Source organism: Benincasa hispida, chromosome 11 (genome assembly GCF_027475165.1).
Source record: "Benincasa hispida cultivar pf3 chromosome 11, pf3_genome.v1.1, whole genome shotgun sequence".
NCBI classification, from domain to species: domain Eukaryota; kingdom Viridiplantae; phylum Streptophyta; class Magnoliopsida; order Cucurbitales; family Cucurbitaceae; genus Benincasa; species Benincasa hispida.
The window spans coordinates 52,394,857-52,466,945 of record NC_143488.1 but is presented as its reverse complement, the minus strand read 5'-3'; the positions used below and the strand labels follow the sequence as shown (position 1 = coordinate 52,466,945).

Below are 72,089 nucleotides of genomic sequence, written 5' to 3'. Positions count from 1 at the left end.
TGCATTGCAAAATGCATTAGCTATATCATTTTTGTTCAATCCTTCTTTCAGACTTGGTAAATGCATGCAAAGTGATTTTGCTTAATTTTCTTCTACCATTCATGCTTTCTTGTCAAATACTTCTAAATATTCTAATTTCAAGAAGCTATAACTTATAGAAATATAAGTTATCACTCTCCCACTACGATAGAGGTTTATTTTGTTTAATTAGGATTCATTTGAAATTCAAATGTGATTAAATGGTTAATAACAATTATTAACTATTTAGTGGATTTACTTGAAACCAAAATATCGATACTATCGAACCTTAATAAAGGTTTGTAGTCTTTTAGACAACATTTCTTATAAAATTAACACATACATTATTTTAGGACTGCATAAAAGACCGTTTTGTATCTCTATTCGAAGCCTTTTTTGGTGTCGTTTAGTTCTTGAAAATAGCCAAAAATCAAAAGAAATTTTATAAATACACCGAACTACACCTATCACTATAAAAAGGTAGCACGAGTGGTAAGTGTGGAGTCAAACTACAGAGAGGCTAAGGATTAATTCTCTTGTAAGCTAAATTTGACTGTGAAAGCAGTAAAAACTGGGTTTTTGTTTGATTAACAAGAAAATTAAATGCGATAAATAAAATGGCAAGGGATAAATGTAAACAGGAATTGGTTTATCTAGTTCTCAGATCAAGATATACATTCAAAGAAATTTCTATAATCGTTTTCTGCCAATTAGTTATGCAATTGAATTATGCTTACACAACTACTCGCTCGATTCGATCTAACTAGCCCCTACAGTGGCAGACAACTAGTATGAATCTAACTAAGAAAGCGTCCTAATTATTAATTAAGATTGGAAAGGCCATAGCCTAACTAATCTACATGATTCTAAATTCTATTGGGTTCGATAGCGGCCATATAGAACTAATAAAACATGCACTACGATTTAGAATTCAATTGTGTCGATTAATTGTCAGGAAAACCATATTCAATTAACCAATTTTTTCTTTAAACTTAGCAATTAGCACATTCTAGGAATAGACATTCTTATGTAACAATAAATTTAATAAGATATTCATGCAAGATTGTGACAAACTAAGAATCCTAGCATAACATGCTCATGAGTGAAAAGTCATCCACACAACATGCTTTTAGAAGTTAAAGAAGATTCAAAGAAAACATAATTGAATATGCAATCATCAATTAGGAGCAGAAAACTCAAGAAATTAACATAGAATACTTGATCTACGAAACTAGATAGAATTTACCTAAAAAATCCAAAGACAAATCTATGAGATACAACCCAATCCATGCTTACAATTCAAAATAGAACATAAATCTAACCTGATGATACTAAAAATGTAAAGAGGAAGGAAGAAAACTAGGTGTCTTCTCGACCTCTATAAAAATCAACATAAAAATTTGATCAGAGTATTTATAGAAAAAGTCACAATGTCACAATGCTAGGGACAGCATTGCGACGTTGTCTTGCGGCTGGCCCTCGAGCGTTGGGGTAGAGGCGTAATGCTAACCCTAATGTTGGGTTGTGCATGAGGCGTGCATGCTGAAGGCTAGCGTCTGCACCACACGTCCATAATGTTGCAATGTTGATGGCAACGTTGTGTCGCTACCCTGCTTCTTAGCCTACTGCCTTTCAAGGTTGCACTAGCATTGGGCTTATGCTTGTTCCAGCATTGCAACACTGCTAATATGGGCAGGTTGGTCATTTTCACTCCTTTGAAGCTCAGATGCTCAATATTGACTCCAATTTGCTTTAAACTAACCCCGTTTGGCTCTAAATGCTCAGTTCTACCACTCAGTTGCTTAGTACCTAGAAAATAGGATAATTAATGTTAAAACCTTCTAACGAACCTGAGTTAAGCTAGGAATTATAGTTCCTTTTCAGAGCTATAAATCTCCTCAAGAACAACCTACACGTAGGCAGATCTCTAAACATGTATATTCCTCTTGGGTTTGTTTCAACATGTGCATCTTAACATGCCCAAATCTTGAAATGTTGTAAACTAATTTTATTACACTTTCATAATCCAAAATTGTCTCTTAAACTGTTTTGGAGGAAATAATATTCACAATGCGATCTCTATTGCACGTCCTAACTAGAATATGGCAATGATGTGTAATTTATAAATGATATGACTATCTTACATGAAAGGCAAGATTTTTAAACAAGTAAAGTCATTTAACTCTAACTCTTAGCCTATTTTAGTCATTGCATTAAAATTGATGACACACAATTTTAATTACCAAAGACAAGTATCTTTTAAGAGAAAATAATTTGTCTTTGCATTCTAGATTCAATAATCCTAAATGTCTCAGTGAAGCTTTTTGTATGTGTTAAATATTTTAATTCATATTGATTGTACTTATTTGAAGGCTAAACATATTTTCAAACAACTTAAAATATGCTTTATTACGTAAAATATCCATATCATATGAATTAATTAATAATAAAGACATGAAAGATCAAATTTCTCTTATGGTGATAAAAGCACCATTTTCAACATAAGTAACAATTATGACATCTCTCCCACTACACTAATTGAGATGGGCTTCCCAGTGCCAACATAGTGCTACGTCATTAAGTATATTCCAAGAATCACAATCTAATTGTAATGAAGAAAAATTTGATAGTGAATTCCCATTCAACAATCTAGGTGCAAATCTTAATTCTCCACCAAGAATCCAATAAATCTTTTTTTTTTCATTATTATTTTCTTCCCATTAAGGTATTTCCAAAATTCTTCATTGTGCGACTCCGCAAGTTAATTTGGAAACAATTTCCTCATATAACTCTAGTCACACGGTTTATATTCTTGAATCATAATACTTAATCTTGAGATTATTTAGATACATTACAAGAAATTCTCTCTTTCCCAATACTAAAAACCGTCGAAAAAAGCAACAAAACCGTCGGGAAAGGCTTTCTCGATGCCTTTTTACCGTTGACAAGGTCATCGAGATAATCTCATCGGGAAATCCTTATCTTGACGCAAAAAAGTTACTTTGTCGGGAATAAAATATTTTGCAATGGAAAAAGTGGAGAGGCTTTCTCCCGATGCTAGACTATAAGCGTCGGAGATGTTGTTGGGATTGGTGTCCTAAATCTCTCTTATATTCTCGTAGGTTGTAAACTTTGTATAAACAAATTATTATTATTAAAATAATTATTATTTTTTTAGCATACACTCAATCCAATAAACAAAGATCATAGGTTATTTTATGTAATTTAAACATGTATGTAGAGACATACAAGTGGATCATGTTTAAATGATAACCTAAATGGTCCGTAGTAGATGGATAAGGTTGGGTATCTTATCTTAGTGACACTACGGTTACGACCCACTTTGTAGATCTTACAACTGTTGTAAAGTGCTAAAGTGATCTGATCCTGATCATTCATGTGAAGACAAGTGAGTGAGGGTATCCTATACAAAGAGTTTGTATCAGACCGGACCACGAAATGTCTAGTTTCATTATATAACATCGTTAATAGTAGAGACTTACATTTCACCAGGATGATCATAGGTGATATGACCTGAATCCTAAGTGAGTTGTGAACTCCTGCCTATGAAGGTGGTCCTTTAATTTGCATGGGTGAGAGTGGCTAAATCGTCGACTCAATATGCATACCATTTTAGGGATTCGCCTAATTGAGGAGCTAGGAACATAGCTACACAAGACAGAATTCACTCCTTCTCTAATGTCGGGGTAAGTAGATAAATCGCTCCCTTAAGGGCTGATTTTGGGGCTTGAACAATGTGGTCACACCCTCTCCTTGCCCAAGAGGGATTTGGTCATAGTTGGATTATAACTTATTGTTCATTAGAGGGATAATGATACTTAATGAGTTAGATATAACTATAGGGGCAAAACAGTTATTTTGGCCTAGTCGTACTTATAAGCAATTTTTGAAGGGTCATCACACTGTTGACTGGTTATATTTAATGGACACAAAAATATATCTGTAGTGTAAAGAGTGCAGCTATTGGTCTTTATTGGAGTGATCGGTAGTTAATGGATGTTAAATAATTTAATTAAAGGAGTTTAATTAATTGTTCAAGTACCATTGGAGCTTCAATCTATAGGTCCATAAGGTCCCCTCTGTATCACACACTTTGGCTAGTCAGCTGCCTGCTTGTTCTTCATATGCAGTTGCCTACTTGTCTATCCATAGCCTAAATTCATACTTGAATTCTTTTGAACAACATAACTTAAATTCCAGCCATCATTTAACTAAATTTCTTTCCATAAATAGCTCAAAATCTTTTTAGCATGCTTACCTTAGGATTTGCACATCAAATTCCTCTTGCCTCAACTGAAAACTACATAAATCTCCTTAATATTGCTTAAAAGTTTCACGGAACTTCAAGTACTCCCAAGTACTCTCTTCCTTCCTTAATCGTTAGCTAAAATTGGCTAAACCTTCTCCTTCTTCACAAAATCTATTTATGCTTGAGCTTGCATGAGAGGTTTTACCAATTAATTGCCACGTGGCATACTTATCCTTATCTTAGCCTCTCTAAGGCTGCTACATGGTCCCCTAACCGGCAATTAAACTGCATACTTATCTTAATTTCCATCGCATAGAGCTTACGTCCACTTAGAACCCAGTCACTATTTCATCACATAGTCTTGGCATTAACACATTGTCTTACTTCAAGCATCCTCGCAAGACTTACGTGCATAGTCGGGTCCAATCCTTTCCATAACTTACCTCATCCCTTCACATAAAGTTTGCGATCATCCAATCCTTTCATGATTATCGCATGCTAGCCATGATTGCATCTTGCCTTTGGTGTTCCTGGAAAACCTTATGTAGTCAATTTTGGTCGACATCTGCTTGGTCACTAACTTAGCCTCTTTCACAACCTTTCAAATAACTCATGGCCTCTTTTAAGCTTATTTTTCTTTCTTAAAGCAATTGACCGCATAGCATCTGGATGAGTTGGCTATATACCTTAACATGTCTTCCATGCATGGACTTCCATTTCCTCTCTTTCTCTTAGTCATTTTCCTACCCTTTTTTGTTTACCTTTAATAGACTTCTCCACTATTTATGTGTCAACCATTTTTACAACCCGAATATATATAGTCATATCACTTTGAAAATTTTCCTTCTTTTACATTTCAGACGCATTATTTATTATACACATTTAACTTACTCTTCCCATTGACTTTAATTCACATCTTAACTCATAATTAAGAGGTTTTAAACTTAATTAACTAGTAAAAAAAGTTCAAGGGTTTACAATTTACCATCTCCTTAAAGAAATTTCGTCCTTGAAATCTTCCTGGAACTCCTCATGTGAACAAGTGTGGATTTTTATTTTCCATCTGATGTGCAACTTCCCATATAGCCTCCTCAACTTCATGATTTCTCCACAAGAATTTTACTCATGGAATAGTCTTATTACTTAACACCTGCTCCTTTCTATCTAAGATCTAAACTGGTTCCTCTTCATAAGACAAAGTTTCCTTTAATTGTACCAGTTATTTTTAAAGAATATGAGTAGGATCGTGTACATACAAAAGGGAACCAAGATCGAATCTCGGCCGCAGTGAAAGCATTTCTCGTGTGAGATCAATTCTATTTTTATAATAAACAAAACCATTCTACTAGACGGAATAGATAAACACATAAATTATCATGCTATTGGAGAAAGGATTAAAAAGGTTATTACCTTTGTAGATTCCCCAAGTTCCATGAATTATCCTCTCCAAGGTTCAAACGAACGGAACTCCAAATGATCTTGATCACGAACAACTCCTTGAGCGATCTCGAACACTACTATGAGAGTTACCTCGTTATTCTCTAGAATTCTAATAGAGGGATAGGTGGTATCCAACTATTGGGAGAGGGAGGGAAGAATAAGGTTTTTGGAGAATTTAGAGGATTTATGGCTTAGAGAAAAATTTTGCACAATAACACTAAAAGGTTGTGTATTGTCAGAGTTTCTCCGCAATCAAAGTGTGTTGCATGTATTCCCATAGGGCCATGGGGAGGTCTTTATATAAAGAAGGGCCAAGGATCTTTCCCAATATATTTTCCTTTTCTATAATTAAATTGATAGAGTAAAGATGCATAAAACGGAAGCTAACAGAATCATTAAGCACTCTGATTACAACTAATTTGAGTAAAAAGTATGCTGAAAAACAATTTTTCTTAAACAAGGGTTTCTAGAATGTATACCTTTATAGATTCCCTCTTGATCCTTGCTGAACTCCACGAAACTGGATCTTTGTAGGTGTTACAATTGTTGTAAAGTACTACAAATGATCTAATCCTGACCATTCATGTATAGATATGCGAGCGGGGATATTCTATACAAAGGAGTTTGTATAAGGCCAGACCGTGAAATGTTTAGTCTCATTATATAACACCGTTCAGAATAAAGACTTACATTTCACAAGGATGACCATGGGTAACATAACCTGAATCCTGAGTGAGTTATAAACTCCTACCTATGAAGGCGGTCCTTTGATTTGTATGGGTGAGAGTGACCAGATCGTCGATTCAACAAGCCTACCATTTTAGGACTTCATCTGATTGGGGAGATGGTAACACAACTACACAAGATGGAATTTACTCCTTCCCCGAGGTAGGGGTAAGTAGATAAATTGCTCCGTTAAGGGCTGATTTCGGGTCTTGAACAATGTGGCGCCACACCCTCTCCTGGCTCAAGAGGGCTTTAGTCTAATTGGACTATGATCTATTATTCATTAGAGAGATCATTAGTACTTAAGGAGTTAGATGTAACAACAGAGGCAAAACGATAATTTGGCCTAGCTGTACTTACGAGCAATTTGTGAAGGATCATCGTACGGTTAAATTGTTAAAATAATGGACACAAAAATATATCTGTAGTGCGAAGAGTGCAGCTATCGATCTTTAGTGGAGTGTCCAACAATCAATGGATGGTGAATAATGTAATCAAAGAGTTTAATTAATTATTTATGTACCATTGGAGCTTCAAGCTACAGGTCCATGAGGTCCCCTTAGTAGCTCACTAGGATTTAGTTGAGAATCAATTTTTGGATTAATTTGAATTGTTCAAATTAATAGAGGGATTTAATTATATATGATATAATTAAGTTGTTTCAATTATATGTGATATAATTGCCATAATGTATTTGATACATTATAGCTTAATAGGAGGAAATGAGTATTTGAATGAGATTCAAATATAGTTTTAATGAATTGGATTCATAGTTGTTAAATTTAATATAAATATGATTTATATTAAATGTCATATAATAGAGAAAAGAAACTATAGTTTATATTGTATGTGATACAATATTAGAACTATAGATTATATATTATATTTGAAATAACATATAATTAAATATATAAATAATATGATAAGTTAGTTATCATATTTATATTTGTATTATTATTATTTTAATAATAAGGAAGGGAGTTACAACTTCCTTCCCATTCTTTTCTCTCCACCCACGTAAGTGGATAGTGGTTAATTTTGGCAAGGAGAATAAAAGAAAAATGTTATCTTCTTCTTCAAAGAAGTGTTGGACAATTGAGATAGTGGAGAAAAATACATAAGAGTTCTGTGTTTTGTCTTGAGTTTTGAGAGTTCTCAATCTTTCCTCCTATACATTATGTTTTCCCTCTTAACCAAAATAGTCAAAGCCCACCACTCCTGGGTTTTCACCCTGAGAATACCAAATTAAACAAACAATTAGATAAAATTAGTAGCCGGATTTTTCCCATGTTAATTAACCCTACCTAGAACACTTAATGGAAGGAAAATGGGGTATATGATACTTCATTTCTTCCTCCACACGTTTCTCCCTAAAAGTTCACACTGTGAGATCTACTTTCGACCTCGAGGCACCATGGGTGTCCCCTTATGGGTGACATTTGGGTAGGTCAATATCAAGCTGAATGGAGAGAATGTTTATAGTAAGTGGGAGCGGGACGTGTGACAACACATCCCTCGGTCTCTCTCATTAGGTTAAATAAAGTTTTATACATTGCCTCGAGGCATCTAAGTGTCCCTCTAAAGGATGGTTGTATTGCATGACGCTTTACTTGATCTCAAGAAATGGATAAGGTTGCTTTAGTTTCATGTCCCAACCGATTTTTCCCTATGGTTTGCTCATTGGGGCAAAACTCTAAAACCGAAAATGAGGGGTTACACTTGCACAGAATTGTTAAGGATGTTAACAAATTCTAGACCAAACAATGGTGACTATTAAAAGGAGTTTTTTTTGTCTAATGGTTACGTCTCATTTTAGTGAAGAGGCACTTGATCACCCTACGGTGACTTTTGTTCTGCCACACTGAAACATCATTGCAAAATAGATGTCACTTAGGGTACACTAGACTATTTTGCTAAAAATTGATTGGTTTTCTTAAAGTGGTTTAATGCAAGTAGACTAAAATAGTTTGTTCTTTTTCAGCAATTCATTATAATGGCTACCACTACTTTAAGTTTACTAGCCTCAGATAAGTTAACGGGAGAAAACTACTCTAGTTGGAAAAACACAATTAATACTATTTTCCGATCTCCGATTTGTCCTGATGGAAGAGTGTCCTCCCATTCCGCCTGTCAATGCTCCTTGAAATGTTCGGGAAGCATATGAGCATTGGACAAGGGCAAACGAAAAGGTCCGAGCGTATATCTTGGCAAGCCTTAATGAAGTCTTGGCCAAGAAGCATGAGTCCATGCTCCCAACACATGAGATCATGGAGTCCCTGAGAGGAATGTTCGGACAACCGTCTACACAACTCAGGCATGACGCTTTAAGTACATCATCAATGTCCATATGCAAGAAGAGGCATCTGTTCAAGAACACATTCTCAATATGATGATCCACTTTTACGTGGCGAAGATGAATGGGTCGAGCATCGATGAAGCCAGCCAGATTAGCATAATACTGGAATCTTTACCGGAAAGTTTTCTACATTTCCATATCAATGCTGTTTTGAACAGAATTGATTACAACCTAACCACCCTGCTCAATGAGCTATAGACCTTTGAATCCTTATTGAAAAGCAAGGAAAAGAAAGATGAAGCAAATTTTACTTCATCTTCTAAAAAGATCCACAAAGGTTCGACCTCTAGAACGAAGTCTGTACCTTCTTCCTCTGGCACCAAAAAGTGGAAGATGAAGAAGGTGGAAAGTGGAAGGCTAACCTAGTAGTTGCTACACAAAAAGGTAGACAACCTGTCAAGGCTGATAAAGGAAATTGTTTCCATTGCAACCAAGATGGCCACTAAAAGAGGAACTTCCCCAAGTATTTGGCAGAAAAGAAAAAGGCCAAACAAGGTAAATATGATTTGCTTGTATTGGAAACCATTTTAGTGGAGAATGATCATTCTGCCTTGTATTATTCTTCATTTCAGGGAATTAGTTCCTGGCAGCAACTAGATGCTGGTAAGATGACGATGCGAGTTGGAACCGGGCACGTCGTCTCAATTGTGGTAGTGAAAGGTCTCCATTTGACTTTATAGAACAGATTTGTTGTTTTAAAAGATGTATTTGTAGTTCCTAAATAAAAAAGGAACATAGTTTCTATAAAGTGTTTGTTAGAACATTTATATTATATCAAGTTTCTTGCAAATAAAGTTGTTATTATAAAGAATGATGTTGATATTTGTTATGCAAAATTGGAAAATAATTTGTATGTGCTAAGACCGTTAGTAACAAATACCCGCCTTAATACTGAGTTGTTTAAAATTGATGTAACTCAACATAAAAGACTAAAAATTTCTCCTAAGGAAACTGCCCAACTTTGGCACCTAAAACTAGGACATATCAATCTCAATAGGATTGAGAAGTTGGTGAAGAATGGACTTCTAAACAAGTTAGAAGAAAATTCTTTACCTGTATGTGAGTCATACCTTGAAGGCAAGATAACTAAGAGACCTTTTACTGGAAAAGGTCATAGGCTAAAGAACCTCTAGAATATTTCATTACTTTTACTGATGATTATTCAAGATATGGGTACGTTTATTTAATGCAACATATGTTCGAATCTTTTGAAAAGTTCAAAGAATTCAAGGTTGAAGTTGAAAATGCATTAAATAGAACGATTAAAACATTTTGATTTGATCGAGGTGGAGAGTTTATGGATTTAACATTCCAGGACTATATGATAGATCATGGAATTGTATTTGGTGAGAGGAAAATGCACTCTTTTTTATATGCGTTGATGGTTATGCTGTTGGGATTGGTCTCCTAATTCTCCCGGAGTCTCGTAGTTTGTAAATTTTGTACACATTGTTATAAATAAAATAAGAGTTATTTTATTTTACATTTACTCATATCCAATAAACAAAGCTCCATGGTTATTGAATGAAAACTTAAGCATGTATATGAGATATACAAGTGGATCATGCCTTATGTGATAACCTAAAAAGGTTTGTAGTATAAAGATTAAGGATGAATACCTAATCCTGGTGACACTACAGATACGACCCGCTTTGTAGAGGTTTACAAGTGTTGTGAACTACTACAAATGGTCGATCCTAACCATTCATATGGAGACATGAGAGTGGGGTGTCCTATACAAAGAGTTTGTATAAGATTGGACCACGAGATGATTCATCTCTTTATATAACGCCATTGATACTTGAGACTTACATCTCACCTAAACGATCATAGGTGTCATGACCTTAATCTTGAGTGTTTTGAGAACTCCTGCTTTTGAGGCATCCTTTGATTAGTATGGGTGAGAGTGGCCAGATTGCCAACTCAACAAGCATACCTTTTTGGGGATTTTTCTTATTGGGGAGCTGGGAACTCAGTTACACAATATGGAATTTACTCCTTCTCCAAAACAGGGGTAAATAGATAGATTGCTCCCTTAAGGGTTGATTTTGGGTCTTGAACAAAGTGACCACAGCCTCTCTTTGGAAGAGAGGACTCAGTCATAGTAGGACTATGACTTATGTTCATTAGAGAGATCAGTGGTACTTAAGAAGTTAGATGTAACTATAGGGGCATAAAGGTAAATTGGCCCAACTGTACTTACGAGCGATCTGTGAAGGGTTATCGCACTATTGATTGGTTTATATGGACACAAAATATATCTGTAGTAAGGAGAGTGCAACTGTCAGTCTTTAGTGGAGTGCCTGGCTGCTAACGGATGGTGGATCCCGTGACTAAAGAGTTTAGTCAGTTATTCACATACCGTTTGAGCTTCAAGCTACAGGTACATAAGGTCCCCTTAGTATCTCAATGGATTCAAGTTGAGAGTCAGTTCTTGGGATTGATTTGAAATGTTCAAATTGACAAGAGGAAGTTCAATATAATTGGTGTGATATATGAGATACATCAAGTGGAGGATTAATGTAAATATGATTTGCATTAAGTACCATAAAAATAGAAAAAGAACAATGGTTTACATGTTTCATGAGATGAAATATTAAAACTCTAGGTCATAAATATAATATGGTAAGTTAGTTATCATATAAATTTATAATAATATTAATTATTGGATAATTATCTTTTTTTCTCTAATAACCAAATAAGTGGGAGGTTATTGGTGGTTTCATGGTAACTTTGAGATAAAAGGAAAAAGGTTTTTCTAAATTTGGAGAGTTACTTGATTTGGAAAGAAAATCACAGCAGGACTATCAAGTGAAAGTGTTTCACTAAACGATAGCTAGTAGAGAGAATAAACGATTGTGGAGTGTCACTATACGATAGTTCACTCAACTGGTCATAGCTAAACGATCACAGGGCATTATCTATACAATAGGCTACCATCTTCTACACGATTGAGCACATCGTCTATACAATAGACTGTGTCATCACCCACTTGCTCAATCGTCTACACTATTGTTGTTCGTCCAGTCTCTTCCTCTAACCAAGTTTATACAAAGCCCACAACTTCTAGATTCTCACCCCGAGAATACCAAGGTAACCATTATAGTGGTGTCTTCACTCAACTCGATTGAGTTCGAGGTTTTGGAGGTCGTTCGATGAGTTCGTGATCACTGTGTTCATTGTGTTCGTGCTGGCAATTGTGTTGTTATTCCAGTCATTGTGTTCGAGGGTCAAGGTGCTACTCTTGGATGCATTGGAGTGATCGAGGGAGTTTGAAGAATGAATCTTCAAAGGTATGATACTCTATCCCTTGACTATCTTAAAGCATGCTGTAATTTCTAGTTGTTGCATGACCTATTAGTTTCCATTTTGTACCGTAATTGTGAATGTTCAATTTCGAATGAAATTTGGAATGATCCTTTCGCTGCTCATGGAAATCCTCATGTCTGATTTCCTTCAATTGGTATAAGAGCCAGGTTGCTTAGACATTCCAAATTTCACTTCTGTTTTGAACTTCTTTTACAGTCGTGGTCGGTTTTTTGCATTGCGTTTAAGTGTTAAATGCATTTGTGGATGGTATTGATGAATGCTTACGGGTTAATTGCCTATGTTTAAAGCTTTCTTTGTGATTACAAAGTGTTAATTTGTAAGGGCCTCTGCATTTTTTGGCATAATTAACAAGCAATCGAGTCTATAATTCAAAGTGTTTGAGTTAGTTGAGTCGTTCATGATGAAATTTCGAAGCATGGAGATGCAGTTCTCAGCGAGGAAGAAGACAAAAGATTGGTCGTATTTTGTAGCCTAATATAAACAATCGTTAGGATTTGACTAAACAATCGTGTAGAATTTTCTGCGCGATCGTGTAGTATTTACTAAACGATCTTTTAACTAATGCTAAACGATGGGGTAAAGCATTTACTCTATCGTATAGCGTTGGTTGCTCGATCGCAAGGTCGCTGAAGGTAGACAATCGTATAGAGCATATGATGCTCATTGTTTAACAAAAGGCGCACACACTAAACGATCGTGTAGTTAACATGCTTCATCGCATACTCACTGACTACCCAATCACGCAGTATGTGATACCTCGCACTTGCTCAGGGATCGTTTAGAAGATTGTGCTTTACTGCATCGTTGTCTTTTAGATGATCATTTAAGGCTTGCATTCTACGTTGCACTCTACACGATCGTGTGGTTCATGCTTCATCGCATAGTCAAGGTACACGATCGTTGCTAAATGATCGTTTAGCTCAGGACGTTTAGCTCAGGAAGCATTGGTAAACGATTGAGTAAAGAGTTTACTCTTTCGTGTAGGCGATCACATGGAGTTGGCACACGATCAAAGAGATGTGGACTTCGACTGGACGGTTTAAGACTCGGTTCGCCTGTTTGAACCGGTGACTCTTTGCTATTTGTAATAGTTAGCTTTGGTTATTAGGATTTTTAGGCTAATTATCCTAGTTCATCAACTTTTGATTAATATACATGAGATGCATGTGGTTTATATGGCATAGTGTATGACATATAGATTTGATAGATTTGAAACCCACCATGCAAGGGTAATCCCAGCTCGCCACACTAACGCATCGCACACCTCTCGGTGGTCAGCCACATGTTTATATCTCTATAACGTATGGTTGCGTTGAACATAAGATTATTCCTATCTTTAGGAACACTGCTTACTTTTCTTAGAGGGATAATACAATACAAAGGTAAGAAGAGAGGTAAAGGGATAAATGTAGACAATCAGAAGAGAGGTAAAGGGATAAATGTAGACAATCTCTTGCTTCCATCAGATGTACACCAAGGTTGCCTGTGGTGCCATGGATGGGTGGTGGAAAAGTCTCTCTCAAGCTCTATCTCCGGCGAAGCTCCGATCGTCACTCAGAAAGGGTTGTAGAAGTAAAGAACTATCAAAGAATGTCTTGCTCACGCTCTCATCTGTCATCACAAGATTCTTCCTAAGGCAGAAGTCTCGAATGGATTGAAGTTGGGCTCTAAGGCTCTATTTATAAGGCTCAAACACCGACAACATTAGTAGTCCCGTTCTAAATCATTGCCATTTCTGACGCCGTCGGTGAAATATCAACATCATCTTTTCTTTTTTATACTCCCAAGGTATGCGTTCATGATCTTTTCTTCTGAAGTATCAACGCATTCCACCCACCTTGCGATCAACCATCTATCACGGTTATCACTCTGTAGCTGCAGCATTCCATGCGACGAACTAGTCTTCATGAATATTAACGCATGCAATCAACTTTGCAATGGTCTGGGATCAACACATGCAATCGATTCCTACATAGCTACAAAAATGGACATTTTGACGCAGAATAACACATGATATAGGATTAGCAAGGATTTTCAGTGCTCGTCGACGCAAGCTCACTTTTTCACATGATTCTTAGTATTATCAACGTATATTATGCTCATCAACTCTTATAATTCTAAGTAAAAGGCTACAATAGCTTGTGTTTCGACAAGCTATTAGTATCCCAACTCTCAGTACCTAGTACACCTCAGACCCTATTGGACATGGTTCGGTCTATGATGAGTTACACTCCTTTACCTGACTCGTTTTGGGGTTATGCAGTAGAGACTACAGTATACATCCTAAACTGCGTTCCTTCCAAGAATGTCGCCAGAACACCTTTGGAGTTATGGAATGATCATAAAGCTAGTTTATGTCATTTCAAAATCTGGAGTTGCCCAGCATATGTGCTTGAGGCTAATCCTAAGAAATTGGAACCATGTTCAAGGTTGTGCCTATTTGTAGGCTACCCCAAAGGAACGAGAGGTGGTTACTTCTTTGATACTAAAGAAAACAAAGTATTTGTATCAATAAATGCTACTTTTCTTGAAGAATACCACATAAAATGCTACTTTTCTTGAAGAATACCACATAAGGGAGCACGGGCCTAGAAGTAAGATTGTGTTGAATAAGATTTCCAAAAAAAACAAGAGTTGTTGAAGAACCTAGTACCTCAACAAGAGTTGTTGAAGTAGATTCATCTAGTAGGTCAAATCCACCTCAAGTGTTGAGGGAACCTCGACATAGTGGGAGAGTTGCGAACCCACCTATTTGCTATATAGGTTTAACTAAAATCCTAGCTATGATAGCTGATGGTGAAGTTGAGGATCCATTATCTTACAAGAAGGAAATGGAGGATAATGACAAAGATGAATGGATCAAAGCGATGATCTCGAAATGGAGTCTATGTACTTCAATTCCATATGTGATCTTGTAGATAAACCTGATGGGGTTAAACCTATAGGTTATAAATGGATCTATAAGAGGAAACGGGGTGCTGATGGGAAGCTACAAACCTTCAAGGCTAGACTGGTGGCAAAGGGTTATACCGAAGTAGAGGGAGTCGACGATGAGGATACTTTCTCACCTGTTGTCATGCTTAATTCTATCTAAATCCTTCTATCCATTGCCTCATATTATGATTATGAGATTTGGCAAATGGATGTCAAGACTACTTTTTTTAGTGGCAATCTTAAGGAGACCATTTACATGGTGCAGCCCGAGGGATTCATAACCCAAGGTCAAAAGCAAAAGGTTTGCAAGCTTAATCAGTCCATTTATGGAATGAAGCAAGCTTCTCATTCTTGGAACATACGGTTTGATACTGCCATCAAATCTTATGGCTTTGATCAAAACGTTGATAAGCCTTGTGTCTACAAGAAAATCATCAACAGTTCAGTAGTTTTTCTAGTGTTATATGTAGATGATATCCTACTCATTGGGAATGATGTAGGTTTACTGACTATAGTTAAAAAGTGGCTAGAAACCCAATTCCAAATGAAAGATTTAGGAGAGGCTCAGTTTGTTCTGGGCATTCAGATCTTTAGAGATCGAAAGAACAAAATGCTAGCTCTGTCTCAGGCGTCATATATTGATAAGATGCTTGTCAATGTTCGATGCAGAACTCCAAGAAAGGCTTATTGCTTTTTAGGCATGGAGTTACATTGTCTAAGGAACAGTGTCCTAAGCACCTCACGAGGTTGAGGACATGAGACAGATCCCCTATGCATCTGCTGTGGGTAGCTTGATGTATGCAATGTTATGTATTAGACCTAACATCTACTATGCAATGGGAATAGTTAGTAGACATCAATCTAATCCAGGATTAGATCACTGAACAGCCGTTAAAAACATCTTCAAATATCTACGGAGAATGAGGGACTACATGCTTGTGTATGGTTCTAAGGATTTGATCCTTACAGGATACGCGAACTCTAATTTTCAAACTAATAACGATTCTAGAAAGTCCACATCAGGATCAATGTTTACATTTAACGATGGAGCAGTAGTATGGCGAAGCACCAAGCAAGGGTGCATCCTGACTCCCCCATGGAAGCTAAGTATGTAGCGGCATGTGAATCCGCTAAGGAAGCCATTTGGCTCAAGAAATTCTTGATTGATCTAGAAGTTTTCCCGAACATGTCAAAGCCCATTACACTTTATTGTGATAATAGTGGTATTGTAGCAAATTCCCAAGAGCCAAGGAGTCATAAGCGCGGTAAGCATATAGAGCGGAAGTATCATCTCATCCAAGAGATTATGCATCGAGGGGATGTGATTGTCACACAGATAACTTCGGAGCACAACGTTGTTGATCCGTTTATAAAGGCCCTCACGGTTATGGTGTTTGAGGGTCACCTACAGAGTATGGGTCTATAGGACAGGCCATGTCTGGACTAGGGCAAGTAGAAGATATTGTACTAGGCGCATGTTATGACTAGTTTATTATTAGTGTACTTTGTATTTTGATTATATTTTACACCCCACTAGCTTTAGGTCAAGTGGGAGATTGTTGGGATTGATGCCTTAAATCTCGTAGGGTTCTATAGTTTGTAAATATTGTTGAACAAACTCATTATGTATTTAATAAAATATTTCATATTTTATTCATTGTCTATAAAACATATGATATTTTAGTTTCATAAGCCACAAACTAATAAACTAACATCCGAGGTTATCTTTATAATTTAAACATGTATGTAGATATGGGTGGATCATGTTTAAGTGATAACCTAAATGGTCTGTAATAGATGGATAAGGTTGAGTACCTTGTCCTGGTGACACTATGAGTATGGGGTGTTACAATTGTTGTAAAATGCTACAAATGATGTGATCATGATCATTCATGTATACACATTCGAGCGAGGATATTCTATACAAAGGAGTTTGTATAAAACCGGACCACGAAATGTTTAGTCTCATTATATAACACTGTTCATAATAGAGACTTACATTTCACCAGGATAACTATAGGTATCATGACCTGAATCCTGAGTGAGTTGTGAACTCCTACCTTTGAAGGCAGTCCTTTGATTTGTATAGGTGAGAGTGGTCAGATCGCCGACTCAAGAAGCATACCATTTTAGGAATTCGTCTAACTGGAGAGATGGTAACACAGCTACACAAGGTGGAATTCACTCCTTCCCCAAGGTAGGGGTAAGTAGATAAATTACTCCCTTAAGGGCTAATTTCGAGTCTTGAACAATGTGGGCCACACTCTCTCCTGGCCCAAGAGGGATTTAGTCATAATTGGTCTATGATCTATTGTTCATTAGAGGGATCAGTGGTACTTAAGGAGTTAGATGTAACTACAAAGACAAAATAGTAACTTGCCTAGCTGTACTTACGAGCAGTTTATGAAGGGTCATCGTACTGTTGATTGATTATATCCAATGGACACAAAAATATATCTGTAGTGCGAAGAGTGCAGCTGTCAGTCTTTAGTGGAGTGCCCGACAGTTAACGAATAATGAATAATATAATTAAAGAGTTTAATTAATTATTCATGTACTGTTGGAGCTTCAAGCTACAGGTCCATGAGGTCCCCTTGATAGCTCAATAGGATTTAGTTGAGAATCTATTTTTGGATTAATTTGAATTGTTCAAGTTAATAGAAGGATTTAATTATATATGATATAATTAAGTTGTTTCAATTATATGTGATATAATTGTCATAATGTATTTGATACATTATAGCTTAATGGTAGGAAATAAATATTTGAAGGAGATTCAAATATAGTTTCTATGAATTGGATTCATAGTTGTTACATTTAATATAAATAAGATTTATATTAAATGCCATATAAAAGAGAAAAGAAACTATAGTTTATATTGTATGTGATACAATATCAAAACTATAGGTTATATGTTATATTTGATATAGCATATAATTTAATATATATATATATATATATATATATAATATGATAAGTTAGTTATCATATTTATATTTATATTATTATTATTATTTTAATAATATAGAAGGGAGTTACAACTCCCTTCCCATTATTTTCTCTCCACCCACGTAAGTGGGTGGTGGTTAATTTTGGCAAGAAAAATAAAAGAAAAATGTTTTCTTCTTCTCCTTCAAAGAATTGTTGGATGATTGAGATAGTGGAGAAAAATATAGAAAAGTTCTGTGTTTTGTCTTGAGTTTTGAGAGTTCTCAATCTTTCCTCCTATACATTAAGTTTTCCCTCTTAACCAAAATAGTCAGAGTTCACCACTCTTGGGTTCTCACCCTGAGCATACCAAGGTAATTTTTGTGGTAGTGTCCAGTTTTGTTTGAGGTTAATCTTGAAGAAGGTCTTCAAGGAGTTCATGGTTTGTTCGAGCGAAAACATGAAGAAAAGTTCTTCAAATGTGAGGTTTCTTGAAACCCTTTAATTCTTTCTAAAGCATGTTGTAATTTAGAATTAAATGCATATCTTGTTTATTTGTTTACTGTAAATTTTATATTCAATGGGAATGAAATTTAGTCGATCCACTTCCACTCAAGGTTCTCTCTCACTAGAGTTCCTTCATAAATCTGATCCATACAATTATAAACCTTTTTGGCTATGTACTATAACTTAATCCTCTTTTATGATTCTACATAAAGTTAAAGTATTTATACTATAACCATGGATTCGTTTATTGGATTTTATAACATAATGCAATTTTAATTTTAATAAAACTTTTATTGAATAAATTCTTCAACAATACTTTTATTGATAAATAGAATATGTTTCCATGATTACGAACTGCGAGTTTTAGGACATTTCCAATACAAATAACATTTATTTAATAAATTAGTCTATTTAATTAAATAACACTTATTTAATCAAATAGCCCAAGTAAATAACACTTATTTAATTTTTCTAATTAAATAACACTTATTTAATTTTAGTTTGCACAATAATTAAAAAAAAACTTCTTATACATTAAACCCAATTTAATGTATACATTTAATTATCATATGCATTCCATGTATATGTGCAAAACCTTTTTATTAATTAATTCTTTGTGAATCTAATTCACTTGAATTAATTAATTTGAATCTTATTCATATATTGCTTTCCAATTTAATTCATATCATATCCATAATTAATTATATATTAATCTCATTAATATATAGTTTCCTCAAATTAATTTGAACAGTTCAAATTATCCCTCATAAGTATCCTCTAGTGAGCTAACGAGAGGACTTGGTGGACCTGCAGATCAGAAGCTCCAATGATACGAGATTAATTAGTTAAACTCATTAACTAAGTTAATCAATATTCAATAATTATGGGTACACTACACTAAAGATCTACAACTACACTCTTTTTACTACAGATATATTTCTGTATCCACGGATATAGACCAATACTAACAAGTTAGTCCTTCACGAGTGTTCGTAACTTCAATTGGATCAAATTACCGTTATTTCCTTGGGTTACCTCTGACTTTTTAAGTACTAGCGCTCCTCTAATGAACAACCTATTTATGGTCCAACTAATAAACAGAAACCCCTCTCAGGCCAATGAGAGGGTAGGGCCCTTTGTTTAAGTACTAGAGACACCACTTAAGAGAATACTCATCTACTTACCCTTTAGGAGGGAAGGAGTGGACTCCATATTCTATTATTATATTCTAAATTCCTACTTGGTCTTGTCCCCTAAATGGTAGGCTTATAGAGTCAGCGAACTTGCCACTCTCACCCATATAAATTAAAGTGTTAGGATAAGATAACATGCAATGGAAGCAAAAAGAAATTTAAGTAAGCACTCTAATTACATTTAATTTGAGTTCTAAAAACATGCTTAAACAGAAATTTAAGAATAGAGTTTCTTAACAACATACCTTTGATGAATTCTCCCAATTCCAAGCTGCTCTTCACGTGATTTCAGTTCTAATTCAACAGTGAACCACCAAGAGATCTTCTCTACTATTCTCAGCCTTAAATTTGAGTGGTGGAACTCCAAATTGGAGTGAATTTGTGAAGGGAAAAATGGGTTTTTGTCAAGAAGAAGAACACTGCAGCAAGAACTTTTCCAACTACAAAAACTCTAATTCCATCTATCACTTGAAGAGTTTTATATTTAATTCATATGCAAGCACTGAACACTTCAATCACTTGAAATTCAGTATGCAACGTATGTAATTGAAGAGGAAACACCTTCCACTTCACAAAAGTGGGGTGTTTCCACTTTCTATTTTCAAAATTGCATTTTTCCTTTTATTTTTTTTTAATTTCAATTAATTCAAAATTAATTAAAATCAAAATCAAAATTTTAAATGCTGAAATTTGAAATAAAATGAGAAATTAATTTAACATATTTAATTAATTAAATAATAATTCAATATCAAATATTAAATTAACCACACACCTAATTTAAAACATGAATCCAATTCATGTCATTAATATTTAAATCGATATTTAAATATTATAAACTCTCTAATTTCGTTTAATTTCGATAAATTAAACATTGATTAATTATATTGAATATAATTGTATAAACCCTAATTTGAATTTGAACTATTCAAATTCAAACCCTAATTTTAATTTGAACATTTCAAATTTAAATTCAATGAACAATTCAAATTGATATCATTCCAAATTCACTCAATTTAATAATTCAAGGTTTTCATGTTTTACGAGCTAGTAGAGGGACCTTATGGACCTACAGATCATGAGCTCCAACTATTTAAAATTAATTGATTAAAACTCTTTAAACCAAATTAATCAGTATTCGTTGACTATCAAGTCAGACCATTATAGCTCGATAGTTGTACTCTCCTCACTATAGATATATTTGTGTCCGCTTGATTTAACCATAAAGTAAGAGTGATTTATTTCTTGGTCCGATCTTACGAAAACTCATTGCATAAGACATCTCCACTCTTCATGTCAATACATGAACGAATCAGGATCACATCATTTGTAGCACCTTACAACAAATTATAATAATTACAGAGTGGGCCCCATCCGATATTGTTACCAGAATAAGACATCCAACCTTATTCGTATACTATAGATCATTTTGACTATTTACTCGAACCTGATCCACTTTTATGTCTCCACATAAATTTCAAGTATTCACATAATAGCCATGGATTTTATTTTATTAGATTTAGACTTTATAAGTGCAATTTATAGATTCAATAACAACTTTATTGAAGTAATGTAGAATAGCATCTTTATTGATAATAGAATATGTTTAACTTTACAAACTACGAGTTTTAGGACATACAACCCAGCACAAAGGACAATCTCTTATGAACAGGAGTTCATAATATACTCAGGATTAAGACTAAGTCGCCTAGATCATCTATTGAAATAAAAACCTGACTAGTCAATGACGTTACATCTAACAGTTACTATTTCGTGCTACAGTCTTATGGAAACTCTTTGCATATGATACCCCTACTCATGTGACACTTACACAAATGCATTGGATCATTACGTTTATATAAAATACAAAGTGGGTTGTATACATAGTGTTACCAGGATAAGGTACCCAACTTTAACTCTATACTATAAACCCTTTAGGCTATATCTTGAACATTGATCCCTATATGTCTCCATATATAGTTCAAGACTCATAAGGTAGTCTTGGATGTTAGTTTATTGGATTTAGGGTTATTAAGACAAAATAGACAATAGTATAAACAATAACATTTATTGAATTAACATTTATAACTCTTTATTGATGATGGTCAATTAATAACATTTACTATCTACGATGAAAAACATCATGTATCTTGGACAATTCAGTAGGTAAAGCTAACCTGTAGGCTACTGGCCCTACACGTTCAATTATCTCGTAGGCTTTTATATATCTTGAACCCAGCTTCCCTTTCCTGCTAAATCTGAGTATTCATTTCCAGGCGATAACTCAAGGAATACTCGATCTCCAACTATAAACTCGAGTTCTCTTCTTCGCTTATCAGCATAACTTTTCTGTCTATCTTGAGTTGTATTCAAGTTCTCTCGTATTATTTTAACATTCTCATAAGTCATATGAACTAACTTTGGCACTAATAACTGTCTTTCGCCAACTTCGTTCCAGCAAACTGGTGTTCTTACAAGGTTTTCCATATAAGCCTTCATACAAAGCCATACCTATGCTGGTATGGTAACTGTTATTATATGCGAACTCTACTAATAGTAGATGTGTATCCCAACTTCCTTTGAACTGTAACACACAAGTCCTCAGCGTATCTTTTAAAGTCTGTATCATTCACGCTAATTGTTCATCGGTCTGTGGATGGAATGTTGTACTGAAATGCAGTTTAGTACCTAATGCTTTCTGCAAGCTGGGCCAGAACTTAGAAGTGAACCTGGGATCTCTATCTGAAACAATTGATACTAGAGTATCTATTTACATAATCTTCTAACAAATCAAGCATCTATTTACATAATCTATTATTTCTTTCTTCCGTCCAAGCCATCAATAAGACTTAAGTTCTATACATCTTGGTACTACCTGGATGCATAGCATATGTTGAACTGCGAGCCTCTTCCAACACTGCATTTCTCAAAGTCTAGTCATTAGGGACACATAATATGTGCTCCTTCATTAGAGCTTCATCCTGTCTTAGCTCATAATCTTATCTTTGTTGTTCCTTAGCCTCGTCCATTATCTTCCTGAGACTAGAATCTTCTAACTGGGCTCTGAAAATTTCATCCATCAGGGTAGGCCTTACCTGAAAATGTGCTAACAACTCTCCTTGGCTACAAACTATTAATGTTGCGTTAGCACTTCTGAATTCCTGTAATAACCTTCCCCTTAAAGAACTAAGCATCTCCTTGGGGTACCTTGACTTCCTACTAAATGCATTAGCTATCACATTAGCTTTGCCTGGGGGGTAGTTGATGGTGTAGTCATAATCTTTAATCAATTCTACCCACCATCTATGTCTCAGGTTTAACTCCTTCTGATCAAAGATATATTTTAGACTTTTATGATTAGTAAATACATGACATTCCTCACCATATAAATAATCTCTCCAAATCTTTAGATCTAAAAATATAGTTGTCAGCTCTAAATCATGTGTAGGACAATTTCCTTCATACTTCTCCAATTGTTTGGATGCATAAGCTATAACTTTACCATCTTGCATTAACACGCATTCTAATCCCTATCTAGATGCATCGCAGTAAATCTCATAATCTTTTCCTCACACTAGAAGAGTTAAGATTGGGGCTATTACTGCTATTTGCTTCAAATCCTAGAAACTTTGTTCACAATTATCTGTCCATTCAAATGTAGCATCCTTTCTTGTTAAACTGGTCAATCGAAGGGCTATTTTCAAGAAACCCTCCACAAACCTCCTGTAGAAATCTACTAGGCCAAGGAAACTATGTACCTCTGTGGTTGAGGTATGTTGTTCCTATCTGATACAACCTCAATCTTCTGAGGATCAATACTAACACCTACTATAGACACTATATGTCTTAGGAATACCACCGGGTCCAAGTATAACTCACATTTTCTAAACTTAGCATATAACTGTTTCTCACGTAATGTTTGCAATACTATCCTCAAATGCTCTACATGTTCTTCTTTATTTCCTAAATACACCAGGATATCATCTATAAAAACAATCACAAATTGATCTAAGTATGGATGAAATCTCCTGTTCATCAAATCCATATTGTTGGGGCATTAGTTAAGTCAAACGGCATAATCAGAAACTCATAATGCCCATATTTGATTTGAAAAGTTGTTTTAGAGATATCTGACTCTCTAACCTTCAATTAATGGTAGCCTGCTCTTAGATTAATCTTTGAAAAGATTGATGCTCCTTTCAGCTGATCAAACAGGTCATCAATATGAGGTAATGGATACTTATTTCGTATAGTTTCCTTGTTTAATTGCCTGTAATCAGTACATAATCTTTATGCGCCATCTTTCTTCTTCACAAATAAAACTAGTGCTCCCCAAGATAACACACTGGACCTGATATAGCCCTTATCTACTAATTCCTGCAATTGAGCTTTCAATTCCTTCAGTTTAACTGTAGCCTTGAGGGATGAAAACCCTAAGGTACAATGGAAGCCAAAACACAGAACCCAAACGTATTTAAAACAGAACAATTTTACATTGAAATAAAATGAAAAATGTATTAAGCATGCAATTCAAAAACATAATTATATAATAGATGAAACCATACCTTGCAAACCTTTTGACAGTAGAATTTCTCTATTGGAAATTAGGAATTGGGTACCACCACTTAGAGTCCTCCCTATTCTTGTAGGAAAATTGAGGAGATGAGAATTGTGGGATTCTCCTATTTTCTTTTTCCTTTTGGAATCAGGAGGAAGAGGGAAGACAAAATGCAGAGAATTTTGATTATTGATCAGTTGATCTTCTCTGCCTTTTCTTCCTTTTGTTTTGATTCAGAGAAAATTGGAGAAAGAAGGTGAAAGTGAGGAGACGTAGGATTCATCTCACATCTCTAGTAATTCCCCTACATGAGGAGTTACATTTTATTTAATTAATATATTTATTTAATTTAATTATTAAATAAAAAATAATAACTATTTAAATCATATTTAAATGGTTCTCTCTCACATAACCTATAGTTTTAATGCACATTGTTTTAATGTGCATCTAATGTGCATTAATTTTAACTTATAGTTTTGATTTAATCAATTTAATTAAACTCAAAATTCAATGAAATTAAATAATTAATTAATTCTTCAATTAATTAATCATGCAATTTAATATCACATATTTAATTTAAATTTCTAATTTGAATTATATTCAAATATATTTCTCTCGTTTAACCTATAGTTTCAATGGCACATTAGTTTTAACCTATAGTTTTCAATATGAATCTTATTCATATTCAATTAATATGTGAACTCCTTTCAAATATTTCGTTCTCTCATTTATTAATTTTGAATCATATCCAAAATTAATAATAAAGTCTAAAACTAAAATTTATATTAAAATGTATTAACATACATTAAAAATTCCCAATTCTTAATTTGAACATTTCAAATTCAATTTAATTACAGATTACCTCAATACCCTATACAAGCTAGGAAGAGAACTTAATGGACCTGCAGATCAGAAGCTCCAACGATGTGAGATTAATTGGCTAAACTCATTAGCCAAATTAATCAATATTTGTTAACTGTGGGTACACTCTACTAAAGACCCACAGCTACACTCTTCTCACTACAGATATGTTTCTGTGTCTATGGATATAGACCAATAACAACAAGTTATTCCTTCACGAGTGTTCGTGATATCAGTTGGGTCAAATTACCGTTTTACCCTTAGGTTACCTTTATATCCTTAAGTACCAGTGCTCCTTTAATGAACAACCTATTTATAGTCCAACCATTAAAACGAAACCCTCTCGGGCTAGTGAGAGGGTAGGGCCCTTTGTTCAAGTCATGGAGATACCACTTAAGGAACACTCATCTACTTACCCTGAAGTGGGAAAGGAGTGAAATTCATCTTTTATGATTATGTTCCCAGCTACTCACTCGATCTTATCCCCAAAATGGTAGGCATTTTGAGTTGGCGAACTAGCCACTCTCACCCATACAAATCAAAGTACAATCCCTCGTGGATAGGAGTTCATAATATACTTAAGAGTAAGACTTAGTTGCCTAGGTCATCCTATTGAAATAGAAACCTAACTAGTCAACGAAATTACATCTAGCGGTTACTATTTCACGATCCGGTCTTGTACAAACTCATTGCTAGGATACCCTCGCTCGTGTGTCTCCTACACAAGCGCATTAGATCACTTTGTTTGTATCAAATACAAAGTGGGTCATATCCATAGTGTTACTAGGATAAGGTACCCAACCTTACCCCTGTACTATAGACTCTTTAGGTTGTATCTTGAACATTGATCCCTATATATCTCTACATACAGTTCAAGACTCATAAGATAGCCTAGGATGTTAGTTTATTGGATTGTAGGGTTAATAAAACAAAATTAAATAAAATATCAATAACATTTATTAAGAAAAATATTAATAACTATTTATAAATGATGATCATTTAATTACATTCACTATCTACGAGTATTAGGACATAAAACCCAACATAGTCATCCTGTACGATGCCTTTGAGATAGGTGTTATTCCTGATATCAAATCTATGATAAACTTCACCTCTTTATCAGGTGGTAACCTTGGTAACTCTTGAGGAAATACATCAAGGAACTCTTGCACCACATGAACATCTTCTAGTCTTATCTCTTTGGTGAAAAAACTGTTACATGAGTCAAGTATGTTGTATAACCTTTAGTCAATAGCTTCCTGGCCTTAACTGCTGAAATCAGACAAGTAGGGAACATTTTCCTTTCCCTTGCAAACACTATCTCTACCTGATTTGGTACCTGAATCTAACTTCTTTCTTATGAAAATCAACAGATGCATGATATTTAAATAAGAAATTCATCCCCAAAATAGCTTCAAACTCTAACAGTTCTAGGGGTATCAATCATACTCTGCTTCTCAATTACAATCATACAATCTCTATAATAATCATTAGCTATCAACACATCACCAATAAGGGTAAAAATAAATGACTCTTCAGGCATAGTTTCTAGCATCCTATCAATATTCATTGCAAACATACTAGAAATAAATGAATGAGTAACCACTAGATCAAATAATACATGAGCAGGTCTATCATATATAGATACCATACCAGTTACCACATCTGGTGCATCCTCAGCCTCCTGTTGGGTCACTGCTTACTGTCGAGGCTGTCATGCAACACTTTTCTGTTTGGCACTACTAGTGCTCTCATCACCTGTTGTGTCTACCCTGGGCTGACTTACTATCTGTGATATCATTCTTTGTCCAACCTGTATCCCTATATCCAACTGAGGAAAATCCCTCTTATAATGTCTTATTTGGCGCACTGATAGCAGATGTTCTGTCCCACATAACAAGGCCTTGACTGGGGCTTACCACAATTAGCACACTGTGGTCTCCTGCCTAAACTAGTGCCAGCCTCTTCTGTGTGCCCTAAACTAGATCCTCCAACTTGGTCGGATCTCAGTCCACCCTTCCTCTACTGACCTCCCGTTGAACTACACTAGAAAGTTGTTGATCCATTATAACGAGGTTTAAACTCTCTCCCGTATGAGGCTTTTTTAGTAAACCTTCGTCTCTCACCTCTAAAATCTCCCCATGTCTTGTCTAACCTCTGCAAGGCTCTCTTATACTCGTATTTTTGTCCCAACTAACTAGGAAAAAATTTTCCAGTTGGTTGTAGCTATCATGGGAGTCCGTATCTCCCTTCTCTAACCAGTTCCAAAACATTTACATCTAACTTTTTCCTCTGTTATAATCGTGGAAGCATACCTGGATAACTCGGTATACTTCTGATCGTAGTTAACTGCTGTCATATTTTCCTTAACTAGTTTTAGGAACTCATTCCTCTTTGCCTCAAGAAATGAAGCAGGATAATACTTCTCTTCAAAAATTTGCTTAAACTCGTCCCAAGTCATCACCTCTGACCTACTTCTTCTAGAGTCTATTACTCTCCACCGCTGTTCTACTCTTTTTTTTTTTTTTAGCAGAAATACAACTGACTTGACCTTACAGTCTTCAGGACAATATGTTACCTCAAAAAAAATTTCCATCTGAATTATCCATGCTTTGGCATCTACTGGGTCAGTAGTACCCTCGAATGTCGTGGCACTTAGTGCCTTCATCCTCTCTATACCATACTTTTTCTCAGGATCTGCCTGTACAGATCCTACATTGATTGCCAACCTCTGGATAATTTTGTCAAAAACTTTATCCTCCATCTAAGGATCAGCTCTAACTTGAGTTGTACTAGACTCTCCCTCTGATGTAGCTTCCTGCACTACCAGTCCTTTAACTAAATCTGGATCCCTTCAAGCTATGAAATCTCCGGTAAGATCACAATCCCTTCTAGCCACCTGCCAAGTCAGTTCATCACTTTCTCGAAGCTTGGTTCCTATAATGTATACTTTATTAAGCTAATAATATTATACACATGCACCTAATCTAATGCATGACTCTATTCCCAAAATCTTATACTCTGATACCAACTTGTCACACCCGTCCCTAGATTACCCTTTTAATCCGACAAGAAATGTGAAGACAGCAATTGCTAACCCTCTTATGACAACCACCGTCCAACATACTCCTGGAAACATATATTCTTAACACCTATTAAACTTGTTTACCAGTTTATAATTCGATAGAACTTAACACATAAATCCAACAGCAACTTTAAACATATAATTTGCTTCTAGACAGAAATATCAACATTAACATACATAACCGATTTAGAATCCAAACTTAAATATAACACAAACTCTACTTTATTCTCTCCCCTAACATGGACATAAAATCAATAACAAAACGTTATGAGCCACCTAAACTGCAATTTTCCTGAGGGTTTAAGAAGTGACTGGCTAGTAGAATTGCTAGGCCTTGGGACATCAGCCTCTACCTGGGGAGGAAAACATATTAAAAGAGTGAGTTGGAAAGCCCAGTGAGTGACTATCTTAAGTAAAACATACTTTAAATCATAGATAACATAAAAAGTTCTATCAAGAAACATTTATAATTCAGGTTTTTAAAAAGGGAACGGAAATCATGAAAATACATCATGCAAAAACCTTGAAATAATTTAATAGCATCTTTCTGAAACAACCTGAAGATGTGGGAGAGAATTTTGCTCAATCCCTACTAACCTTAGTTGAGAGAGAGCCTTTTTGCTCGATCTCATCAATGTCAATAACATAGTCATACGTGCACGTAAAATTGGATTAGGTCCTGACTACATTACCATACCTTCAATGTTAAGGATCCCTAGCACAATTGTAATCTGGGTACCTTACCATACCTTCTGTACCAACATTGAAGTAGGGTTTGTACAAGGCACAAATATTTAAACATTTAAGAACATATACAGAATATGCATATTTGAAATAATATACTTCATGGTATATTAATGCATAGTGCCTTGTAAAACATGAAATATACTTGATCAATTTCATCATGCAATAAAACATGACATAGGCTTACTGGAAATGCATGTTAAATTCATAAGCATCAGTATCATTTAAAACATGGTTCATGTGATCAACTTCCTTTAAAAGCATGTGATAACAACACCATATCATAAAATTTTAGATAAACTGCCTATGCGTTAAATTATTCATGAAAACTTGTCTTTGAAAACATTTATTAAAACTTGTCACTCACTATCATCCAAAGGGTCTGTAAGTCTCTCCTATTTAAGTTAGCCCTGTGACAAGAAGAGGTCCCTTGATTAGAATCAGAGGTCCCTTGATTAGAATTATTAACTCCCTTTTGAGCTTTACATAATACTTAATTCCTCATTATCGCATACACGACTCTAACGCCTCTTAGCTAAACTAATGCATCACTTTTCCTTAGTCAATTTATCTGTCCTTTGGGTTGTGCTTAGCTCCCCTTTCACTCAAGTACACAATGGTTGCAGGGTTACACTTTAGTGCCTATGCGACAGTCAGCTTTGTGTGCTAACTTCACGCCTATGCATTCATCGCATGCCATTCCACCTCTACATCGACTGTTTCACGTGTCCTCACTTTGCGCCTATGCGCTCTATCACGCATTTTGGCTAGTCAACTACCTTTTTGTTCTTCATATGCAGCCGCCTGCTTGTTCATCCATAGCCTTAATGCAAACTTGAATTCTTTTGAACAACATAACATAAATTCCAGCCATCATTTCACTAAATTTCTTTCCATAAAGAGCTCAAAAGCTTTTTAGCATGCTTACCTTAGGATTTGCACATTGAATTCTTCTTGCCTCGAATGGAAACTACACAAATCTCCCTAATCTTGCTTAGAAATTTTGATGGAACTTCAAGTACTCTCTCCCTTCCTTAGGCATCAGCTAAAATTTGGCTAAACCTTCTTCTTCTTCACAAAGCCTATTTATACTTGAGCTTGCATGAGGAGTTTGCCTAATTAATTTCCACCTGGCGTACTTATCATTATCTTAGCCTCTCTAAGGCTGCCACATGATCCCCTAACTGGCAATTAAGTTGCATGCTTAACTTAATTTCCATCGCATAGAGCTTGTGTCCACTTAGAACCCCTTCACTGTTTCATCTCATAGTCTTGGCTTTAATGCATGATCTTACTTCAAGCATCCTCACCAGACTTGTGTGCGTAGCCAAGTCCCATCCTTTTCATAACTTACTTCATCCCTTTACATAAGGTTTGGGATTATCCAATCCTTTCATGATTATTGGATGCTAGCCATGATCGCATCACCTTGCCTTAGGTGTTTCTGGAAAACCTTATGTAGTCAATTTTGGTCGACATCATGCTTCGCCACTAACTTAGCCTCTTTCACAACGTTTTAAATAACTCATGGCCTCTCTTAAGCTTATTTTCCTTTCTTAAAGCAATCGACTGCATAGCATCGGATGGTTGTATACCTTAGCATGTCTTCCATGCATGGACTTCCATTTCTTCTCTAAGTGTTAACTTGTTTCAACTTTACCTGAGAACTCAACATTACACACTTAACATATTTCCTTGCCTTTTTTCTGGTTTACCTTTAATAAACTTCTCCACTCTCTATACGTCAACCATGTTTACAACCTAAACACATATAGTCAGAACACTTAGAAAATTTTCCTTCTCTTCCATTTCAGACACATTATTCATTATACACACTTAACTTACTCTTCTGATTGACGTTAATTCACATCTTAACTCATAATTAAGAGGTCTTAAACTTGATTAACTAGTAAAAAAAAAAAAGTTCAAGGATTTACAACTACATTGTTATTGCTTAACTCTTTAATATTAGTAGATTATCTTTCCTAGGCACACTGTCTTCAAAAGTAGGTGGTTTATCACTTAACTAGGTTACCAACTCCTTTGTACCTCTACTTTTCTTTCTTGTTGTTAGTATTTTGTTGTTATAATGCTTGTCAACATTTTTCGTTTAACATTTGTATTTCAAATGGCGAGTCATGCTTTCGATTTTTTACACATCACAAGTAATAATTACTATTTGGGCTATACCCAAAGTCATAGATTTAAACATCTAAACTTTTGGTCGACATATTATTTCTCAACTCTTAACCAGTTGTATTTATGTTTAGGTTGGTTATATATCTTTAACTCTTATCCAACTGCATTATATTTATATTGGCAACTTTGTTATATTGTGTGATATGAAAAAAAAAATATGATTATTAAGCTTAATGAAATTAAATATATATTTTAAAGTTAAGAATTATAAAGTTTCAGGAATCACAAACTTTAAAAATGATAAAGCATCTTTTCTAATCATCTATGGGATCGGTGAGTAGAAATTGAATTGAACAAAAGGAATATAAGAGTATGGTATTAAAATGAATAAGCATAAAAGAATTTTGATGGTAAGGGGGAAAGAAACATTAAGAAAAGTGGTTTGAGAGTATATTCGGTGAATATTCTTTGATGCGGAAATGGTGGATGCACATGCTTGGTTTGTTGACAAACTCTATTTTCTCTTTAATTTAATTCTATGTTCAAGTTTGAAGAAACCGAATATGCTCAAATGGTGCACGCTTCGGTTGAATTTTCTCTTGTGAAAGCCTCCTCATCAATTTTCAAAGTCGGTTCCATTTTTTCAATTATTAAATGATAAATTAAATCAATTAGTTTTATAAAAATGAGAACTAAATTGATAGTCGAATGAACAACAAAACTAATAGATTGATTTTTATTCCGTTCGATTTATTACCACTTTAGTTCTTAATCTTTCACATTTTCTTTTTCCTTCTAATTTTTCATTTTTGTCTTTGAATTGGATCCTTTTGCTCTTTTCAAATTAAAAGTTGAGTTTTTTTTTATATATAGATTGAAATTTGATATTTTCTTTTATTTTTCTTCCTAACTAAAAAATATACATCCATCATATTAATGGGTCATTCTTCTAAACAAATACTAAAAGAATATAAGATTGAATTTCTGTTTAAGGATATATATAGTTTTGGTTCGATTTTGACTTATTTTTTATTAAAAAATCGATTTGAATTAATAATTTTTTAATTTCTTTAAATATAAATCAAAATGTCTAATTTTATATTAAAGATATCCGATGAAACTAGTGAATTAGTTTGGTTTAGTTTGATATTTTTTGTTTTTCTTATTTGTTATTGCACTCCTAATTTTGACCAACGTGGAGAAAGAGTCCCAATTCCAACTCTCTTTTTTCTCCTCCTTTTTTTTTTCTTTCTTCTCATTCAAGTCATTTTTATTTTAATATGCCGCCCACACCAACCCACTTGAGACTTGAAATTTACTTTGAATTCTCATTTTTAAATTTAAATTGAAATTAGATTGCATTAATTTTTAATAAAATAAATTATAAGTAGCTTACATCATCTTTTATAAGAATTATAAATGTCTATCTTTCCCAATCAAAATAGATGAGGATTTGTCAACAAGAATTTAACTCGATTGATATCTATATTTACTGAGAAGTATGAGGTCCGTAATTCAAATCACCAATCTCTAATTTATATTAAAAGAATAGAAGAAGATACACGAAAAATTTTCTTATTTTTATTATGATGTATTTTAAATTTCAAATCCCAGTTTAAAATGCAAAATTTTCTATATGTAGATCACAAAGACAATCCTGGCTAAATAAATATTTATAAGAACATATAATAACTTTCGTTCTAAGAAAAAGAAACTTAAATCAAATTATGAGAACATTGAGGAACAAAAATATTAAAAAATTTAGACAAGATATTAACCAATATATTTTGTAATAGTAATATGGACAGTTATTGGAGAAATGAAAACAGAGTAAGTTTGAGAAAGAAGGGTACGTGTTCCTTCATTGTTGTATTATTCTGGAGCTCGATAAATAAGCTTTGGACTTGAAATCAAATCAAATTACAGTGAAAGGGATTGGCAAGAAACCAAACCCAAACAAGAAAAAGAAAAAATATTATTACAAGGTTAGAATACAGAGTCTGTCTGAGGAAGGTAGGACTAGAAATTGGATTTTTTGGGGCTCCTGGAGACAATAGGTTCAGCAACAGGCTTCTTATTGGCGTGGAGGAAGGTTTGGTGGTGGACCGCACCCTTGGACTTGGCGGTAGGATCGTCGGATTTGAGAGGAACGACGGAGACGGCGATGTTGTTGGGGACGTCGGACGGTGGGGGACGAGGGTAGAGGAAGTCGGTAGGGAAGAACTTGTATTGAAGACCTGCCATGGAAGAGAGGGAAAAGAAAAAGAAAGAAGAAGAAGAAGAGTTAGGTGTGATGATATAGATGTGTGCTTATAATATGGGTTATTTATAGCAAACACATCCGAATTTTGGAAAATTTTCTATACCACAAGTGTTTGGAAATTTTCTTTCCATTTATTCTATGCTACGTTAGACACGTTTTTTAAATATAGGGTAATTACAGTAGGTAGCGTTTTTAGAAATAATAACCAAATGTATAATATCATTTTAAAAAATTATAAATATAGACAAATCTATTAGCGATAGGTTTCTATGTTGATAGATCTCCAAGTCTATTAGCAAGAGATTTTTATTGTTGATAGACTATTTCCAATGATATAGTCTATCGTTGATAAACTATTTAATTTTGGTCATATTTGTAATTTTTTTTACATTATGTTATATCTGTTAATATTTTGGGTCTAATGTCTATATTTGCAACCGTCTCTAAAATATATGATAAGAATCTATATTAACATAGGGAAAAGGACTCTCTTAAAAAAAATAATAATAATAATTGAGTCATTGGTGGACGAACTTTTCTAAAAGATGAAAATATTTGTATGTGAAAAAAAGAGAATATGAGATTAGGTACAGTTAATCATTGTTGTTAAGATAAAGTGTAATAATATTTATGAAAATAAAAGTATAGGATAAATTTTGTGGAGAATTTGAAAATAGAATTAGAATAAAGTGGAAGTGGAGTGGGGTCCCATTGTTTAGAAAGGTGAATTAATTGTGGGCTATGGGCGGTTGAGTAGTGACGTTGGTCAGCGCCTCTATACCGACCTTGTGGAACACGCCACACACACACACACATTACGTACATTTATTTAATTGTTTCTGGAAACATGAATGGAGTTTCCGTTTTTAAAAGAATGATGCACCAGAATCTAATGTTCCAGAACTTTTATAACAATTTTTTTTTTTAAATAAATAAATAATGGTTAAATGGTTTTAAATTTGTGTGTTTTTCATTTTTCAATATGGTAAGAGATTTATTAGGTAAATTGCATATATCAGTTTTTCTTTAAAGAAAAAATTGGTAGCTTTCAAACTTATATGTTTCTAAAATTTATTAGAAAAGTATTAGTTTTAAAGGACTTCAAGATGACCTTCTTCAAAATAAATTAAATTAAAAGAGACAAAGTTCATTTTTGTTCAGCATAATATGAAAATCCTAGCAATTTAAAAATTAGAAACCGTAATTTTAAATCTCCCAAGTCAACTTGATGTCATTCCAAAGAAAAGAATTAGATTTGGATTGTCTTTTGATCGAAGATTAAGAGAACTAGTTCCTTACTCTAAGTTCGAACTTTCCACAAGCAAGTTGATCAGACTTACCTGAATGTTCTTGACATGCAACCCTAGTTTAAGAATTTGAAAATGGTGATGAAGCTCTATCAACTTTTAGAAGATTTCCATTCAGAAGAAAAAAAACCCTAAAACTCAATATTTCAAAAATTAAGTTCCCTTTCACCCCTTAAAACATATCCTGTTTAACCAAAGGGACTTAAAAGTTCATTCTACCCCTAATTCAAAATACTAAAATTCCAAATAAGACATATGTAGTTCAAAAATGAAAAATACCAAAATAAAGTATGCTCGCAAATAAAATAAGTGTTACAAACAGACTCGAAATCAAGAAGGACATCATCACTTCGAGCGGTTGAACCACTGTCGACCTCTTTCTGATAAGTGCTGTAACCATCAGAGCTTCATCGTTGACTAAATCGTCTGCACATATATAAAGGAAAACGAATGTGAGATTAATGTAAGAGTGAATAAGAAATCGAGAAAGCAAGACATTCGTTCTGTAATACTTTGAAGAGTAATAAAAGAGAACCACCCAATTTGCACAATGGACGTAGGCCTTTGGCCGAACCACTTAAACTTTTGTGTCTTTTCTTCTTACCTTTACGATCGTTTAGATTTTGTTAAAGTATCGTTTACACGATCTTGTAGTTTCTATCGCATCATATACTCGATTGTTTAGCTCTACATACAATCGTCTATACGATCGTTTAGCTCCTCCGTTGTCATCTACGCAATCGTCTAGCTTCAGTCAACTGTCGTCTACAAGATCATCTAACACTTCATCCAATCGTTTACTTAATTGAACTATCATTTAGTTCTTGGTGCATCGTCTATACGATCGTGTAGCCATTTGGTAAACAACAAAAGGATTTTCAAGCTTCAACATTCTATCTCCCCTGATTCTTGAATTGTTATCGACCGTTATATCTAAGTGTTTTGTGATTGTTAACATGAAGATTTTATCATCTAGGACAACAAGTCAACTGTCGTCTACACGATCGTCTAACGCTTCATCCAGTCGTTTACTTAATTGAACTATCGTTTAGTTTTTGGTGCATCATCTACGCGATCATGCAGCCATTTGGTAAACAACAGAAGGATTTTCAAGCTTCAACATTCTATCTCCCCTGACTCTTGAATCGTTATCGACCATTATATCTGAGTGTTTTGTGATTGTTAACGTGAAAATCTTTTCATCTGGGACAACAAGTGGAATTAGAGCTCAGTGAACAATTCAAGAGTGCTCCAAGATTTGAATTCTTGATTCAAAATAGTCAATTTGAAGACCAAGAATGGCAACTACCAGATATGAGATTGAGAAATTCGATGGCAAGATAGACTTTGAACTATGGAAAGCAAAGATTAAAGCAGTCTTGGGGCAGTAAAAGGCTCTCTTGGCCATTACGGACCCTACAAAGTATCCGGAAACACTCTCTGAGGCAGACAAAGAGACTATTGAATCAAATGCATATGGAACCATTGTTCTCAATGTCATAGACAGTGTTTTAAGACAAATTGTCGACCAGCCTACTGCCTATGCCATGTGGCATAAGTTGAATGAGATATATCTTAACAAAAATCTGTCGTACAAAGCTTTCTTGAGGGAAAGATTCTTCACTTATAAGATGGATGCAACAAAGTCCCTCACGAATAATCTTAATGAGTTTAAGAAACTGTCTTCTGAGTTCAGATCAATCGAAGATAATATTGGGGAAGAGAATGAGGCATTCATACTATTGAATTCTCTACCAGAATCTTTCAAAGATGTGAAGACTACATTGAAATACGATAGAGAAAAAATTACCACAGAAGCTATCATATCAGTTGTGAGAGTCAGAGAACTTGAATTGCAAATGACTAAGAATGATCAACAAGGAGGTGAAAGCTTGTTCTCAAAGGGGAAGCACAAGAACAATGGGAAGGGGAAACAGAACAATGGTGATAAGTCCAAGTTAAAGTGCCATTTTTGTCACAAAATGGGACACATGAAAAGGATTGTTATGCCTTGAAAAGAAAATTGAACCAATAGAACAAAGGGGTAAACAGACCAAGGCTGCTGTAGGAGAGAATTCCCTAGTCTATTCAGATGCTTTAGCTGCTACTGAAGAAGGTGGAGACCAGAATACTATGGAGACTCAAGATTGGGTGTTAGAATATGGTTGCTCAGTCCACATGAACCCATCTAAGGGATGATTTTGCACTTATAAAAAGTGTGATGGTGGGCTGATCTATATGGGAAACAATAACACTTGCAGAGCTATGGAAATAGGGTCTGTGTCCTTGAAGATACAAGATGGTTCAGTCAAATTGAGACGTGTTCCAACTTTGAAGAGGAATCTCCTTCTTTGGGGATGTTTGATGCCATAGGCTGTGAATATAGGGGTGTGGGAGGCACCTTTCAATTATTAAGGATTCCAAAGTGGTTTTTGTGGCAACCAAGGTAAATGGTTTACATGTCATCAAGGATGTGCAAATGGCACACTCGACTTTGTTAGCAACTGATTAGGAACCTACTGAAGATGAGTTGTGGCACAAAAGGCTTTCTCACATCAATGTGAGAGGCTATAAGTGTTATCTAAACAGGGAATTCTACCAAGGGGTGTTGGAGATAGCCTTAAATTCTGTGAACATTGTATATTGGGCAAAGCAAAAAGACAACAATTCCTCAAAGGACAGCACACTTCAAAGGAAATCTTTGAATATGTACATTTGGACTTGTGGGGGCCAGCTCACTTTCCATCTCTTGGTGGAGCAAGGTACTTTCTTTCATTTGTAGTTGACTACTCAAGGAAGAGTTGGGTTTACTTTTTAAAATCCAAAGATGAAGTATTTAGTAGATTTAAAGAATGGAAGACCTTAATTGAGAAGCATACCTCTAAACAAATTAAACATTTGAGATCTGATAACGGTTTAGAGTTTTGTGGAGAGAAGTTCAATTTGTTTTGCAGGGAGCATGGCATAGTAAGACATAGAACCGTGAGGTATACACCTCGACAAAATGGAGTAGCTGAAAGATTAAATAGAACAGTGTTGGAAAGAGTAAGATGTCAGTTGTCCAATGCCTTATTGCCTGAAAAATATTGGGCAAAAGCTGTCTCCTACACTATATACACTCTTAATAGATGCCCTCATAAATCCATAGAGTTGAAGACTCCTAAATAGAGGTAGACAGGGCAGCCACCTAAGCTGGAACACTTAAAGTGTTTGGTTGTGTAGGCTACGTGCACCAAAGCCAATGGAAGTTGAAACCAAGGGCTATAAAGTGCATGTTCTTAGGCTTTACATCGGGAGTAAAGGGCTTTAGGTTGTGGCATCCAGTTGAAAAGAGGTGTGTGAATAGTATAAATGTGGTTTTTAGAGAAAATGAGATGTTCTTGATGTCAGAACAACCATCTTCTATAGTGACAAAGACTAGTAGCACTAGATTTGAAGTGGAGCCTCAAAATGATCATGGAGCTTCTACTTCCTCTCAAAATCTAAAGTTAGAAGGTGATGAGGCTGCTGAAACCAATGAGCATGGGTCAAGTGATCAAGTTGAGGCACATGAGGACTTACACAACTATTCATTGGCAAGAGACAGACCTAGAAGAACAATTGTACCACCACCTAGATACCAAGAGTCTAATTTTGCTAGTGTAGCATTGAGTGCTGCCATTTCTTTGAGTAATAATAAACCTTTCAGCTTTGAAGAAGCAACAAACAGTCTGGATTCTAGGCAATGGATTGAGGCTATGAATGATGAAATGAAATCCCTCAATCAAAATGACACTTAGAGATTAATACCTTTGCCTAAAGGGTACAAACCTATCTCATGAAAATGGATTTACAAATTTAAAGAAGAAATTCCAGGTGTGCAAAATCTAGGTTCAAGGTTACGCTTGTTGCTAAGGGGTTCACTCAAAAGGAATACATTGACTACAATGAGGTTTTTTCTCCGTTGTGAAGCATACTTCCATCCGCTGCTCTTTTCCTTAGTTGTGCAAAAGGATTTAGAGCTAGATCAGTTGGATGTAAAGACAGCCTTCCTACATGGGCTGTTGAATAAGACAATTTGCATGAGATAACCTCAAGACTATGTGAAAAGTGGAGAAGAAAACCTAGTGTGTTTGTTGAACAAGTCCATATATGGCCTAAAATAGTCACCTAGATGCCGGTATGAGAGGTTTGATGAGGTAATCTCCAAAATGGGGTTCAAAATGAGCTCATATGATTGGTGTGTCTACACAAATTCTAGTAGCTTCAAGGAACCGATCTATCTACATCTCTATGTAGATGACATGCTGCTAGCCGGGAGATCCAAAGAGGAATTAAGGCAAGTGGAAATGCTTCTTAATAAATAATTTGATATGGAAGACCTAGAGGAGTCAAGGAGGATCCTAGGCATTAAAATAGAAAGAGACAAAAAAAGGGAAGATTGTTAGTTAGTCAATCTGAATATTGTTCAAAGATATTGCAGAAGTTCAAGATGGAGAGTGCTAAGCCAGTAGGCACTCCTCTTGCACCTCACTTCAAGCTTTCAGCTGCCAATAGTCCAAAGAGCATTTGAACCATATGAAGGTTGTCCCTTATTCCTAAGCAATGGGATCTCTTATGTATCTTATGACTTCTACAAGACCAAACCTGTCCTATGCAATAAGTATGGTCAATAGGTGCATGGCAAACCTTGGTAGAAAACATTGGGAGGCAGTCAAGTAGATACTAGGTATCTATGTTCATCCAAGGAGGCAAGAGTCTTATATAGACAAAATGAGCCATCTAATGATGAAGTTTATGGCTATGTAGATGCAGTCTATGCAAGGGACTTGGATAGAAGACGTTCCCTATCAAGCTATGTTTTCCTATAGGGGAACAATTTGATCAATTGGAAAGCTACTTTGCAGCCTGTTATGGCCCTTTCCACAACAGACGCTGAGTTCATCGCATTGTCTGAGGCTATGAAGGAAGGTTTGTGGCTGAAAGGTTTACTAAATGATTTTGGCGTAACAAAAACAAATGTCATAATCTATTGTGATAACCAGAGCACAATATATCTATCTAAGAATCAACAGTTTCACACCAGAACCAAGCATATTGATATTAAATATCATTTCATCAGACAAGAGATTGAGAAAGGGGAAGTCGAGGTAGTGAAGATTCATACTTCTGATAATGCAACTGATATGCTAACCAAAACTGTTCCATTAAACAAGCTTGGTAGATGCTTGGACCTTCTCAGGTTTGAGTTACCTGAATAAGGTTAGCTCATGTCAGCTCAGTGACGCAAAGAGGGAAGGAAGTCTGGATGCTTACAAAGGTGGAGATTGCTACAGAAAGACTCGAAATCAAGAAGGACATCACTTCGGGCAGTTGAATCGTTGTCGACCTCTTTTTATTAAGTGTTATAACCACCAAAGCTTCATCGTTGACTGAATCACTTGCACATATATAAAGGAAAAAGAATGTGAGATTAATGTAAGAGTGAATAAGATGTTGGGATGGTACCAGCATGCAATGGAAGTGATGAGGATCGATAAGTACTCTAATTGATTAATTTTAATAGAAACGAAAGCATTCTTAAATAGAATTTAATGGGTTTCAAAACAAACCTTTGAAGAACCGTTGAAATCTCGATTTTCAGCTGCTAATTCCTCCAAATCTTTGTGTAGACCACCACAACATCTTCCCTCTAGGTGCTCTAGATTGAGTTGTGAGACTCAAAATAAGCTAGAATCAAAGGGAACTTGGAGAATACTCACTGCAACAGCCCAAAATGAAGAACACATTATTCTCATGAATTTTTAGCTAAAATTCTTTCGATTGCAACCCTCTAAAATCACTCCAATCTCTTCATTATATTGCAGACTATCATGCAAAGAGATTTGTTGCATGGGATGCAGCTCATGTTTGGAGTAATTGAAGGTTGAAGATAATGGGTGGTTTGTGAGCTACTTTGAAGATGAAGTTGAAAAATCCAATTTTTCATTTTTGTGTTTTTCTATTTCCAAAATCCAAAATTGATTTTAAAATCATATTTGATTTCTAAAACCAAAGTTTATTAATTTTATAAATTAATTTCATAAATTAATTTTCTAATAAAATTAATAAATAATTATTTAAACAATTTAAATAATTCTAATTAATTTAATATCCAATATTAAATTAATTTTACACAAATCCATTTTCATATATTTAAATCATATTTAAATATATATTCCTCAATTCCATTTGATTCTAATTTGAACATTTCAAATTAACTTATCACACTACTCTATAACTAATCCATTTCCAAGCTAGTAGAAGAACCTCGTGGACCTACAGATCATGGGCTTCAATGATCCGAGATTAATTGGCTAAACTCATTAGACTGATCTAACCCTTATTCGTTAACTAATGGGTCACTCCACTAAAGCCCATAGTGGAACTCCCCTCACTGTAGATATATTATGTCCACCCAATATAACCATGATTAATAAGTCAACCCTTCACATGTTGTTCGTAATAATGGTTGGGTCAAATCTCTGTTTTACCCCTGAAATTATCTCTTGTTCCTTAAGTCCCCACTGATCCCCTAATGAACAATTGTTTTGTGATCCAATCAACAAAATCGAGCCCCTCTCAGGCCAGTGAGAGGGCGAGGCCCCTTGTTCAAGTCCCAGAATCAGCAATTAAGGGAACAACCTCTCTACTATCCCTAAAAGTGGGTAGGAGTGAATTTCATCTTGCACCCTATGTCCCTAGCTATCTATCCAATCTTACCCCTGAAATGGGAGGTTTATTGAGCCGGCGCTATTGAGCCTACCCTCACCTATGCAAATCTAAGGATAATTCCAAATAAACAAGAGTTCATAGTTAGTTCAGGATTAAGGTGAGGTTACCTAGGTCATCACTTTCAAATAGTCAATCTTAAACAGTAAACATAAGTAAGAGTGACTGATTTTGTGGTCATCTTGTACTAACTCTTTTGCACAAGGACACCCCCACTCCTCATGTCCCAACATGAATGAATTAGAATCACTTCGTTTGTTAACACTTTACAACTCCTTATAACAACTACAGAGCAGGCTGCATCCAATAGTGTTACTGGAATAAGGTACCCAATCTTATTCATATACTATAGATCATTTTAACTATTTACTCGAACCTAATCCACCTTTATGTCTCCACATAAGGTTCAAGTACTCATCTAATAGTCAAGGGACTTTTAGGTTTATTGGATTGCTGTCAAGCAAAACATCTATCCAATAATACCTTATTGAATTTTTAGAATAAGTTCCATTGTTTACAAAAAAAAAGAGTTTTAGGATATAACACCCAACATAAGAAATCGAGAGAGCAAGGCATTCATTCTATAATACTTTGAAGAGTAATAAAAGAGAACCTCTCAATTTGCACAGTGGGCGTAGGCCTTTGGCCGAACCACTTAAACTCCTGTGTCTTTTCTTCTTTCCACTATGATTATTTAGATTTTGCTAAAGTAACATTTACACGATCGTGTAGTTCCTATCGCATCATGTACTCGATCGTTTAGCTTCGTGTACAATCGTCTATACGATCATTTACCTCCTCAACTATCATCTACGCGATCATCTAGCTTCAGTCAACTATTGTCTACATGATAGTCTAATGCTTCATCCAATCGTTTACTTAATTGAATTATCGTTTAGTTCTTAGTGCATCATCTACATGATCGTGCAGCCATTTAGTAAACGATAGAAGGATTTTCAAGCTTCAACATTCTATCTCCCCTGACTCTTGAATTGTTATCGATCATTATATCTGAGTGTTTTGTGATTGTTAACGTGAAGATCTTGTCATCTGGGACAACAATAAGCCTAATGAAATTTAACAATGCTTAATCAATTTCATCTTCTAACATCAAATGAAACCAATTATAGAACTTCTGATCAGTTGTTGTTTAAGTATATCCTCCCAATTGAGTTCATTTCTATTTGTATGTAAAAAAATAATTCAATGCTAACGGTGATTTCTAAACTTTTGAATATGTTGTGGAAACAATATTTGAATGAATAATTTATGTATATTAACTTGAGATTTACATAGGGAATTTATAGAAAGGACGATAATCTAATTATAGCCTAAATATATGCATAATACATAAATTAAGGCCTAAATATCTCAACACTCTCCCTCAAACTCAAGGTGATAGAATCAACCTTAAGTTTGTGAGCAAATAAACTAAAGCGACTGGATAGCAGAAACTGAAGAAGCAATTCTGAATCAACACACGGTAGATCTGGGAGGGAAGCAAAAATCCATGAAGAATTAGAACACAGAGAACTTCTAGGCTGGAAAAAGAAACTCACGAACTTCTAGGTTGGAAACAAAGACGTTCATAAAGATCTAAAACAAAACTCACGAACTTCTGAGCTGAAAATAGAGATCTACGAAAATATCCAAAGATAAAACAAAACAGAGCCTTTGGAAAATCTTAAAACTAAACAAAGACTTAAATAAATAAAAGAATCAACTAAGAACCAAAATTGGCTAACTAAATTAAACTAACTGGGTTGATAAATGAAACCAAACCAAGTTGATTGAACCCGATCAGTCCATCTGAACTGAACCGGTCTAATTGAAGCTGGACCGATTTAAAAACTAATGTATGAAAGACATAGGGAGGGGAGAGGTTTTGGACGACGAAAATCTCGACAGACGAGTGGCAAAGGAGCAACTCATCTGAACCCATGGTAGGTCTTCGTCGGAGCTATCTGGGCAAGGTGGATGTGGAACGGATCGAACAAATCTTGCACGACGAGTATCATGGATTGGAGCAGAGGCGAGCATCGAGTGAGAGAGCATCAAGTGGGGGAGCATCAAGTGGACTTTTTTTTGTGGCAGATCTGGACAAGCATCGAGTGGGAGAGAGGGTTTTGTTTTGCAGCAGATCTGGGCGAGCATCAAGTGGGGAGCATCGAATGGGTTTTGTTTTGCGGCAGATCTAGACGAGCATCAGGTGGGGGAGAGGGTTTGTTTTGTGGCAGGTTTGGGCGAGCATCGAGTGGGGGAGAGGGTTTGTTTTGCAACAGATCTGGGCAAGCATCAAGTGGGGAAGTGGTTGTGCACACGGGTATTTCTGGGTTCTCTATGCTATTCGTTGGGCTATTCGCAGGTATTTCTGGGTAGATCTACATTGGTGCAGCGATTTGGGCTATTCGTTAGAGCTGTCTGGGCAAGACGGATCGAGACTTGTGGCAACGAACGGATCTATGTGTGGATCTTCCTTCGTCGATCAGTCGTCAACAAAGGCAGAGATCGGAAGAATCTAAAAAGTAGAAAACCCTAGTAATTGGGCTCTAATACCATATGGAAACAATATTTGAATTAATAATTTTTGTATATTAACTTGAGATTTACATAGGAAATTTATAGAAAGGACGATAACCTAATTATAGCCTAAATATATGCATAATACATAAATTAAGACCTAAATATTTTACCATATGTGATTGGTCTTGAAGGTAACATGGTACTATCCCTGGCCATATCACGACATCTACAAAATTTTAAAATACTTGATACTTCGGTGCGGTCGTAAGGGAATTGACTATCAACCTTTAGTGATTAGGTTTGATTCTCAAACAATGCAAAAGGGCCTTTTATGAAACAAAATACAAGTTATTTTTTCTTTTCTATCTATTGAAATTAAAACTTAGTTTTTTTACTATTAAAAGTTATAATAACTAAATTATAATTTTAAATATTAAACATTATTCTAGCACAAAATTTAATTAAAATTATTGATTTTTAAAACATAAGATATAAATGGTATATGAAATAAAATTATTAAATTTGTGATGACTTTTGTGATGCAGTTATGAATTTTTTTGAGTCGTGTTACCTACCTTGTGGAGTTAATGCCACTGCTATCATGCTTATTCCTAAGCGAGCTGATATTGAGCATATGGAGCACTTTCGTCCTATCTCCTGTTGTAATGTGGTGTATAAGTGGTGTATAAGTGTATTTCAAAAGTTCTGGCTGAGAGGTTGCGGGTGTGGCTTCCTACTTTCATTAGTGGTAACCAGTCTGCTTTTGTGCCTAGAAAGTCTATTACTGATAACATTCTTTTGTGTCAGAAGCTTGTGGGGGTTATCGGTTAAGCAGGAGAAAACCACGGTGTGTGTTGAAGGTGGATCTCAAAAGGCTTATGATTCAGTGAATTGGGATTTTCTGTTTGGAGTGCTTCTGGCTATTGGTACTCCTGTCCAGTTTGTTAGTTGGTTGCGGGCTTGTGTCACGTCTCCTTCTTTCTCTGTGAAGATCAATGGATCTCTTGAGAGTTTTTTCCTAGGTAGAAAGGGACTGAGATAGTGTGATCCATTATCTCCTTTTCTTTTTGTGATGATAATGGAAGTGATGCGTTATTTTATGCGGTGATAAAATGAAAGGAAATCGTGGTGATGGAAAATGCGTTGTGCAACAAGTTTTCTTAGCAAAACCCAAGTATAAATCCTGCTGAGTTTCCTGGTAAGTCCAGGGTCGAACTCAGGGACTAAGGAAAACAATATGTGGTGATAATTTTTAAGATGACTTTGTGGTAACCAATAAATCAAAGAGTTGTTAGGTTGTTGTTTGCGGTAAAAAAAAAGTGGATGCGACGGAGTTAAGAAAAGAGTTAACACTACAGAAGATGCGATGAATATGCGGGGAATGGGTTGAGAAGGGGTTCAGCTAACACTTCCTAGGATTGCGTTCATGTTATGCGATCATGCTACACACATACAATAGGAAATCATCTCTCAACGCAAATGCTACGGATTCTAGTTTTAGAACGCATGCAATATATGCGATAAGTCTATAGGGCCTACACATAAGCCTCTATTCTTGTCTATGCGATGACGAATGACACACACAGATACAAGGCGACTGCATAATACCATAACCTATCTCTACGGTGCATGCGATACATGTTGGCAAACAGAGCTTATCTCTAAGTCCCTATCTCTTGCTTATGCAGATCTAATCTTGCTCTCTCGAGTCTAGATTCTAACCTAGCTCTCTCAAGTCTTAGGTTCTTTCTTTAGACTCTCTCTCGAGTAGCTCTTAAGGGGTGTCGAGCGCAACATAAGACAAGATGATCGTATGTACTGAAAATCCTACGTCATGTTAGCTAAGTTCTTCTCAACTCATTCGATAGATTTAGCTACTCATGCGTGCTTTTAAGAGAGTGAACAAATGTAGATAAACAAGTTCCATTTTATAGATATGTAATTGAAATACAGAATAACAATGCGGAATAAGAATAAAGAGCATAGTAGCAATCTCTTGCTTCCCAAGGCTTTTACACTGTTCTTCTCTACTCTGCTCAAAAGATAATCTCGCTCTCGCGAGAATCGGCCCTCTCTCTGCTTTCCACGCCTTCTGGGTTCTCTCTCGAGCTGACAAGAGCGATCTTCTGGCGTCTCTTCCCTTCTCTCGCTCTGCCTTCTAAGTAAAAGAAAAAAAACTATGAACAAGGCTACTTCTATCTAAGAGAAAATTATCTAACTGTCGAACTCTCTAACTAGACAAACTATCGAACTAGCCGAACTCGATGAACTAGCGGAACTCCTTCACTAAAGGTGGCCTCTGGTATTTATAGAGCTTCGGGGTGAAAGGTTTCTTCTCTCTTATGATTGCACTGATGGGGTATTAATTCTCTGTCTGATGCGCCGAATATTTGTCACCGAAAATTTGAGTGTAATTGCTACAGTAATTCGTTAACGGCTTGTCAACTTAATTCGGAATCGACCGTCATCAGCTTTCTGTCCCATCGTGATTTACTATGCTTTTCACCCGGATGCGCACACCAAGTTGCGTCGGCTCTATGCGGCAACCTTCTTGAGTAGATATTTGCGAGCACAAATCACCGCATAGCCTTGCGGTGATGCAATCTTTTGATGCGCCTTATGTTAACGCAATTTCTTGATGCGCTTGGCCGTTGATTTTTTTGGAACGCATTTTTCGCCATGCGTCAACGCATATTTTGCACAAAAATATATAAGTTAACTGTTTTAATGCGATTGACGCATGCGACCGCAATATTGTGAACTTAATGCTTTTGGACACAATCTTGTATATTTTTATCAATGCAAACCTGCATTGTTTTATAACTCAGCACTGTAATAACGTGCATTTCTGCCCATTATCACACCTCCAATTTTAAACAATGCTTATCCTCAAGCATAAGCTAAAGATTTCCTTTAGAAAGTCGACCACAATCTCTTTTCCTAGATTTCTCAAGGATGCCTTATTCAAATCCTATACACCAAAATTTCCTTAATTCTCATCCAGGTCTCTTCGTAAAATATTTCTAAAATTTAGGGACCGCAAGTTTAACCTTCAAAAAGACTTTACTGGATTCCAGGACATCGCATGATTTATTTCAAAAAAACTTTTTCACTGGGGTGTTAAATGATTTTTTATCCTTGCGTATTTTAGACATTGTTTTTTTTCTGACCTCGCCTTCGTTTTGGCTTGCCCCCACGTGTGTCATGCAGACATCCAACTACGAGCAAGGCGCTCTTTCTCAGATTAAACTCATGCCCATTTGGCAGCGGAGTTGCGGTCATTTATTTATGCGTTGATCACAATTCCTACCTTCGTTTTGGCTTGCCCCCACGTGTGTCATGTGGACATCCAACTACGAGTAGGATCCAATTGTAACCTTATGATTTTTTTTTTTTTAAGCAAGGCTAAAAATAGCAAGGTCGAAAATGAATACTGCACCCCCAAATTTAAAATGCGGCAATGTCCTCATTGCCAAAAGATTGAAAAAAGTCATGCGATGTTCTTAGGAAGTTCGTAAAGGGCCAATTTCAAAGAAAGCTAGCAGACCACTAACTTCTAGAAATATTTCATGAGGTGACTGTCCTAAAACTAAGATGACTCTAATGTATATGGAAAAATAGAAGTATGTGTTTCATCATTGAAATCATAATTGGCAAAGAGAAATCATGCGGTGACTTATTAAATTGATCACTGTTAAATGATTGTGGTAACCAAAGAGGATGCGGTGATAAAATTTTCAAAACTAAAATGCGATGCGATAACGAAATTTGGAATAAAGTCAAGGAATGATACAACCCTCAAATTTGCGTTGTCGCCCGCATTATTTGTTGACGTATCCTGCTTTGCGGCAATCTACTTTCTTTGGATTGCGGTGATGGAATAAAGTAGTTGCGTCTTCGTGTAGCGCCTCCACAATCGTTTACCTCGATCGTTTGCAAAGAAGCACATCGAGAGGGTCAAATGATAACAACAAAAACACAAAGTTAACAAAATTGTTTACCACGATCGTTCAACACAATCGCATAATTTTTTTTTTTTTTTTTTTTTTAGAAATTAGATAGCAAAATGATAATACTAAGAGGGAGTAAAGATAAGTTTAAGAATTCAGGATTTCAACGGATACTTCACAAATCTTGCGTCCCTGATGAATTTAAATCGCCTGATAGCGCAGGGACCACCCACTTCTTTCTCATTCAGAGTTTCTTAAGTCCACGGAGGCGACCTTGCGATGCCAGTCTTCTCCGCGATATACTTTCACTTGTTGCCCATTAACTTTCAATATGTTGGTTCCGTCGTCATTAGATAGCTCGACCGCGCCATGTGGGAATACCTTTCTGACTATGAAGGGTTCGGACCAACGTGACTTTAATTTCCTAGTGAAGAGTCATAGTCATGAATTAAATAGTAAGACCTTTTGCCCGACTTAGAGGTTCTTGCCGCATATTTTTTTGTCGTGCCAGTGCTTTGCGCGCTCCTTGTAGATCTTTGCTTTCTCGTATGCGTTAATTCTCCATTCCTCCAACTCGACCAATTGAAGTTTTCTCGCTTCTTTTGCTGTCCTTAAGTCAAAGTTTAGCTTTTTCACCACCCACAACGCTTTGTGATCCAGCTCCAGTAGTAAATGACATGCTTTACCAAATACCAACACATACGGGGACATGCCTATGGGTGTCTTATAGGCAGTTTGGTATGCCCACAATGCATCGTCCAGCTTTGTTACCCAATCCTTTTGCGAAGGCCTTACCACCTTCTCCAGTATCAGCTTGATCTCTCGGTTGGACACTTCAGCCTGACCATTCGTCTATGGATGGTATGCGGTGGCCACTTTATGGAGGATATTATATTTGCACAGAAATTCTTTGACAGTGTGATTGACAAAGTGGGACCCTTCGTCACTTATTATGGCACGTGGAGTGCCAAAACGAGTGAAAATGTTTTTCTTTAGGAATTTAGAGACTACCGTCGCATCGCTTGCGGCGCATGCCACTACTTCTACCCACTTGGACACGTAGTCGACGGCTAACAAAATATAGTTTTGACCATTCAATGGTGGGAATGGTCCCATGAAATCAATGCCCCAGACGTCGAGCAACTCTAGTTCCAAAATGGTGTTCATGGGCATCGCATGTTTCCATGAAATATTACCTGTGCGCTGGCACCGGTCACATTTCATCGCGTAGTCATTTGCATCCTTAAATAGTGTTAGCCAATAGTATCCACTTTGTAAGATTTTAGCTGCGGTGCGATGGCCTCTAAAGTGCCCCCCATATGGTGAATCATGACATTGCAATAATATGCATTGTTGAGCAGCATCCGGGACACACAGTCGCAAAATCTGGCCTGCCCCCCTCTTATACAGATTGGGCTCATCCCAATAATAATATCTGCATTCATGCCTGAGCCGTCTCTTTTGTTGGTTGGTATAATCTTCAAGAAATTGGTTGTAAACCAGATAATTTTCCACGTCTGCATACCATGGAAATTCTTCAATCTGAAATAGTTGCTCGTCTGGGAACATTGTGCTCACATCTGACTGATTGCGGTCAACCTCAGGATTTTCCAATCTGGATAAATGATCCGCAACTTGGTTCTCCATCCCCTTTCGATCAATTATTTCCATATCGAATTCCTGAAGGAGGAGAACCCATTTAATCAATCTCGGCTTCGCGTCCTTCTTTGTCATCAGATATTTTATCACCGAGTGGTAAGTATGGATGAGTACTTTTGTTCCCAGCAAATATGCTCTGAATTTCTTCAACGCAAATATTATCGCAAGCAACTCTTTTTCTGTAGTGGTGTAGTTAGTCTGAGTAGGATTCAAAGTCTTACTCGCATATGCGATGGGATGAAGCATTGTTTTTCTCTTCTGCACCAATACTGCTCTCATTGCATACCCGCTCATGTCGCACATTAATTCAAAGGGAAGAGTCCAATCTGGTGCGATCAACACGGGCGCAGTCGTTAACGCGTTCTTGAAAATCACAAATGCATTGAGGCAATTGTCATCAAAGTCAAATTTTCTATTGCCTCCATTTCGCACTCAGTGGTTGTGCTATCTTTGAAAAGTCCTTGACAAAACGTCTGTAAAATCCGTCATGTCCTAAGAAGCTCCTAACAGCCTTTACACTTGTTAGGGGTGGAAGCTTTTCAATTGCTTCAATTTTTGCCTTGTCCACCTCCAACCCATCCCTAGATACCTTATGCCTCAGCTAGACGATTTAACATTTGGTCAATAAAAGGTAAAGGGAAATGATCTTTCTTTGTTGCCGCATTGAGTTTGCGGTAGTCCATACAAATCCGCCACCCGGTGACGGTTCTTTGTGGTATCAGTTCGTTATTTGCATTAGGGACTACCATCATCCATCCATTCTTCGGCACGCACTGCACTAGGCTGGCCCACTGTAACGCTAAAAATGGAATGTTATGTTGTGTTATCGTTTATGCACATTACTGATGAAAGAATGAATCGTACAAGCTCATGTCCCCGACAACGGCACCATAAACTTGTAACGCGAAATTTAATCTCTTTATCTACTTAAATGCATGGCTGATGAATGAAACGAATGATGTGCTAAATATGCGCTAAAGTTTTTTTGCGATAAAAAGAGTTTATATGCGATACTACGTCTAAATATATGCGTTGTTAATGATATATTCGTAGTATGCTATGTAGTAGTGCTTGTCACAAGTTTCCTTGCGCGGAAATCAAGTATAATTCCAACGCAAGTTTCTCAGAATAATCTGAGGTCGAACACAGAGATTGTTTTCGTTAATGCGCTACTATTGTGATATATGCGACCGATTTTTAATAATGAATAAAGAATGTTGATTTATACAGAAATGTAAATTGCGGTGAAAGTAAAAATTGTGTTAATAAAATAAATCCTAAACTAATATGATACACAATACAAGATACATGATACACGATACTGAGGTCGAGAACTGACTGTGAAGTTGTACAAAGATTCGATGTATGCGATGGCAAGTCTTTATGAATGAAGCAGAAAGAGGAAGAGTAAATAGTAAAAACAACGCAAGTTTGTCAATTGTGTTAAAGATGCAACTAAGGTTTCGCTTTCCCTTGGCGTACACCTCTCGGTGATCGGCCGCGTTCCCATATCTCTATAGTGAAACAGGGATGAACGTGATGAATGCAAGGTTGTTTCCATCTCTGGAAATACTTCTTGCTTTAGTTAACGCATTCTTCCAGCCTTCTCTCGATAGGCGGAATAACATCTTCACATCTGCTCTCACAAGTGAAGATGTCGTCGAGCATGCTTTAGCTAAACTTAATTATTTCCTTAACACCAATTAACTTACTTGTTTAATTCTTGCCATTTACCCATGGGATTAATAACACATCATGGAGAAAATGAATTATAGATGTACGAAAAGAGACAAAGAAATGACAATGGAAATTATCATAACATTTAATTCTAAGATTAAGCATTTGATACATGTTGTAAATAAAAGAGTAAAGAAGATGAATACAGATGATGAAATAGAGATTAGAAATGAATACAGAAAGAGTATCAACGTCTTGACACAAATCCTGAATGGAGGTTGTGCTTGCCGGCGTATGGAAGTAGTGGAAAGGAAAGACTCCCTCTCAGGCTTGCTTTCCTGGTAGAATTGACCTTCGCACAAAGCTTCAGCTACGGGGATCGGAATAATTATCTACCCGGAGACTCACCTCTCGGCCTTGTCTCATGGTTCTACCAGATCTACTCTGGACAGTCGCTTCAGACCAGTCTCTCTCTCTCAGAATCAGTATATGCACGCCTCTATGTATACATGTATATCAGTATCTGTATCTGTATGTGTATATCTTTTCAGCGAATTTGAAGATGCTATTTATAGGCAAGGCCTTGGCTCTTTGAATTTTTGGTCCTCACTGTATAGTTATGGTAGTTCCTGAAATGGTGAAATGGAAAATTCCTTCTATTATGCAATCAACCCGTCAGAAATGCACAATTGAAAGCTGTACACTTGTAAGAATCCTCCGCAAATATGTTGCTCTTTACATCATCGATCGATCGCCGCATGCGGTGTTATTTTTTATTACCGCATGCAGTTGAAATTGCGTTGATCACTAGAGCTCTTGATCGATTGTCGCATGCGCCGTCATTATGTTGATCGTTTCTTCGTTCTTGATTTATGGGCGCCATGCGATGTAGATGCATTGTTCACTTTATCTTTCAGCCATGAACGCATGCGATGACTGATTTCCTGCAAACATAAACTAAAACATTCTATTCTACCATCGCAATGGTGTTAGTGGGTGTATTGATGACATTTATAATTTTTGCATTTCTTAGCCAATTTCTATACTATCGACGCAACTTTCCTTTCTTTTAGCCGCAATATCTAAATAAAACAGTATAAATAACTTGTATTTCTACAAGTTATCACACCCCCAAATTTAGATATATGCTTGTCCTCAAGCATATCTTCAACTAAGGCAATATCGTTCAATTCTTATCCTTACTTTGCGTTGATTGGTTGCTCCGAATGCTCCTCCTACACAACATTACTTAACAACGCAATTTTCCTTCCATTCTTTAATAATTCATAAACATGCCCTACTTTATTCTTTTATACAACAAATCTCTATTCAAAAATTCCCTTCTTGTTTTGAAAAGAATGTTTACCTCTTCATGCAAAAACAACTTGGTGCGTCTGTATGCGGTGGTCTAGTTTGCGTCATTCTATTAGAGATTGTTGATCATGGTTACACCCTTCGTTTTTGCTTGTTCCCACAGGTGTCATGCGAACATCCAACTACGGCTGTGTGCCAATCTCAACTTCAACTCTTGATTTTCAACTAAGTTCAACTTTTTCTTATCAGAGGAGTTGTCCCATATATTCTTATTTTTTCTTCTCATTTTTTTCCTTTCATATTGCGTCGATCTTGGAAACCCACCTTTGTTTTGGCTTGCTCCCATGGGTGTCATGCGAACATCCAAATACGAGCAGGTTCTTTTCACAACTTAACTCTTATCAGATTGGGATTTTGATTTTCCCTTGCACTAACATTGGAGTTTGTATGAAAAAAAAATTGAAAATGGACGCATTTTTTCTAATGATCGCATCTGCTCAGACCTTCCCCACCCCCAAATTTAGAGATGTGCAAGGTTCTCATTGCGTTGTTTTGGACAGAATAGATAAACACTTGGTCAAAAGTTTGAAAAGAAGGTTTGAGCAGAGTCTTGAAGGATAAAAGGTAAAGCAGTGCTATTGCTACGAATTATCTAAGTGTTAGTCAGAAAATATTGCTAAAGTGTTAGTCAGAAAATACAAAGTGTGGGAAATGTTGCTAAGGGTATGCACATAACTCATCATGGCAGCGCAATGAATAACGCAAAATAAAATATCAAGAACATCGCAATAATTGACAAATGATGATAAATAAGAGGCTAACGCATACGGAAAGGATTGTTACTTAGTTGTATTAAAATTAACCAAGCATACAAAGAATTACAAATAATGCAATACAAAATTTCAGCATGTACAAAGAATCAAGAAATAGCTTCTATACACAAAAATAATGAATGAATTAAAAAGAAAGAATGACCGCAACAAAAAAATTTGTAGCATTATTGAAGAGGAGGTCTAGGAGGAGGATTTTGTGGAGGAACACGAGGAGCTTCTTCAAAGTACAGATGTTGTTGTAAATGCGGAGGCACCATGGGACCATGTAGATAGGCTGTCAAAAAGTTGAAGTACTCATGGTTGCGCTTTGTCATTTGTCTTTTGTTCAAGTGGATCGTGTAGACATTGCGTTGAATGTTGATCAGCACCTGCCTTGTCATTGCAACATTGCGTTGCAACTCTGCTTGTCGCTCGTGTAACTGCGTTATTCGCTGGCAGAAAAAGTCATGTTGATGAGAGAGGAGAACGCATATCAGCAAGGTCAACAGCTAGGGTGGCAATGGTGGGTTACGCCTGCGATGTTTCACCATCAATGTTTTGGGGTTGGGCAGAAGTGCCTTCACCCAAATCATGTAGGTCATTAACATGCGGTGGTGGAGGAGAAAATTGCAGTGAAGAAGAAGGGGAAGAGGGAGCTGCTGGATATGCGTTGGGTGAAGCAGGAGCGAGAAAGAGGTTAGTAAAATGTACAGGGAGTGGGGAAAGGGTTCTGTAGGAGGGCTTGGAGGGCAAATGATCAAAGGTAAAGGTTCCAAGGGTTCTTGATCTTGCGGTGATGGCTCTTGGACTTTTTCCTTGCCTTTGTCAACCTTGCGCTGTTTCTTGGGCTTTGGCTGCTGCGGCGCATTTAAATCAATGATGGGCCTTTTCAGTGGAAGCTCGGGACAATGAGGGGAATCTTTAAGAAGCATTCTCAAAATCTTGATGTTGATGAGGCCATGGACTTCTGGCATTCATTCTTCCTTAATACCTACACCCAATGAGAGGCATAAGATTGAAACTGTCCAAGGGAAGAAATACTAGCCTCTTATATGCCCCACAAAACCTCGAATCTGTCTTGTGATCAACTGGCCCACATCTATTGGAATGTCGTGTGCGATGCAGTATGCGGCCATGACTCTATCCCTCAAAACTGTTTTGTCATGAGAAGTCGGGATAAGTCGCCTTTCACCAAATAACCCAAAGTCGCGCTTCTGGAAGCAGTTTATTAGACGCAAGGGTTCTGATGCCTTTCATAGATACTAACCACTGAGTGCCCAGTTGTGTTAATATCTTCAGCGCATTTTCCATCTGTTCTTCTGTGGGATCATCAATGATTTTATTATCCGGCACATCTGGGATGTCCTTCGTTTGATATAACTCATTAATGTCCTTTGCACTGAAAGGCACTACCTCTCATTTCATGATCACTGCATCTTTAGTGCCATGAAGTCGTCCATTATAGAAAGCTCGCACTACCATTAGGATTACAATGGATGGGCACTGGCAAAATGCTTCCCATCCATGTTCCAATACAACACTTGTGATAAGTCTGGTAGTGGCGTTGGCGCAGGGAAGAACCCCATTTTCATCATCTGTCGTCATTCTCTTTCTTCTTGGATGGCCGTCCTTTGGCCAATGCAGGCTCACTACTTTCCGTTTTTGCTTTGCCCTTCTCTTTTGTCAACGTAAGGCAGGATCTTTGTTTTTGTCTATTTTCCAATTCCTTGCGTTGTTCCTCCTTTTTTCATTCCGCAATTTATTTACTCTTCTTTTCTCTTATGCGCTGAACATTTGCTTTGCGCCTCTTCTCCTTCTCTTCCTTCTTCTTCTTTTCTTCCTCTTCTTCTTCTCTCATTTCTCTTTCGAATTGCTCTGAGGTCAACAATATGTGATGTTCTTCCTCGAGCCTTATTCTCTCTTCTTCTGCCGATATTGCGTTGTTGCGGTGCACTTCTTCATTGTGTAATTTTCTTCTTAAATCGCCTTCTGTGATGATTTGTTGTGCCCGCAACACCTTCTCTTATTTTTCTTCTTCCTCTTTTCTTCTCCTCTCCTTCTCTTCTACTACACTTTGTAAAAAATGTGGGTCAACTGTTGACCCTTACAGCACATTCTCCTTGCGACGCAACAAAGGAGGGGTGATGTCTGGATTCTCTCCATCGTCAGTCGCAACCGTTTTTATTTGCGTTGATTTCTCTTCAGGTTGTGCTGATTCTCTTTGTTGCGCTAACAGCCCCTCATCCACCCTTACGGTGGTTGATTTTCCATTGACTTCTGGGCTCTCAGCCCTCTTTCTCTTTTCTTCCTTCTTCTTCAGGTGCTTCTCCTCCTACCTGCGTTCCCTCCTCTCACTTCTTTTTCTTTCTTTCTTCTCCTTCCCTGGCTGGGCTTTTACATCACCTTCCGCCCTCTTCTCCTTGATCTTCTTCTTCTTCTTCTCCTCAACCATTTTAGGCTGCTTCTCCACCACCACTTCCTCCAAAGCAACCCTGATGGGTCCCTCATAGAATTCTGTTTGAATAGTTTCCTTAGGATCCGAAACGGCCAGGGCGCTCATTCTTGAAGCTTCCTCCATCTCTTCGTCCGAAGGTAGTGGCTGATTAACAACCTCAGCTTCGGGCAGCCCCCCTTCCTTCTCCATATTACCAAGTATGCTCCCAAACACCACTCTATCGTCTCTTCTCTTCTTTTCACTTTCAGAAGACAGTGTTGGGAATGGGGCACTCTCCGTGCTCTGCCCCTCTCTGATTTGAAGTGGTCTGGCTGCTAAAGGCTTTCGTCGAGATTTTTCGGCGACTCGAGGGATGGGTTTTGGTTGGGCGGCGAGACGGCGGCTTGCTGCTAAGAATGTCGCCTCTCTTGCAATGATTTGGGCTGGTGAGGGTGATGAGGGTAAAGAGGATGAATGGGAAGATTGGTCGGCCATGGCTGTACTGAGTGAACGAATTGGGAAGGTTCTTAGGGTTTTAGGAAGGAAGTTTGAAGTCTGGGTATGCAAAGCTGCGCTTAGGTTTTCGTTTTAGCAAAAAACTCAAATAGACGACCTAAGAAAAGGGAGGACGGAATTTATAGGTTGGGCCTTGATGGGCCCAATGCAAATTCTGCGATGGCAGGCCTCGAGGTACTCAAAAAGTCTGTCGCCACGCTCCTCACATTTATGAGTTAACAGAGAAGTACATCCTTTCATCCACGAAATCATCATTTCCTTGGAAGCCTAAACGATTGGACTACTCTATTTGCAAAAAAAAAATTGTCTTCGGTGTTTTATTCGGTTGAGCGCAAGGTTAAGATTAACGCAATGCATCTATTAACGCAAATGCATATTTGCAGAGGACGAGTAACAACGCATGTATCAGCGCAACACACCCCCCAACTCAATGCATTTCTGGAGGACGGGCCCACTGTATTTCTACTGGCACAACATTACCTCGACATAGTGCGTTTTCGCTAAGGACGGGCGAAAAATACATACGAGCGCATCACACCCCTCAGCGCAATGCATTTTTGAAAGATGAACACAAAGTGTATCTTGTTATCACAAGATGCCCCCATCATCGCAATGCATACCGGATGTTGATTGTTATTATTATGTTTTTTTTTGTTTTTTTTTTTTTCTTCAATGCAAGTCGCTAGGACTTTGCGGTAATCATTTTCTCTTACACAATCATTCACAGAGAATTTAAAATAATGCACTTGATGCAGCAAGTAAGGAAATTGAAATAACGCACGGAATTTAACGTAATTGAATGAAATGAAAAGTAAATTCATAAGGCAATAAATGCTAGTTTAAGAAAACAATAAATAACGCAATGCATAAAGCAATAAAGGAAAGCAATTAAACATAGATTTTAGAGATATGGATTGAAAGACAATTTTCTCATGATTACCGCAATCCACACCTTTGCAGGCGATCAAGCTTGCCTGCGCAATGTCATTAACGACATTGTTCACCTCATTGCCTCATCCCGCAGTGTGTACAGGAAGAGATACAATCTAAATTCTTCGGAAGTCACACCAGGTATGGAGAATGCGTTGCACATATCTACAAAGCTGGTCAAATGAGCATGCAGGTCTTCTCCTTGTATCCGAGTTATCCCCCATTTTAGATCATTTGAAGCACGACCAGCCTTATCTCAAACCTTGCATTCTCCGCAACCCTAGGTCTTGAAATTCCAGCGTTTAATTTGGTTCTGATGTGTTCCTGCACGAAAAATACACTTGATCTCTGGTTAGTTTAGAATTTCTGGATCAATTCCAGTACTCACAAACCATCAGACTGTTCTTCGCGATAAACAGCCAGTACAAAGAGATCTGTCCTACAAAATACCACAAAAGTATTCAACACTAACCGTTACCAATCCCCGGCAACAGAGCCATAAACTTGTAACGTTAAAAATGGAATGTTATGCTGTGTTATCGTTTATGCACATTACTGATGAAAGAATGAATCGTACAAGCTCATGTCTCTGGCAACGGCGCCATAAACTTGTAACACGAAATTTAATCTCTTTATCTACTCAAACGTATGGTTGATGAATGAAACGAATGATGTGCTAAATATACGTTAAAGTTCTTTTGCGATAAAGAGAGTTTCTATGCGATACTACGTCTAAGTATATGCATTGTTAATGATATATTCGTAGTATGCGATGTAGTAGTGCTTGTCACAAGTTTCCTTGCGCTGAAACTAAGTATAATTCCAACGCAAGTTTCTCAGAATAATCCGAGGTCGAACACAGAGATTGTTTTCGTTAATGCGCTACTATTGTGATATATGCGACCAGTTTTTAATGATGAATAAAGAATGTTGATTTATACAGAAATGTAAATTGCGGTGAAAGTAAAAATTGCGTTAATAAAATAAATCATAAACTAATATGATACACGATACAAGATACATGATACACAATACTGAGGTCGAGAACTGACTGTGAAGTTGTACAAAGATTCGATGTATGCGATGGCAAGTCTTTATGAATGAAGCAGAAAGAGGAAGAGTAAATAGTAAAAACAACGCAAGTTTATCAATTGTGTTAAAGATGCAACTAAGGTTCCGCTTTCCCTTGGCGTACACCTCTCAGTGATTGGCCGCGTTCCCATATCTCTATGGTAAAATAGGGATGAATGTGATGAACGCAAGGTTTCCCATCTCTAGAAATACTTCTTGCTTTAGTTAACGCATTCTTCCACCTTCTCTCGATAAGCGTAATAACATCTTCACTTCTGCTCTCACAGGTGAAGATGTTGTCGACCATGCTTTAGCTAAACTTAATTATTTCCTTAACACCAATTAACTTACTCACTTAATTCTTGCCATTTACCTAGGGGATTAAGAACACATCATAGAGAAAATGGATTATGGATGTACAGAAAGAGACAAAGAAATGACCATGAAAATTATCATAACATTTAATTCTAAGATTAAGCATTTGATACATGTTGTGAAGAAAAAGTAAAGAAGATTAATACAAATGATGGAATAGAGATTAAAACGAATACAGAAAGAGTGTCAACGTCTTAACACAAATCCTAAACGGAGGTTGTGCTTGCCGGCGTGTGGAAGTAGTGGAGATGAAAGTTTCTCTCTCATGCATGCTTTCCCGGTAGAATTTACCTTCGCATAGAGCTTCAGCTACGGGGATCGGAATAATTCTCTGCTCGGATACTCATCTCTCGACCTTGTCTCGTGGTTCTCCCAGATCTACTCTGGACAATCGCTTCAGACCAGTCTCTCTCTCTCAGAATTAGTATATGCACGCCTCTATGTATACATGTATATCAGTATCTGTATCTGTATGTGTATATCTTTTCAGCGAATTTGAAGGAGCTATTTATAGGCAAGGCCTTGGCTATTTGAATTTGTGTCCTCACTGTATAGTTATGGTAGTTCCTGAAATTGCAGAATGGAAAATTCCTTCTGTTACGCAATCAACCCGTCAGAAATGCACAACTGAAAGCTGTACACTTGTCAGAGTCCTCCGCAAATGCGTTACTCTTTACATCTTCAGTCGATCGCCGTATGCGGTGTTATTTTTTATTACCGCATGCGGTTGAAATTGCGTTGATCACTAGAGCTCTTGATCGATTGTCGCATACGCCGTCATTGCGTTGATCGTTTCTTCGTTCTTGATTGATGGGCGCAATGTGACGTAGATGCGTTGTTCACTTTATCTTTGAGCCATGAACGCATGCGGTGACTGATTTCCTGTAAACAGAAACTGGAACATTTTATCTCTGGCTTTATCGCTTCTTTTTCTCCTTCTTCTTCTCCAGTCACCGCAATCTCTGGTTTCAGTGCAATTGGAGCAGTCCTGCTTGGCTCTTTCTTTTCCCCTACCACAGTCTTGCCACTTCGCAATGTCACGACTTGACATTGCTCTTTACCCGTACCCCCTGGGTTGCGTGGGAGTTTCGTTGAACTTGGCAGGGCCCCGTACGGTCTGTTCTTAAGTTCGCTCCCAATCTGGCCCATCTGTAGTTCCAGGTTGCGGATAGACGTCGCTTGGTTTTGAAGCACAGTTTCGTTTTTTTCAATATATTGCTCCAACAAACTTTTCAAAGAAGAAGATTGTGGCGTCTGCGAACTGCTGGCTTGATTACTCGTCTGATCATTACTTCGCAGGAAAATTTTGGGTGGCCCTTCTTTTTGCGTTACTTATTGGAAATTTTGCTGCTGATTTTTCCAGCAAAGTTGGGGTGGTTTCTCCACCCAAGGTTGTACGTGTTAGAAAATGGGTTATTCTTCACAAAGTAGATGAACTGTCAGTTTTGCAGACATTCCTCTATCGCATGTCCTTCACCGCAAATAGCACACCTTGCGGTAGTCTGGTTGTGCGTTCACTTGCCCACTATGCGTTTTTTGGGCTATTAATTGTGATTCCCTGTATCAAGTTCATCATCGCAGTCATCTGACTCTGAAGTGATGCGATAGCACCATTGTTTGCGTCAATATCCTTTATTCTCAATCTTTGATTGCTCTCTCTCTCCAGTCTTCGTGATTTTTAGAGATGCGATCAAGGATGTTCTTAGCCTCATCATACATTTTATCTAGCAGACCTCCAGCGGCTGTCACATTGGTAGCGGTCTGCGGAGCAGGGTTTAATCCGTGATAAAAAAATCTCCATTTATAAGCAATCTAGTAATTCGTTGTACGGGCAGTCTCTTACCAGCTTAAACCTCACCCAACCATCGCTGAGGGATTCGTCCATGTCCTGTTCAAAATTGCTTATTAATTTCCTTCTCCTGGCATTCTCAGTTGGTCGGAAATATTTCTTCATAAACTTCTCTACTACTTGTTCCCAAAAAGTAATCTCCCCTGGTTCGAGAAAGTGTGCCCATTTTCGTGTCTGATCACACAAAGAAAATGGAAACAAAGTTAGTCGAACTTCCTCGGTGGAGATATTCGGGAACACAAAAGTGTTGCGGATCTTCGCCACGCCTTCTTCCAAACTGTTCAGCAGTCTGGATCATCTGCAGCATCACCGGTTTCATTTCGAATCTCGATCCATCAAGTGCGGGCCTCATGATTCCTGGGGAGAAATCGTAGAGGTTGGGCAACGCATAGTCCCGAATGGGCCTATTGCGGTCATTCGCCAATAGGATGGGATTCGCCATGACATTGTTTTCGTTTAGTGCTCCATTTCCAAGTTATTTCGTCATATTATCTTTCTCTTGTTGTTGGCGACTATCTCTCAATCTTCGTCGGAACGTTCTTTCAATCTCTGGGTCGTAATTCGCCAAAGATTGAAAGCTGTAAAGAAATCAGAAAAATTACCGTTAGCACACTAAATTTCTGAAGTCCCCGGCAACGGCGCCAAAAACTTGATGCGTTATTTTATGCGATGATAAAATGAAATAAAATCGCGGTGATAGAAAATGCATTGTGCAACAAGTTTTCTCAGCAAAACTCAAGTATAAATCCTGCTGAGTTTCCTGATAAGTCCAGGGTCGAACTCAGAGACTAAGGAGAACAATATGTGGTGATAATTATTAAGATGACTTTGCAGTAACCAATAAATCAAAGAGTTGTTGGGTTGTTGTTTGTGGTAAAAGAAAAGTGGATGCAACAGAGTTAAGAAAAGAGTTAACACTACAGAAGATGCGATGAATATGCGGGGAACGGGTTGAGAAGGGGTTCAGCTAACACTTCCTAGGATTGCACTCATGTTATGCGATCATGCTACACACATACAATAGCAAATCATCTCTCAACGCAAATGCTACGACTTCTAGTTTTAGAACACATGCAATATATGCGATAAGTCTATAGGGCCTACACATAAGCCTCTTCTTGTCTATGCAATGACAAATTGCACACACACATACAAGGCAATCGCATAATACCATAACCTATCTCTAGGGTGCATGCGATGCATGTTGGCAAACAGAGCTTATCTCTAAGTCTCTATCTCTTGCTTATGCAGATCTAATCTTGTTCTCTCGAGTCTAGATTCTAACCTAGCTCTCTCAAGTCTTAGGTTCTTTCTTTAGACTCTCTCTCGAGTAGCTCTAAAGGGGTGTCGGGCACAACATAAGACAAGATGATCGCATGCAATGAAAATCCTAGGTCATGTTAGCTAAGTTCTTCTCAACCCATTCGATAGATTTAGCTACTCATGCATGCTTTTAAGAGAGTGAACAGATGTAGATAAGCAAGTTCCATTTTATAGATATGTAATTGAAATACAAAATAACAATGCGGAATAAGAATAAAGAGTCTGGTAGCAATCTCTTGCTTCCCAAGGCTTTTACATTCTTCTCTACTCTGCTCAAAAGATAATCTCGCTCTCGCAAGAATCGGCCCTCTCTTTGCTTTTCCACGTCTTCTCGAGCTGACCAGAGCGATCTTTCGGCGTCTCTTCCCTTCTCTCGCTCCGCCTTCTAAGTAAAAGAAAAAAAAAACTATGAACAAGGCTACTTCTATGCAACGACTGAATCCTTACATACTATGGTCTGACCGCTACGACATGCATGCTTAGACTTTTCTATTATACATGCTTAGACTGGTCTCGCTCTCGCTCCTGCACCCGCTCTCTCCCATTTTCTTGCTGAGAATCTCGCTCTCTTTACTCTTGCTCTCTCCAATTTCCTAGTTTTCACGCGTGGGTTGCCTTCACTGCTTGTGGATTCCACTTCCCCGTTTTAACTCTTTAAAATTTTAAGAGTATATGGGCAATTAATTCACCTCCATTTCTTTCAATGAGTAGTGCCCAAATAAAAAGTTATCTACTGCCCTTTGTCTCCTGAATTAGCTAGTGTCCAAATTCTAATTAATCCTCTCTGATTTTTCCCCCTTATTCATTATTTTTGGATAATTAATAAATTTCTTATTTTTTCCAATTCTAAATTTCCCCCTAATTTTCCTATTAAGTTTATAAATTTTTCATTCTTAATTATATATTTTATTTTTTTTCCTGCTTTCTAAATTAAGGTTAGGGTATTACATTTACCACCCCTTTAAATAAAATTTCGTCCTGCTTAACATTTGACATTTAATTTCCTGTAGTGTATGTGTACAAATTTAGGTTGTTACAATCTTCCCCCCCTTAAGAACTTTCGTCCTCGAAAGTTTCTTGGTTCTTAAACAGATAAAGGTATTTGACTTTCATCTATTCTTCTCGTTCCCATGTAGCTTTTTCTACTTGCTGATTTCTCCAGAGAACCTTCACTAAACTTATTTTCCGATTACGAAGTGACTTCTTTTCTCTTGCTAGGATGCAAACTAGAGTCTCTTCATATTCCAAGTTTTCACTTATTTGTAGGGGTTCATAATTTACTACATGTGATGGGTCAAACATGTATTTTCAAAGCATCGATTCATGAAAGACATTATATATTGTAGAAATGGTGGGTGGTAATGCTAATTGATAAGCTACTTGGCTAATACGTTCTAATATTTCAAAGGGTCCAATAAAGCGGGGGCTAAGTTTGCCTTAATGCAGGTCTTGCAATTAACTGTGCTATTCGAGTTGTGAAGGTTCCTGGTATTAGTAAGATCTCAGCTCTTTCAAGGTCATCCATTATGTGTTTGAAGATGGTACTTAGGGTTGTTGTATGAGCTGACTTTCTGCTAAGCGCAACAATGTTAGCTTTTCCTAGATGATAGAGGATCTCACAGTCATAATCTTTGACTAATTCTAACCATCTTCGTTGCCTCATATTTAACTCTTTCTGGGTAAAGAAGTACTTAAGGCTTTCATGATCTGTATAAATTTGGATATTTTCCCTATATAAGTAATGTCTTCATATCTTTAAGGCAAGACTACGGCAGCTAACTCCAAGTCATGAACGGGATAATTTTGTTCATAAGGTTTCAGTTGTCTTGAAGCATATGGTATTACCTTTCCGTGTTGCATCAATACATAACTAAACCCCTTCTTTCGATACGTCACTGTACACAATTAAACCCCCTGATCCGTCAGGTATAGTGAGAATAGGGGCTGTGGTCAACCTTTCTTTTAGTTCTTGGAAGCTTTGCTCACATGCTTGGTTCCAGACAAAAGGATTATTCTTCTCGGTGAGGTTAGTTAAGGGTAATGCTATACTTGAGAAATTCTTCACAAATCGTCTATAATATCCTGCTAATCCAAGGAAGCTTCGCACTTCGCTGACTGTTGTTGGGCGAGGCCACTTGCTAACTGTTTCAATCTTAGCAGGATCCACTGAAATTCCTTCTTGCTTTACAATATACCCTAGGTAGGCAACTTGTCGCATCCAAAACTCACATTTGGAGAATTTGGCATATAACTTTTCATTTCTTAATATGGAAAGGACGTCCCTAAGATGTTTTTCATGTTCTGCCTCAGACTTGGAATAGACCAAAATATCATCTATAAATACGATCACGAAGTTATCAAGATAGTCCTTAAAAATTGTATTCATCAAGTCCATGAAGGTTGCTGGGGCATTCGTTAATCCAAAGGGCATTACAACGAATTCATAATGCCCATATCTTGTTCGAAATGCAGTCTTGGGTATATCAGACTCCTTGATTGGTCAAATAGGTCATCAATGCGTGGGAGTGGGTACTTATTCTTTATTTTCAACTTATTCAACTCTCGATAATCTATATATAAACACATGGATCCATCCTTTTTCTTAACAAATAAGACAGGTGCTCCCCATGGAGACACGCTAGGGCGTATAAATCCCTTATCTAACAATTCTTGTAATTGTAGTTTGAGTTCTTTTAATTCCGCAGGTGCTATTCTATATGGTGCTTTAGATATTGATTCAGCTCCGGGAATTAGATCTATACAAAATTCTATTTCTCGACTAGGCGGTAAACCTGGTAACTCTTCTGGGAATACATCTTCAAATTCCCTTATTACAGGAATGGCCTTAATTTCATCCTTTTGGTCTCGTAAATCCACTACACTTGCTAAATATGCCCAAGCCCCATGGTTGAGCAAATGTTTAGTTTTTAAGGCTGAAATTATTCTTGGGTCTGATTGTGCATTAGAACTCTTAAACTTAAACTTGGTTCCTGTTGGAAAGATGAATATGACCTCTTTATTATGGTAATCTATGCTTGCATAGTTTACTGCTAACCAGTCCATACCTAGTATTATGTCGAAATCACTTATGTCTAGGATGATAAGGGTCACCCCTAGTTTATGTCTTGATACTGACAATTCACAGTTTTCTACTACTGAGTGGGCCAACATAGATACTTCGGCAGGAGTAGCTACGGATAGAATGTAGCCTAAGGGCTTTGATGTTAATTGAGCATGTTGTGCAAATGTTGTAGAGATGAATGAATGAATAGAGCCCGAATCAAATAAAGTGAAGGCATAATACCCAAGGATCGGTAATGTACCTGTAAAAACTGCATCTTGATCCTTTGCCTCTTGACGTGTAACAGCAAACACCCGTCCTTTCTGTTGCTGGGTAACCTTATTACTAGTAGGCTGGGTGGTCTGGGCAATTGATACTTGGTTGATGAGCTTTCGGCAAGCCTTTGCATAGTGACCTGTCTGGCCGCAGTTGAAACACACCCCTAAGTTCCGAAGACATTACCCCTGATGGTGTTTTCCACAATTTCTGTACTTAGGATATGTGAATGTTTGACTCTTCTGTTGTGACTGTACGCCCTGAGTGCTTTGGGAAATTTTTGCTTGCTGTTGTGAACGTTGGAAGCCCTGTTGGGCGAATTTCCTCTTTTGATTTGGCATGAATCCTCGTTCAGAAGTTGAGGTTTTGGCAGCAAGATCTACTTCCATGAGTAAGGCCGACTTGAGGGCAAGGGCATACTCTTTGTGTCGGAAAGCAGTAACAATGCCTCGAATGCCTTCTCTTAATCCCCAAATAAACCTTTCCAATTTCTTCTCTTTTATGTCAACTAGTCGAGGGACAAAGTGGGACAAGCGATCAAATTTTCGTTCATACTCTGCCACTGACATGTTCTCTTGACGAAGATTAAGAAATTCCACTTCTTTTTGACATCTCACTGTCAAAGGGAAATACTTGTTGTAAAAAACCTGATTGAATTGCTTGTCCTGATTGAATTGCTGTCATGAGACTGTACCTTTGATTGTTCTTTGCGTGGATTCCCACCAGAACTTTGTATCGCCTCTTAACATGAAGGTGGCACAATTTACTTTCCATTCTTCTGGGATGTTCATATGGCAGAAAATAGTTTCTACTTCTGTTATCCAATTCTCTACTATAATTGGATCCACATATGATCCATCAAATGTTGAAGGATTGAACTTCCTGAATTCTCGAATGATCTTCGAGTCATTTGTATCGTTGGTTGTTGGTGTGGTGGACGAGGTTGTGTTTCCATTACTCATATTTTGTATTAGTATTTGTAGCGCCTCTAGTGTAAGTAACACGTAAGGTGTCTGCCCATGTCCTTCATTTTGATCCCTTGTGGATTCACTTCGAGGTCTGCCTCGTCATGTTGGAGCCCTTTGTGGTGGCATCTGGTACACACATTTTATTTTCATAATAAGGAAGTAATCTAATTTTAATTTTTTTTTTTTAACTCATACCTTATGTTTACTAAATTACTCGTTTGAAAATTCTACTTACCAGCGTATTTGGCATAACTATGGGCATCACTTAACAAGCTGAACCATCAAACACCACGACTCTTCTAATTAGTAGAGCCTAATTGGCTCAAATGCTCTGATACCAACTTGCAACGATCGGATTCTTGCATACTATGGTCTGATCGCTACGACATACATATTTAGACTTTTCTATTATGAGATGAGTTTTGGTAAAAATCTCAAAAGAACATATCTAAGATTTTATTAATTAGATAGAAAACTATAAAAAAAAGTTTATTTTACAAAACGCCAGGATCCATAAAACACTAGCATAGTCATACAAAAATGCATATGCCTATAATAGTGAGTTTGATGGTTGGCTATTTGAGCGACATCCAGTTCTGCCACCTACGTTGTGTCCTTACCTACAAAGTCTGTAAAAATAGGATGAGTATATAATATACCCAGTAAGTAGTTCTCACATAGGGTAGTGACCAAATGCACAATCACATGCAACATGTTTTGAAAAACATATGATCGGGAACGAAAACATATAATAACATGTGGTGGTCGGTTATGCTTCTAACGTAAATTTCTCCGCCTTGATAGGAAGATGAGAACTTAGGCGGAAACTAGCACATCTGATGATTAGCGGGTTATGCAGTCAGTAGGGCCAGAGTCGCATCCAATATCAACCATTAACATAAATGTAAGATTGGACTAGAGGGGTGCAACCATACATACCCTGTTAGTCCCTAACATAATCGTGACATAGAATTGGGTCTAGAGGGGTGCAACCATACATGCCCTGCTAGCCCTAGAATAATCTTGACATAGAATTGGGTCTAGAGGGGTGCAACCATACATGCCCTGCTAGCCCTAGAAGCATAACCTTTATCTAATTAAAATTAACCTTTATCTAATTAAAATTTAATCTTATGAACAAACATAATGCATGGGGTCCCTTGTCAATAAACGTATTTTAAACATGTAATGCAACATAACAATAACATAATTATGCAACATATTAAAGGTACACTACCATAAAACACTGGTGAGATGACTACTTACCTTGACTGATATAATAACATGTGGTGGTCGGTTATGCTTCTAACGTAAATTTCTCCGTCTTGATAGAAAGATGAGGACTTAGGCGGAAACTAGCCCATCTGATGATTAGCGGGTTATGTAGTCAGTAGGGCCAGAGTCGCATCCAACATCAACCATTAACATAAACGTAAGATTGGACTGGAGGGGTGCAACCATACATACCCTGTTAGTCCCTAGCATAATCGTGACATAGAATTGGGTCTAGAGGGGTGCAACCATACATACCCTACTAGCCCTAGAATAATCTTGACATAGAATTGGGTCTAAAGGGGTGCAACCATACATGCCCTGCTAGCCCTAAAAGCATAACCTTTATCTAATTAAAATTTAATCTTATGAACAAACATAATGCATGGGGTCTCTTGTCGATAAACGTATTTTAAACATGTAATGCAACATAACAATAACATAATTATGCAACATATTAAAGGTACACTACCATGAAACACTAGTGAGATGACTACTTACCTTGACTACGATCCTAATTATTCTTTATTATTCCTTATGGTTTGATCAGTAGAGCTTTCCCTCTTAAACTAGAAGGAAATTTGGGCAGCACCTCACCCGAGCTTTATCTCTTCTAACCTCAAGAACTTCCTCACTCACACTTACTCTTTCACACGATTCTTTGTTACTGAGATTTGTTTGAGAATGGGTTAAATCTTCAGGCAAAGGGTCCTATTTATAGTGGTTTTCAGCTCTTCTCAGTGTGACAACTCATCCTACAAATGTCTTCTTTAAAATTACTTAGGTTTAAGAATTTCTCTTAATAAGACACTTAATTTTGGCTAACGTTTGCTCTTACGTCTTCAACCTTTGTTTGTATTCAATTTTAGGGTTCTCCATGTATAATTTATAAGATCGTGGCCAAATTCAACGCATAATTTACGCTTCTATCCAAATCTCGCTCTCTTTGTTCTCAGAATCTCGCTCTCTCCAGCTTTCTCGCTGGTTTGGCTCTCGTGACTCTCGCTCTCGCTCTCGCTCTCGCTCCTGCGCTCGCTCTCGCTTCCGCGCTCGCTCCCGCTCCCGCTCTCTCCCATTGTCTCGTTAAGAATCTCGCTCTCTTTACTCTCGCTCTCTCCAATCTCGCTCTCTCTACTCTCGCTAGTTTTCACGCGTGGTTGCCTTCACTGCTTGTGGATTCCACTTCCCCTTTTTAACTCTTTCAAATTTTAAGAGTATATGGGCAATTAATTCACCTCCAATTCTTCCATTGAGCAGTGCCCAAACAAAAAGTTATCTACTGCCCTTTGTCTCCTGAATTAGCTAGTGTCCAACTTCTAATTAATCCTCTCTGATTCTGCCCCCTTATTCATTATTTTTGGATAATTAATAAATTTCTTATTTTTTTCCAATTCTAAATTTCCACCCGACTTTCCTATTAAGTTTATATATTTTTCATTCTTAATAGGGTTAGGGTATTACATTTACCACCCCTTTAAATAAAATTTCGTCCTGCTTAACATTTGACATTTAATTTCCTGTAGTGTATGCGTACAAATTTGGGTTGTTACATTCTATCTAAGAGAAAATTATCTAACTGTCGAACTCTCTAACTAGACGAACTGTCGAACTAGCCGAACTTCTTCACTGAAGGTGGCCTCTGGTATTTATAGAGCTTCGGGTGAAAGGCTTCTTCTCTCTTATGATTGCACTGATGGGATGGCATTAATTCTCTTTCTAATACGCCGAATATTTGTCACCGAAAAGTTGAGTGTACTTGCTACAGTAATTCGTTAAAGGCTTGTTAACTTAATTCGGAATCGACCGTCATCAGCTTTCTGTCACATCGTGATTTATTACGCTTTTCATCCGGATGCGCCCACCAAGTTGCGTCGGCTCTATGCGGCAACCTTTTTGAGCAGATATTTGCGAGCGCAAATCACCGCATAGCCTTGCGGTGATGCAATCTTTTGATGCGCCTTGCGTTAACACAATTTCTTGATGCGCTCGGCCATTGATTTCTTTGGATCTCATTTTCTGCCTTGTGTCAACGCATATTCTGCACAAAAATACATAAGTTAACTATTTTAGTGCGATTGACGCATGCGACCACAATATTGTGAACTTAATGCTTTTGGACGCAATCTTGTATATTTTTATCAACGCAAACCTGCATTGTTTTATAACTTAGCACTGTAATAATGTGCATTTCTACCCGTTATCAGTTGCTGAATAAGCCTTCTGTGTGGTTTAGGTTCCATAACAGTTGTGAGCATGTTGGTCTGATTCATTTGGCTTTTGCTGATGATCTCATGATTTTTTGTGAGGCTGATCAGGGTTCTTTGGATTTTGTGGGAAAGGTTATGGCGGATTTTGCGGAGTTATCTGGGTTAGTTGCAAATATGAGGAAGAGCTCTATGCTTGTTGCGGGAGTGGATTCTGTTGAGGATGAGGAGCTTACTACCTTTATGGGATTTGCTATTGGTTCTCTACCTATCAGGTATCTGGGATTACCATTGTTGGCTAGTCGTCTTAAGGCTGTGGATTATGCTCTATTGATCCAGAGGATGACTACTCGTATTAGGAGTTGGATGGCCCGTTCGCTTTCGTTTGCTGGGAAGTTGCAATTAATGAAGTCTGTCCTTCAATTCTTTCAGGTGTTCTGGTCCAGCATCTTTGTTTTGTCTACTTGTGTCTCTAATGAGGTTGATAGTCTTCAGTGGGCTTATTTGTGGAGAGGCAGGGTTCAAGGTCGTGGTGGTGCGTGGGTTGCTTAGGATGAGGTTTTCTTACCAAAGGGTGAGAGGGGTTGGGCATTAAGCATGTGGTGTCGTGGAACCAAACGGCTATTATGAAGCTTCTTTGGCTTCTGTTGGTTAAGTCTGGCTCTTTGTGGATGGCATGGATGGATGAGTATGTTTTGAGGGGGCGATCTTTGTGGGCGATTCAATGTGAGGCTGGGAGATCCTAATGCTTGAGGGTTATCTTTCATTGTCGGGATAAATTCAAGCAATTGGTTCATTTTTAGGTGGGTGATGGGAGGAGATGTTTTGTATGGTGGGATTTGTGGTTGCCTGGGGGCGCGATTTTGGATACGTATGGTCCTAGGGTGGTGTTTGATGTAGCGAGTAGTAGGGAGGCACGGTCATCGGATTTTCTAGATGGAGAGGGGGGCTGGAGGTGACCTTCTGTTTCACGGGAGTTGCATGAGATTTAGGGTTTGATTCAGGCAACAGGGCCTAGGGTGAGTGATGAGGATTATTGGGTGTGCGTGTCGAGTGCTAATGGTCGGTTTTTTATTGTGAATGGGTGGGAGAGTTTGCGTCATCGTCACCCTAGGGTGTCTTAGGCGCAACTTCTGTGGTCTGGGGGTGGTATTCCTCGACACTCTTTTTGTGTCTGGCTGGCTGTGAGGGATAGGTTAGGTACTTAGGATTGGGTTAAGAGGTGGGATGTTTCGTCTGATGGTGCGTGTCTCTTGTGTATAGGGGGTTGGGATTCTCAGGATCATTTATTCTTCGAGTGTGGTTTAGGAGAAAGGTATGGTTGGGTATGTTGTGTCTGTCGGGGTCGTCTCATCGGGTGGCTGGGTGGGATGTCGAGCTAAGTTGGGTTTGTCGAGTGGAGGTGGGTAAAAGGGTACGTAGTAAGTTGTTTCGAGTCTTCTAGTGTGCTTCTATTAATTATATCAAGTAGGAGAGGAATCGTCGACTGCATGGAGGTTGTCCAAGGACGACGTCTTCTTTATTCCATCTTATTGTCTCTATGGTTCGTGCTCGTGCTATTTTCTGGCAGGTTGATCTTCTTGGTCTTCTCTAATTTTTATTAATGTTATTTCTTCCTTATTGTGTTCGATCTTTTGTTTTCTTTGAGTCTTGTCCTTGGTTTGTGGGGTTTGTTTTGATTTGTGACTGTTTCTCTGGACGGTTATTTTGTTTTCTTTTACTATGACTTTTGATCTCTGGTTCTATTAAGAGCTCGATCTTTATCGTTGCTTTGTTTGTTGTGGTGCCTTGATTTCGGACGGTAAGATCCTCTTATTGTTGTATAATAATATTATCTATTTAAAAAAAAATAGTATTCTTTCCTTTATAATACAATTAAAAAAGAGAAACTGCATTAGGTATCAAATTAAATATATGATTTAGCAACCATGTTATCAATGTTTCAAATTTTAGAAATATGGCAATACAGTGGAAACTGAAATCACGTTACTTATTATAGGAAGGGAACCTGATTTTAATTTTCTTTATTCCAAAATTACCTTCAATTAAAATTAAGATGAATACGATACATACTGTGGAGAGAGAGGAGCTCAACTATCAGGAGGGCAAAAGCAAAGAATCGCACTAGCTCAAGCAATCTTGATCGAAGAACCCATCAATCCTACTGCTAGAAGAGGCAACAAGCTCACTGGACAGCGTATCAGAGAACTTGGTGTTGGAAGCCCCGGAGAAGATGATGGTTGGCAGAACTTGCATAATCGTAGCTCACTGATTATCGACGATTCAGAAGGCGAACATTATTGCGGTGATCAAGAATGGGAAATTCATCGAACAAGGATCATGGCGACGCAAATGAACTACTAGGCTTGTGTAGCAAATTGATAATGAACATGACATTGATGAGAAAGAAGGTAGAGGCCAACGAAGGAAGCAATGAGCATATTGGCACCATGGTCGCAACAGGCAGAA

General features: G+C 37.1%; 1 long non-coding RNA gene across 1 annotated transcript; it reads right to left on the bottom strand.

Moving 5' to 3' along the window:
- Positions 1-34,738: 34,738 nt before the first annotated feature.
- LOC150032721 (uncharacterized) lies at positions 34,739-62,399 on the bottom strand. The gene is made up of 3 exons (XR_016524679.1): positions 57,244-62,399; positions 40,248-40,396; positions 34,739-35,082 (listed from the first exon to the last, which is right to left on the bottom strand). It is a non-coding gene; the product is annotated as an uncharacterized LOC150032721 (long non-coding RNA).
- Between the last annotated feature and the right edge of the window lie 9,690 nt (positions 62,400-72,089).